Source organism: Schistocerca gregaria, chromosome 6 (assembly GCF_023897955.1).
Source record: "Schistocerca gregaria isolate iqSchGreg1 chromosome 6, iqSchGreg1.2, whole genome shotgun sequence".
Lineage (NCBI taxonomy): Eukaryota > Metazoa > Arthropoda > Insecta > Orthoptera > Acrididae > Schistocerca > Schistocerca gregaria.
Window position 1 is genome coordinate 79,491,597 of NC_064925.1, and position 72,089 is coordinate 79,563,685.

General features: G+C 38.5%; 1 protein-coding gene across 1 annotated transcript; it reads left to right on the plus strand.

The window, feature by feature from the left end:
- The first annotated feature begins 22,836 nt into the window (after positions 1 to 22,836).
- On the plus strand, positions 22,837 to 60,337 carry LOC126278730 (uncharacterized). Its single transcript, XM_049979006.1, has 4 exons — positions 22,837 to 23,027; positions 32,249 to 32,509; positions 41,403 to 41,645; positions 60,252 to 60,337. The coding sequence occupies exons 1-4, from the start codon at positions 22,837 to 22,839 to the stop codon at positions 60,325 to 60,327; spliced, it is 771 nt and encodes a 256-aa protein (XP_049834963.1). The 3' UTR covers positions 60,328 to 60,337.
- The last annotated feature ends 11,752 nt before the right edge of the window (positions 60,338 to 72,089 follow it).

Consider the following 72,089-nt stretch of genomic DNA (forward strand, 5'->3'; position numbering starts at 1 on the left):
TTTCATTAGTAATTTATCTTATTTTACGAATAGGTCCCTGATTAATATTAGTGATTTTAACAACTGCTAGTAGTGCTAAAAATAAATAAATTATTATTATTATTATTGTAATAATGAATGTTGGTCTGTTATATAATTTTTCTAAAGATATTGTTATTTCTTGATAATTGATTGAATTATCAATATTTATAGTTTCGGTGTTTTTGAAAAAGTCTATAAATATTGATATATCTAGAATAATTAATGTTGATATGATAAATACTCACATTGTTAATGTAATAATTATAGTAATTGATTTAGGCTGAAATATTTCGTTTGATGCAATTCTTGTAATATAAATAAATAATACTAATATACCACCAAGAAATGTTAAAAATAAAATATATGATAATCAATATCTTTCTATTATTGTTCCTGTTATTAACACAACTAGGAAGGTTTGAAGGATAATAAAAAGCATTATTGATATTGGGTGTCTTAATTTAATAAAATTAATATTACATTTGATAATGATATAATTATTATTTTGATCATTTCAGGGGTTAGTTTATTTAAAATATCGGTTTTGGGGACCGAGCTTTTCCACCTCTGAAGTTTTAAAAGTGGGGTCTTGACTTATTTCCGGTTACAAGACCGGCGTTTTTTTTTAAGTATTAAAACTAATGTTTATATTCTCTATTTTTACTTCTTTATTGATTTATTTTGCTGGTGTTTATGTTTTTTCTTCTCAACGTAAACATTTATTAATGGTTCTTTTGAGATTAGAATATATTGTTCTTTCTTTGTTTATATTAGTTATTGTTTTTCTTATTGAGTTTGATTATGATTATTTTTTTCCTGTTATTTTTTTAGTTTTTTTCTGTTTGTGAGGGTGCTTTAGGTCTTTCTATTTTAGTTTCAATAATTCGTTCTCATGGTAATGATTTTTTTAATTCTTTTGGTTTATCTTTATGTTGAAGTATTTATTTATAACTATTTTTTTGATCCCTCTTTGTTTATTAAATAATTGTTGATGGTTGGTTCATTCTTTAATGTTTCTGTCGAGTTTTGTGTTTATGATTTGTGTTTATTCATATGCTGATTTAAATATAATTAGATATTATTTTGGTATTGATTATTTTTCTTTTAGTTTAATTCTGCTTAGTTTTTGGATTTGTTCTTTAATAATCACTGCTAGAGGTTCAGTTTATTTATGTTCATATCATTCTAATTTTTTTGTTTTTATGGTTTTAATTCTAATAATTATGCTTTACTGTTCATTTGCTAGATCAAGTCTTCCTTCTTTTTATATTTTTTTTTAGGCTAGATTAGTTCCTACTTTACTTTTAATTTTGCGTTGGGGTTATCAGCCTGAGCGTTTGCAGGCTGGTGTTTATTTAATATTTTATAGTTTGGTTGCTAGATTGCCTTTATTATTAGTCTTATTTAAGGTTTATGATTTTTTTAATACTTTATATTCTCCTTTATTAGATGATTTTGGTTCTTATTATTTTATGTTTTATGTATTTATAATTTTGGCTTTTTTAGTTAAGATACCGATATTTTTGGTCCATTTATGACTTCCTAAGGCCCATGTAGAGGCCCCTATTTCAGATAGAATGATTCTTGCTGGTGTTTTATTGAAGTTAGGTGGTTATGGTATTTTTCATGTTATAAAGGTTATTTCTTATTTAGGTTTAAAGTTTAATTATTTTTTTATTATCTTTAGGTTTATCTGGAGGTGTTATTGTAAGATTTATTTGTTTTCGTCAGGTTGATTTAAAGTCTTTAACTACATATTCTTCTGTTGCTCATATAAGAATGGTTATTGGTGGATTGATGACTATGAATTGATGAGGTTGTGAAGGTTCTCTTTCTCTAATGGTCGGTCATGGTTTATGTTCTTCTGGTTTATTTTGTTTATCTAATATTATTTATGAATGTTTAGGTAGACGAAGATTATTAATTAACAAGGGTATAATTAATTTGATACCAAGAATGGCCTTATGATGATTTCTTTTAAGATCATCAAATATGGCTGCTCCTCCTTCTTTAAATATGGTAGGTGAAATTAGATTATTAAATAGAATTATAGCTTGATCTTCTTTTAGATTTTTTTGCTTTAATTTTTTTATCTTTTTTTAGAGCTGTTTATACTTTGTATATATATTCTTATTCTCAGCATGGTAATTAATATTCTGGTGTTTATACTTGTTCTCTTGGTTATTTTCGTGAGTATCATCTTTTACTTTTACATTGATTGCCTTTAAATATTCTCTGTTTAAAGGGTGAATATTTCTTTGTTTAGTTTGCTTAAGTATTTTAATTAAAAATATTGTTTTCTGGAATCAATGATATGAAGTTTTTCATCTTAAGCCATGAATTTATTTTCTATTTGTTCTTTGAGTTTTTTCTTTGTATTTTTCGAGAACTATAATTTTTATTTTAGGTATTTATTATTTAATAATTGATTATAGAGTTTTTGTTGAGTGAGAGCTTTTCAATTTAAATGGTTCTATAGTTGTTATAACTTTAATTTTGGATTGAATATCTCTTATTTTTATGTCTTTTGTTATATATATTTCTTCTTTGGTTATTTATTATAGAGAGGATTATATGTCTGGTGAAAAGAACATAAATCGTTTTATTATTATTGTTTTAATATTTATTCTTTCTATAGGTTTTTTAATTATTAGCCCTAATTTAATTAGAATTTTATTAGGTTGGGATGGTTTAGGTTTAGTTTCTTATTGTTTAGTTATTTATTATCAAAATGTAAAATCTTATAGTGCGGGCATATTAACTGCACTTTCTAATCATATTGGTGATGTTGCTATTTTGATTTCTATTGCTTGAATGTTGAATTTTGGTGGTTGAAATTATATTTATTATTATGATTTTATTTCTAATTCTTTTGAAATAAAGCTCATTACTATATTAATTGTTTTGGCAGCTATAACTAAGAGAGCTCAGATTCCTTTTTCTTCATGACTTCCTGCTGCTATAGCAGCTCCTACCCCTGTTTCTGCTTTAGTTCATTCTTCTACTCTTGTTACTGCTGGTGTTTATTTATTAATTCGTTTTAGACCAATATTAGATACTTATAATTGTGGTTGATTTTTACTTTTAATTAGTTGTATAACTATATTTATGGCTGGATTGGGCGCTAATTTTGAATTTGATTTGAAGAAGATTATTGCTCTTTCTACTTTAAGACAACTTGGTTTAATAATAAGAATTTTAGCTATGGGTTACCCAAAGCTTGCATTTTTTCATTTATTGGCTCATGCTTTATTTAAGGCATTATTATTTATATGTGCAGGTTCAATAATTCATAATTTAAAGGATTCTCAGGATATTCGTTTTATAGGATCAATTGTTAATTTTATACCTTTAACTTCAGTTTGTTTTAATGTTTCTAGTTTGTCTTTGTGTGGTATACCTTTTTTAGCGGGATTTTATTCAAAGGATTTAATTCTTGAGATGGTTTGTTTTAGATGAATTAATTGTTTAATTTTTTTCTTTATTTTTATTTTCTACTGGTTTAACTGCTTCTTATTCTTTTCGCTTGTTTTATTATTCAATATCTGGTAATAATAATTTTTATTCTAGATTTTCTTTTGATGATAAGGGTTATTATATTTCGTTTGGAATAATTGGTGTATTGTTTGTTGCTGTTTTTGGTGGTAGTCTTTTATCTTGATTAATTTTTCCTATTCCTCATGTGATTGCTTTACCTTATTATTTAAAGTTTTTAACTATTACAGTTGTTATTTTAGGTGCTTATTTAGGTTATCTTATTTCTAATTTTGATTTTTCTCATAATTTATTGTCTTTAAGTATACTTTCTTTTGTCAGATTTGCCGGTTCTATATGATTTATACCTTTTCTTTCAACTAAGGTTATTAGATATATTCCTTTAAAAATAGGTTATTATTCATCTAAGTCATTTGATTACGGTTGAGGTGAATTACTTGGTGGTCAAGGTTTATATAGATTATTTATTTATTTTATTGGTTATATTCAGGGTTGATATGATTCTAATTTCAAGATTTATCTTTTAACTTTTATTTTTTGAATATTTATTTTGGTAATATTATTTTTCGTTTACTTAAATAGCTTATAATTAGAGTGTGACACTGAAGATGTTAAGGAAGTATTTTTACTTTTAGGTATTTATAAATATAGATATATTATTTTTACAGTGAAAATGTAATGTTTTATTTAAACTAAATAAATTTTAGAAATGTTAACGGAGTTTAACCGCAAATATAAAAAGTTAGCAGCTTTCATATTGGCTTTACATTTCCTTAATTGGAACTATTATAGTTCAATTATATTATTAACAGTAATACGCCTCTTTTTGGCTTCAATTAATAAGAAAAAGGGTAGTAGATACCAATCTTCCAGGTCGAAACTGACTGCGATATTTCGCTTCTTATTCTATTTAAGGTTGATTGATGATATCAATACTTTTTGAATGCAACCCAAATGTTATATTTAACTACAACCCTTTATTCTGCTCATTGTAATGCTCCTTGATTTCATTCATGGTATAGTCCACCTAGTAGTACTAGAATAAAAAATATTGTTGATACTGTTCAGATTATAATGTCTGATGTTTTAAAAATAATTACAATTGGTAGAATTAGTGCAATTTCTACATCAAAAATTAAAAAGATTACTGCGATTAGGAAGAATCGTAGTGAGAATGGTATTCGTGCTGATCTTTTTGGATCAAACCCACATTCAAATGGTGATCTTTTTTCTCGATCATTAATTAATTTTTTTGATAGTGTTGTTGCCAGGATTATAACAATTATTGGAATAATAAATCTAATGAAAACTCTTGTAGATAGAATTAGAATTGTTTTTCTTGATTTATATCAAGCTTTCTGATTGGAAGTCAAATGTACTATTTATACTAGAAAAACAATTATCTACCTCATCAATAAACAGAGATATATAAGAATAATCATACTACGTCTACGAAGTGTCAGTATCATGCTGCTGCTTCAAATCCAAAGTGGTGTCTTGGTGAGAATTGATTTATTGAGTGTCGAAGTAGACATGTTGATAAAAAGATTGTCCCAATAATTACGTGTAAACCATGGAATCCTGTTGCAACAAAGAATGTTGATCCATAAACTGCATCTGCAATGGTAAAAGGTGCTTCTCAATATTCATATGCTTGAAGTATTGTAAAGTATAGTCCTAATAATACTGTGAAGAATAACCCTTTAGTGCTTGAGTATGATTAGATTCTATTAAACTATGATGTGCTCATGTTACTGTTACTCCTGATGCTAAAAGAATAGCTGTATTAAGTAATGGAATTTGTATAGGGTTGAAGGGTTGAATTCCTATTGGAGGTCATAGTATTCCTAGTTCAATTGTTGGTGCTAATCTTCTTCTAAAGAAAGCTCAAAAAAAAAAGAAACGAAAAATAATACCTCTGATGCAATAAATAAAATTATTCCTCATCGTAATCCAATTGATACAAATCCTGTATGTAATCCTTGCTATGTTCCTTCTCGTACTACATCTCGTCATCATTGAATTATAGTTAGTAGGGTGATTCCAAATCCAATTATGAATAAGTTAATGTTAAATAGGTGGAATCATTTTGCTAGTCCTGATACTAGGACTATTGCTCCAATTGCTCCTGTTAGTGGTCAAGGTCTATAGTCTACTAAGTGGAATGGGTGGTTTGAGTGAGTTGTTAACATAGGTTTAATATACTTCTCTAGAATATAGAGTTCTTAAAATTGAGAAAACATAGGCTTGAATTATTGCTACTGCTGATTCTAGAATTAATAGAAGTATTTGTCCAATAATTAGTAATGAGATTAAGTTTATTGCTATAGATGGTCCTGTGTTTCCTAATAAGGTTAATAATAAGTGTCCTGCAATTATATTTGCTGCTAACCGTACTGCTAATGTACCTGGTCGAATGACATTACTAATTGTTTCAATTAGTACTATAAATGATATTAATGCAGGCGGTGTACCTTGTGGTGTGTAAATATATGATTAGTATGATTAATTCATCCAAATAATATAAATCTTAGTCATATAGGTAGGGCAATTGCAAATGTTAATGCTAAATGTCTTGTTCTAGTAAAAATATAAGGGAATAATCCTATAAAATTGTTAAATAATATTACAATAAAAATTGAGATGAAAATGAATGTTGTTCCATTAAATGATTTTGGTCTAAGTAGTGTTTTAAATTCATTATATAAGGTTAAATTTAGTTTATTTCAGATAATGTTAATTCGTGATGGTGTAAGTCAAAATAATGATGGGATTAATAATAGTCCTAGAAATGTTCTAGTTCAATTTAATGATAAATTAAAGATGTTAGTTGATGGGTTAAATGTTGAGAATAAATTTGTTATCATTTTCAATTTAAGTTTTTTATTTCAGTTGTTCCTTTTTCTGCTCTTTTAATAAGGTTAGGCTTAAATGAGAAGAAGTTTATTTGATTAAACAAGATTAATGTAGCTGAAAATATGATGAATAGTGAGAATCATATAAGAGGGGATATTTGAGGGATTTGGATATAATTTCCCCATCAGAAATAGTCGTTAATTTACTATTATTTGGTTTAAGAGACCATTACTTACTTTCAGTCATCTGATGAATTTCAAGGTGTACTAATCTTGTTTAGTTACTTTAGATTGACACTCCAATGTTATTTTTTTTAACTAACTCCTTAAATTATCTTAGATAATCACTTAATAAATAAATTTACTGAAGTTCTTTCAATTACAATTGGTATAAATCTGTGGTTTGCTCCACAGATTTCTGAGCATTGTCCAAAGAATAATCCAGGTCGATTTATTGTGAATGTTCCTTGATTTAATCGACCTGGCGTTGCATCAATTTTAACCCCTAGTGCAGGAACTGCTCATGAGTGTAGAACATCTGATGCTCTTGTTAATACTCGTACTTCTGTATTTATTGGTAGGATTGTTCGGTTATCTACATCTAGAAGTCGAAATCCATCATTTTCTAAGTCTTGTTCTGGTGTTATATAAGTGTCAAATTCTATGTCTATAAAGTCTGAATATTCATATCTTCAATATCATTGTCGTCCAATGGTTTTAATTGTAATTATTGCATCTACTGAATCATCAAGTAAATATAATAGTCGTAATGATGGAAGGGCAATAAAAATTAATTTAATTGCTGGTAAAGCTGTTCAGATTGTTTCAATTAAATGTCCATGGAGTATATTATGGTTAGTATAGGCAATAAATAATATATAACTTAAGGCATAACCTACAATTACTGTAATTAATAATAATACGACCATAGTATGATCATGAAAGAATGATAGTTGCTCCATTAATGGTGAAGCTCCATCTTGAAGAGATAAATTTGATCATGTTGCCATTTGAATATTTTCTAATAAAAGGTCAAACCTTTATTTGTAGAGCTTAAATCTACTGCACTAATCTGCCATATTAGAATCTAGAGATTAATGGTAATTCTGAGTAACTATGTTCTGCAGGAGGGTTATTTTGTAGTCATTCTGTTGATCTTCTTATGTTAGCTCTAAATATAATTGCTCGGTTTGTAACCATTCTTTCTCATTTAATTACAATGAATATAATAATTCCTACAATAGAAATTGTAGACCCAATTCTTGATACTACATTTCATGATGTATATGCGTCAGGGTAGTCTGAGTATCGTCGAGGTATTCCTGCTAATCCTAAGAAGTGTTGGGGAAAGAATGTTAAGTTTACTCCAATGAATACAATTGTAAATTGGATTTTTAATCATGTATTATTTATAGTTAATCCTGTAAATAGTGGATATCATTGAATAACACCTCCTATAATTGCAAATACTGCTCCTATAGATAATACATAATGAAAGTGGGCTACTACATAATATGTATCATGTAATACAATATCAAGTGATGAATTTGCTAATACTAATCCTGTTAATCCACCAATTGTAAATAGGAAAATAAATCCTAGAGCTCGTAATAATGGTGGATTGAACTTGAATTTAGTTCCATATAATGTAGCTAATCATCTAAATACCTTAATTCCTGTAGGTACAGCAATAATTATTGTTGCTGATGTAAAATATGCTCGTGTGTCAACATCCATTCCTACTGTAAATATATGATGTGCTCATACAATAAATCCTATTAGTCCAATTGATAGTATAGCATAGATCATACCTAATGTTCCAAATGATTCAATTTTTCTCCTCTTTCTTGACATACAATGTGCAAAATAATTCTGAACCCCAGTAGAAATTAAAATATAAACTTCTGGGTGTCCAAAGAATCAAAATAGATGTTGATATAGAATTGGGTCACCCCCTCCTGCAGGGTCAAAGAATGATGTATTTAAATTTCGGTCTGTTAATAATATAGTAATAGCTCCTGCTAAAACTGGAAGTGAAAGAAGGAGAAGCAAGGCTGTAATAGCTACAGATCATACAAATAAAGGTGTTTGATCTAAAGTTATACTTTCTGATCGTATATTAGTTGCTGTTGTAATGAAATTCACTGCACCAAGAATAGATGATACACCTGCTAAGTGCAGTGAAAAAAAAGCTAGATCTACAGATGCACCCCCGTGTGCAATAGCTCCTGCTAGAGGAGGGTAAACTGTTCATCCTGTACCAGCACCATTATCTACTATAGAAGATGTAAGAAGAAGGGTTAGTGAAGGTGGTAGTAATCAAAAACTTATATTATTTATTCGTGGAAATGCTATATCTGGTGCACCAATTATTAGTGGAACAAGTCAATTACCAAATCCACCAATTATAATAGGTATTACTATAAAGAAAATTATTACAAATGCGTGAGCTGTAATAATGACATTATAAATCTGGTCATCCCCAATTAGAGATCCGGGCTGACCAAGTTCAGCACGAATAAGTATTCTTATTGATGTTCTTACTATTCCTGCTCATGCTCCAAATAGGAAGTATAAAGTACCAATGTCCTTATGGTTTGTTGAGAATAATCATTTTTGCGGTAAGATGGCTGAATTTAAGGTGGTAGGCTGTAAATCTACTTATGAGATGTTTTCTCTCTTACCATATTTAGGTCTTATATTCAATTATGATTCTAGACTGCAATTCTAGAGGTGTAAAATTTTACTAAGGCCTAAAAGATAATTCTTTTAATTATAACTTTGAAGGTTATTAGTTTGATTAACTTAAGTCCTTAGTATAATGAAATTAAGGTTGATGTTGAAATCAATCCTATTGTTGAAATTATTACTGTTATAGGAAGAATGATTCTTGATTTTTGGGACTTTATCTTTATAGATCACGAATTTTCTGTGTATGATATAATTAGAGCTGAGAATCTAATACGTATATAATAGTAGAGTGTAATTGTAGTTAATACAACTATAATAGTTATAATAGTTGTTATATTGTTTTCTATTAACGATTGTATTACAATTCATTTTGGTAAGAATCCAAGGAATGGTGGTAGGCCACCTAAAGATAGTAAAGATAAAAATATTATGAATTTAATTTCGGTTTTTATATTTCTGGCTGAATAAATTTGGTTTATGAAAAATAAATTTATTTGCTTAAATAATAAAACTATAATTAATCTTAATAGTGAGTAAATAATGAAGTATAGTTCTCAGATGTTTTCTCTGACTGTTAATGATCTAATAATTCAACCTAGGTGTCTAATTGATAAATATGCTAAAAGTTGTCGTAGGGATGCTTGATTTAAACCTCCTATTGCCCCAATAATAATTCTTAAGATAATAATTGTTCAAATGAAAGTTCTTAATTGAATACAATAGGATAAGACCATTATTGGGGCAATTTTTTGTCATGTTATTAATGTTAAACAATTATTTCATCTTGAGGCTCCTATTACTTCTGGAAATCAGAAATGGAAAGGTGCAGCTCCAATCTTTAATAACAATCTAGATCTAATTATTATTGATGGGATAAATTCTATTTCCCATCCCATGGGATATTTTATTTGAATCAGCAAAATTGAAAATAATGGTATTGTCGATGCTATTGCTTGGACAATAAAATATTTAATTGATGATTCGTTTATTATTATATTTTTATTTCTTGTAGCAGTGATAACAGCAGCTACCACCACCTGATGATGTCGAGCAGTTGCATCGACGAAATATTGTGCGAGTTACACAATACAATCCGGCGGCAAACCCGAGAAGAGTATTTGCAGCAGATCCGTCGGGAAAGCATGAAAAGTCACATCTTGATGTTTTCTTTGCCATTCATGAGGAAATATCTCTTTTCCTTGAAATGAAAGGGGAAGAAATGCGTTGTCTGAAAGATATAAAATGGATATCAGACATGGCATTCCTAGCTGACATAACTATACATCTGAATAATTTAAATCTGTTACTGCAGGGCAAAGGGCAGCTAATCGTTGACATGCACGATCAGTCAAAGCGTTCATGGAAAAGTCACGTTTATTTGAGAGGCAGATGATTAATGGACATTTAACGTCCTTCAATCATCTTGCTTCTTCAAAACTACGTGAAGGCACTACTTTCGGCGATTACCAAGCAATGTTACAGCAGCTCATCACGTCGTTTGAAACAAGAGTCCGAGACCTCACTACTTTGGAAATGGAACTTACGGTGTTCAGCTCTCCTTTTTTAGTTTTCCCCGATGACTTGTCATCGTCACTTCAATTGGAGATTATTGATTTGCAAAATTCAACTTTGTTGAAAGGGAGGTACTACAACACGTTGGATTTGTCACGGTGGTATCGTTCATTAGAGCAAAAAACATTTCCCAAGCTTCACAACAATGCCGCTCAGTTCATGTGCATGTTTGGATCTATGTATTGTTGTGAGCAGCTTTTCTCGGCAATGAAAAGAGTAAAAAGTAAGGAACGATCGTTTCTTCAGGATGCAACAATGAAGGCCACCCTCCGCATTAACGCTGCGATTACTTTGACGCCTGATATTTCCGATCTTGTAATGAAAAGAAAATGTCAGGTTACAGAGGCCCAATAAATTTAGTAATCAATTTCTTGTAAAACAGTTGTTTCTTATTTATTTCCTGAACATCGTATTTCCTGGTGTAGCATGTCACCACGTCTTAACAGCTAAGAGTATGAGGTTGTCGATCTTGTAAGACGCAGCTGGCACATCAAAACGCTCGCCTTGCCGCCTGCCTCAGCCAGCCGTGCCACGTGTCGGCATGCCGGCCCACCTGAATGGTCACAGCGAGCGACACGGCTCCCTGGAGCAGGGAGCGCTCCGTGGCTCACAAAGGAGCCGACGAGCTGGAACAGCCTGCCCTAGTTTATGCCAGACATGCTGTATGGGACTCAAATCGGGAGAGCGAACAACCACGCCATGCGTGCAATATCTTCAATTTCAACGACAACATCAGCCACCTGTCATCTACGAGGTCGAACGTTATCGTCGATCAGTACAAAATCTGGGCCCACCATACTTCGCAGCAGCTGGACATAAGGTCCCAAGATCTTGTCACAATATCTGACAGCAGTTGAACCTTTCCGATTCACCTCCAAAATTTCAGGAAGCGGTGTTCGAGTCATCAATATAACCCCTGGCCACACCATTAGGTATGGTCCTCGATATTGAGTCCCAAAATCGTGCTCCACGTTCCCTCCACACGCGAATCCGTCGAGAATCACTTTCCAGACCCTATCGGGACTCTTCTGTGTAAAGAACATTGGCCCACTGTTCCATTGTCCAGGTGGCATGTTAACAACTCCCTTCTAGACATTCCCTTATGAGAAGATGCGTTCAGAGGTAGACATGCAGCAGGTCTCCGCCAATAAAGGCCACTGTGCCGAAGCCTTCTGTACACCGTTTGCCTCGATACAACAGGTCCACTGGATGTTGCGAGGTCAGATGCCAGTTGCCGTGCAATACTACGGTGGTACCGTCGCTCTTACAGACAAATAACGGTCCTCACTTTCTGGTGACACACGTGGTCAGCCCTGTCCTTGTTTTCGGGATACAGTTGCGGTCTCCATAAACGTAATTCGAGAAACAACACAACGATTCACATTAAGCCATCGGGCCACATCAGTTTGCGACTGTCCTGCTTCCATTCTTCCTTTGACACTCATCCGCAGAGACTCTGGTAGGTGCTTCTCTGTGCCATACTGCACTCTCTGTGACTGTGTACACATTGATTGTGGACGGGAGACTGTCCAGCCAGTTCTACCCTGTTTGACAGATGTCCTGGCGTCATCACTGGCGAGGTTGTCCATTGGCTGGAATGTCCGGCGCAGAACATTATCGCACAGACAGCTGTTGACAGTTCCCATTGTTATACCGTGAATTAGCCGCAGGATGGGGAAATACCGATTTGTTGCTTTAACTTTGGACACCAGTGTATGCAGGAGGATGATGGTACTGGAGATGTCTGAGAATGTGTGAGAACTTTCTGAACTGCTACAGAAGGTTATGGTAGACAGAAAAGAATGTGGAGTGGCTGTCTTTTCAAACTCTGGAAGGAGCAGAACTTTCTGCTACCACGTCATGAACAGTGATTGTGCAAAGTGTGTGTATATGAGAGTTATTATTCTTGCTTGGCCATTAAGTACTTTCTGTCTATTTCCCTGTAAAAGGATGAGGGTTCAAGGTTAGTCTTTGATTACGTGTTACAGAAAGATATTTTAGCATTTTAGTTAGGTTGTGCTTTTGACATTCATAACCTCTCTGATCCTATCATTTCTAATATGGTCAAGTCTGGAGTATCCACAACTTCGTCTCCCGAAATCCATCTCGACTGCCCGCAGGCGATCTTTCTGCCTCTGAGTTAGTTCCCACTACTCTGCACCATATGTTGGGATACTTTCAATAATTGTGTGGTAGATGGTATGTTTTGTTCTGCGCGTTATGTTTTTGTTCCAGAGAATACCATTTAGTTGTTTTATGGCTCGCTTGCCCTGGCCTATTTTATTGTTTACATCATCCATACTTCTACCATTGGACGACACTGTTACTCCCAAGTACTTAAAATTGTGACACCCTGTAATAGTATCTGAACCGAGCTATAAGTCGTTAACAGTATTTTCTCCCACTTTCAGATATTCTGTTTTAGATACGTTTATGACAAGACCCCATTTCTCATATTCTTCTTTTAATTTGCGGAGCATGTAATTTGCATCTTTCTTATCTCCAGCTACTAAACACTTGGTCATCATCAAAAAATAGTGGACAAGATCTCGTCGTCTATAGGTACACCCATTCCTCCGCATTTCCTTTTCCATGATTTTAGTGCCTCCTCTAGGTAGATCTTAAAGAGTGTAGGGACAAATGTGCATCCCTGGCGTAGTCCCTTTGTCACCTCAAATTCTTGAGATAATTGATTTCTCACTTTAGTCACTGCTGTACAACCTTGGTAGTGGAGTCTGACAGCTTTCACATAGCGCGGTGGTACACCATTATCAATTAGACTTGTCCATAGCTTGTTGTGTGGAACTGTGTGATAAGCTTTCTGGATGTCTACAAAGACAAGGTGGGTTGTAAGGCCCCTTGCTGTCCTTTTCTCCACTAGGTTTTTGAGGGTAAATACTCCATCAGTACAGGAGCGACCACATCTGAATCCATTTTGTTCTTCAGATTCAGTTATTTCTTCTTCTATCCTCTTTTTTAGGATACGGCCATAGACTCTCGCCATGGATGGCATCACACTAATACCACGATAGTTTGCACAATTCCTCCTGTGCCCTTCTTAAATATTGATGTAATTGCCCTTTTCCACTCCTTTGAGGCTTCGTCTCCTCTAAAGCATTTGTCAAAAATCACTGCCAATATCTCAAAGAGCTTTGACGGTGCTGCTTTAACCAGTTCTATATAAATTAATCCTGGACCTGGCGACTTTCTGTTTTTCATGGCATTAATCGCATTTTGGATCTCCTTTGGGGTTATCGGTGGTATATTATCATTACTGATTTCAATGCTTGGTGGGTTCTCAGTGAATGCACATTTGTTCTCAGTTAGTAGTCCTTGGTAGTGTTGTACCCATTCCTGCATGCTAATGAGGTTTACAGACTACATAGAATACATAGACTACATAGAAAGGAAGTGCGTACTCTTGTATGGTCACTTACAGCCTATGCCAGACACAAGATGGCCAAAACGGGTTGGCAATGGACTCCACATCAAAGAAGAAAGCGCGGTAGACCTGCGAGATGCTGGAAAGACGTCAACGAAGCAATGGCGGTGAGAGGTCTTAATGAAGGACACTGGAATGACTGTGAACGATGGAGATTGGGATGTGAGAGGCGGCGGCAGCCGTAGAAACATCGCTCATATACAGGGTGTAAACGGTATATGGCGCCAAAATTATATAGGTGGCACATCTAACAATGCTTGATAAAAAAAGTCTAGTAACATGTTTGCGTATTTTCTACGGTTGTCCCAGAAGAAAACAGTTCGTCTCAGGTTAATGGTTTTGGAAAAGTAGATACTTGGCCGTGCACGTACGTAAGCAATCGGTTCCTGTTATTGCCCGCTGCGCGTATTGACATCGCGAGCGTAAATCGTAAACACATAGGCAACTGCGGCCTGAGAGGCTGCGCCATTGTAATACACCGAGCGACGACAGTAGGCGAGTAACCTGTGCAGATGTTATTGACTCAAATGGCTCTGAGCACTATCGGACTTAACAGCTGAGGTCATCAGTCCCCTAGAACTTAGAACTACTTAAACCTAACTAACCTAAGGATATCACACACGTCCATGCCCGAGGCAGGATTCGAACCTGCGACCGTAGCGACGCGCGGTTCCAGACTGAAGCGCCTAGAACCGTATCGGCCACTCCGGCCGGCGCAGATGTTATTACAACTCTGTTAACTGTTAGGATAGAAAGGGGATTTACTATAGCTCAACTATGCGATATGCATTTAATTTATGGCGAGGCAAAAGGGGTTGCGAGGGCAGCTGTACGAATTTATCGAGAACGCTTCCCACAACGACGACTTCCTGCACGAAAGACATTTGCTGCTCTGCACCAAAGGTTTGTGTCATTGTAATTCTCTACTTGTATGCGATTATTATGCATTTACATCTTAATAAAGTACAGTAGTTATCTGAACCTTTGTAAATTTTCGTCCGTATGCGAAACGTATCTTCTGTTCTGATATGCTTTCCGTTTTTGTTACATCATGACAGAATACAACTGCCGAGTACGCATTTAATTTCCTTAGATTGAGAGATATTGGCTCTTTACTGCCCCCCGCAGAAGGCACAGGTCCACAACGCACCGATCGTACATTGGAAGCTGAGGAAAGAATTCGGGACCGCATCCAGGAGGATCCTTCTCAGAGTATTAGAAGCATCGCCCGCCACGTGGGTATATCGCACACTGTCGTTCATCGCACTTTGCAAGAGGAGCGTGTGCGGCCTTACCACATTCAACGCGTACAAGCATTGGAAGAACAAGATTTCCCTCCACGACGTGAATTCTCAGAGTGGTTTTTCTTACACAGGGCGCAGCATGATTTTGTCAACAAAATACTCGACACAGATGAAGCGTGCTTCACTCGCGACGGAATAACTGATTTCCGTAACATGCACACTTCGAGTGTACACAATCCTCGCCACGTAGTGGCAACACATTTTCAGCGACGATTTTCCGTAAATGTGTGGGCGGGTATGCTCGATAATTACATTATTGGGCCCTATGTTTTACCTGGAAGTATTCTGGTAACTATTACCGAACGTTTCTAGAGGAAGCATTGTTACCAACGTTGTTAGAAGACATTCCGTTTGGCATAACATGTGGCTCCTCCACGATGGTGCTCCACCGCACATTGGTCACAGAGTACGCAAATTTCTGGATAGTCGATTTCCAGGACGATGGATCGGGCGTTTGGGTCCACGTCGATGGCCAGCTCGCAGCCTTGATGTAAATCCCCTGGATTTTTACTTTTGGGGCCATATAAAGGAACTTGTTTATTCTGCGCGAGTAAATAATGTGGACGAATTGACGCAGAAGATTTTAGATGCTACCAATACCATATAGTCCAATGTGCATGTGTGTGAACGAGTGCGACGAAACTGGGTTCGCCGTAATGAAGCATGTGTATAAACGAATAGTGGTAATTTCGAACATTTATTGTAATATTGGTGTAAGAGGAAACGAAGTAATGGGTTTTCTTTTCGTTACGATGTTGTTGTACAGAAGAAAAATAATGTGAATTTAGTATTCGTTGTGGCATTGCTGTAAAAAGGTAGAGCGGTTGATTGTAATTAATGCACAACTATCTACTTGGTGATTGATTGAATTTGTACTAATGGAAATACACTGTGTTTGATATTAGTTTGTCATTACTACTACGACCTTCGTTATCGACTTGTTGAGAAACAGAATGGTTGTATTCAGTTCACGTAAAGCGAGTTACACATCCTTGACAACCCAAAAACCGTTTACATTCCTTTTTTCGGTACCACCTGATTATCACACCACGTCGTTGTACACGTCTAATGATTTCAATCCTCTGGTCGGCTCGTTGCCTTTCTCTGGCCGCTCAGTCACTGTAGGCAATAAGCTCGGTACGCCTTGTGCTGTCGGTTGACTACGTAAACAGAAATGCGTATACTATCTATCCTACGAACATTAGGTTTTAATAATACAAAAGTAAAGTACATGATACAAGAAAATGTCATCAGACTTTTTTTTCAAGCGCACCGAGATGTACCATCTGTATAATTTTGGCGCCTTATGCCGTTTACACCCTGTATATAGTTAGGTTGTGTGTGTGATCGTGGATGTCAGGTAAAAAAGGTGTCTGGGACGAAATGTTGGTTTTTCCAATGACTAGTAGCTGGGTGAACCTTCCTAGCAGATTAAAACTGTGCGCCCGACCGAGTCTCGAACTCAGGACATTTGCCTTTCGCGGGCAAGTGCTCTACCATCTTTTTTTCGTTTAATTGCATTTAAAAAGCCCCTTAGGAAAATGGAACTAAAAAAACCCTAAGTGCCACCGCCACTTTTCATCCTATAACAAAAAATTCGATCCACGTCAGGCGTTGGCTCCTGAGTAGACCCAGAGACCTGCCTATGTATCAGGGGAAATATTGGAAATCAAGGTTAGGGCTATCCTTTGCCACTTTTTGTTTGTTACATGATTACATTTAGAGAACGTGTACAAATGAGAATTCTAGTAACTAGGTGTTACAAGTAAGTGTTACAACAACAAAGGTGGCATAAAAGAGTACTCCAGAAATAAAAACATAAATAACTGATGTAATTCCAACTAAAAGGTTCTTCAATAATGTCACTGGTTCCACATGGAGCATCGTCATCGTTATCTGATATCTCCAATTGCGCCTTTGAAGGGCATCTGCAACGGAGGCATTCAGCTTCGCTAGTGCCTCAACGAAAACAGCATCCTTTCAGTAGCTTGCCTCTTTCTTCGCTCAGGGCTGACAAGGCAGGACGTTCAGCCGTTTGTGTGGTGCGGACCAGAACATTAACCGCAGCTCGGCACTCCCCAGCTGAGTGTGGGGTTAACGAAAACGCTGGGTAAATAATTTGCGAAGAGCGTACGGTATTTCGGTGTGCGTTCGAGGGCATTGTGAGCATTTTGTAGGAACCACCAGTAATCAAGCTGCTCTTTCTCTCCGTCGCTAAAGATGTAGGCGACGGTAAGTCCTTTGAACCATGTAAGCGCATGATATTTTGCAGCCGGAAAGTAAGTTTCATCAGGACAGAATAGGGTCTGAGGGTCAATCATATCAGGTGTGACCCGGAGGTAACAAGCCAATATCTTCTGTGTTACTCGCCAAACTCCGTACGATGATGCGCAAGTAAAACGATGTTTATCGGTATCCATAAGGTGACAATCTGGGCAATAAGGGGAGTCTGCCAGTCCAATAGTGTGAAGTCGCTGTAGTGTGGCATATTTTTTGTTGGCGATCTGATACCACTTCGAACGCACCGTCGAAGACAGAAAGTTGTGGTGTATCGTTTTCCACACTCTTGGCCAGTGAACCGTAGGGTACTTGTTTTCCACCACGTTATGGGGAACAGCACGCAGAAGGTTGGTATAAAAATCTTTCGCCTTTGGTGGACGCGTGGCGGAGAGGTTCGAGCTGACATAGCTGTAATCAAGAATGAAGGTCGACACATGGGAGAGCTGTGGTGCGACGTTCGCAACCGACACCGGCGGGATGTTAGAGACTGGCATCAAAACCTGTAGTAAACGACCCGTGAGAGAGGTATATTGACTTGTCCATCATTTCCTCATGTTGCTCATGTAAAGGGCAGCTGCTCTCGCCCTGACGTTGACCAATCCCAGCCCTCCTTTGTGCACTGGGAGGGTAAGAGTGTCGTATCGTACTTTAAAGATATGACCTGCGGAAACGTAGAAACTGAAGGCCGCCTGAAGCCGGCGACCTATCTGCAGCGGTAGTGGGAGGACTTGTGCCACGTGGTTGAGTTTTGATGCCACGTAGAGGTTCAGGTATTCAGCACGTTGTAGCTGATTCAAGTCCCAGAGCAGGTTCTGTCGCACCATTGCGCGTATGATCTGTAATAACCGTCGGTAGTTTGCTGCAGCTGTTTTACGTGCATCTTTCTTGAACGTGATTCTCAAATATCGCAGATCAGAAACTGGTGGGAGGGGAGTGAGGGCTTCCGGTCCGAGACCACGCCCAATATCCAACGCCGCCGACTTGTTGAAGACTGCCTGCGGCCTGTCCGTATCGCTCAATCCAGGTTAGTACTCTTTGAACTTCGTCACTGGAACGAACCAGCAGTAGCAGGTTGTCAGCGTACGTCCCGTAGCGAAAGGTGACGTCCCGCAGCGTGATGCCAGATAGGCGGTGGTTAAGGCCCCCTAAGAGTGGCTCGAGTGCGATGGCATAAAGGTAGGTAGAAAGGGGACAACCCTGTCGTAGAGACCTCTTAATGGGTACTGGTCCTACCGTCCTTCCATTGACCTGGACGTGTGAGCTGGCTGTGGTCCAAAGACGCCGTAGGGTGTCGATGAGGCCCGGGGGAAATCCCATACAGTCCATCACTCGAAGGAGGAAGTTGTGGTGCACTCTATCAAAGGCGCGGTAGAAATCTACGGAGACGATCGCCGCTCTCAGACGGCACGCAGAAGCGATTGCTATTAAATACCTGCAGTCACCGGTGGCCATGTGTATGTTGGCTTCTCCCCCCTGCGACGTCTGTCCTGGAGCGAGGATCATCGGCAAAGTCGTCTTAATACGGCTCGCCATAATCCTGGTGAAAATCTTGTAATCGGCGTTCACCACTGTAAGCGGCCGATAGTCGTTAATCGATAGCCCTCCACCTGGCTTGTGTACCGGTATGAGAAGTCCTTCTACAAACGCTCGCGGCACAACACAGTCTGGAGACATAAGTTCGCGGAACATTATAACCCAGCGAGGCATCATGATGTCACGGAAAGTCCGGTAGAATTCGGTGGGCAATCCATCAGGTCCAGGAGACTTATTGGCCGCACCTTTGTCCACGGCGTCTTCGGCTTCTTCGAGTGAGATTTCCTCTGTTAGTGCATTCACGGTAGCCTCGTCGATAGTACGTGTTACCTGCTGTAACACTTCAGTAGTGGCCTCGTCATCGACGATTCTTTCCTTGTAAAGATGGCGAAAATGATCCTCCACCGCCTTTACTATGGTTGCTTGGGTCGTACATAAGCGACCGTCGTGTGTCCTGAGTTGTGTGATTAAATGTTTGCGTTGTCGGCGCTTATCCGCCACAACGTGGTGCATAGTGGGTTCCTCTGCAAACGTTCGGTCGTGCCGTCGCGAGCGGACTACTGCACCTTCTAGTCGGCGCTTCGTCAATGATAGTATGTGAGCCTTGATTCTGCTTTGGTCACGTTGTCTCTGCGGGGAAGGGGGTAAGGCGTCGAGGTCCCTGAGTGCCGCGTAGTAAAAATCGAGGGTCTGTCGATGCCACGCAGTCACGTCCTTGCCACATTGCGTAAGTGTCCTACGGATTGCTGGTTTGGCACAGAGGAGCCACCACTATCGAGGGTGGCGGCGTTCACAGTCAGTCCACGTTGCTGCAACTTGCCGACGGCAATCCAGGTCCTGGAGATGAGTTATGTTGAGCTTCCAAAAGCCATTGCTGCGCCAGACTTGTTGGGGGCGTAGGGGTATAGTGCAGATATAGGCACCGTGATCGGAATAGGCTTGAGGCCATAGTTCGGCGTCCAGCACACCTTGTGTAAGATCTTGTGACACATATATGCGGTCGAGTCGGCTGGCCGAATGACTGGTAAGATGAGTGTGGCCAGAGCAGTTACCGTGGACTTTTTCCCACGTGTCGCACAAGTGAAGTTCTTGGATCATCGCACCACGGCATGTAATGTGGGATTTGGTCCTTGGGGTGAAGTACGCAATTAAAATCGGCGTCGAAGATGCTGTGGTCGTATCGTCCAAGGAAAAGGGGAGCGACATCTGTGGAGTAGAATTTGGCGCGGTCGTGACGTCTTGTGGTACCCAACGGCGCGTAAACATTAATGAATCGGGTGTTGAGAGCCGTAAATGCTATTCCTCACGCGGAGGGAAGAAACGTGACGTCGGTAACTTCAATACCTTCACGCACTAATATTGCCACACCGGTATCTGCAGGGCTACCGGGCGTCACATGTGTGGTGTAACCGTAAAAGTGCGGAAGTGCAGTCGTTTTCTCTTGTTGTAGCAAAGCAAAGTCAACCCCCATGGCTCGTACGGTTTCTTTCAAAAGTTGGATGTTGACAGGAGAACTGATCATGTTGATATTCATTGTCGCCAAGCGGTAAGCCTGGCAACGCGTTGTTTGGGCGAGGTTATCCATAGTGAAGTTGGAGAGAAGCGAACATCGGAAGTGATGTCACCGCCTGCCGAACGCGGTCCTCCTTGTGCTGCTTATGCTGTATTATCCGGCGGCGCCTCAGCAGGCCGCGGGACGGGATCTTGTGTCTCGACGTCCTCGGCCCACGAAGCGGGCGCGGATGTCTGGTCATGGTCCATAGCCTCGGAATGTTTGATAGTAAGGGACCGGGCGACTTCGCTGCCTGCACTGGTACCTTCCCGCTGCTCACTGTTTCTGTCAATGGGCTGATGGTCGAAAGCTGCATGTTTTTCTGTCTGTTCTGCAAGGTTGGAGTCAGTGGAAACAGCCTCAGCTTCGCGGCTGGCTTCTTGAGTGGTCAGTTGTTCTTCTCTGGCCGAATGCGAACCGAATTGTTCCGACACGGTCCGACGACGGCGCTTTCGGCGTTTCGGTGATCGCTGTTTCCGTACGTGGCCTTCATTGTCAGAAGACGGCACTGACTCACGCTTCGCCGGAACAAACGATTCGGTCGGTACAATAAGGGAATCAATTGCCATCTTACTGGCGTCAATGTCTGTCGCGTTCGGTAGCTCCAGAGCCGTAGTACTATTTTCCACCTCTGGCCAGGTCGGCGGATCATCCAGGTTTTTGTCCGTGGAAAGTGATTCTTGTACCGCTGAAGCGGTCGGCCGTGTCTGTTGTGTGGAGAACGTCGTGAGCGCCGCCGCGTAAGTCACGGGTAGAATAGTCTTCGCCGCTGGTGGTGCAACGTCCTTCGGTGGGAGTTGTGTGATCCGACGCTGGAGGCACTCGGAACGAAGGTGACCTTCCTTGCCGCATCCGGAACACGTCTTCGGCTGCCCGTCATAAATAACTATGGCCCGGCATCCTCCTATCTGTAGATAGGATGGCACGTGTCGTTGGAGATCTATGCGCACTTGGCGTACTCCATTGTGTACTGGATACGTCTTAAACTGGGTCCATTTTCCAGCCACGTGTTCGTGTACCGCGCCGTAGGGGCGAAGCGCCGCTACAACTTCTGCCGCCGGGAGTTCAAATGGAAGTTGGAAGATGCGTATAGTCCGCAGTCCCATTGCGGCATGGCCGACCTCGAAGTTGCCAACATTGCCATCTGCGTGGCAGAAGCAGAGTTCTTGTTTCATCTCTCGAAGCACCTTCTCGCAAGAAGTTTCGTTTATGAGCTTTACATAGACCGTGCTACTGACGATCGAAAAGTGAATGCCGTCAATGTCGGCAGCCGGGATCTTGGCTTCCTCTTTTAAAAAACGTTCGACTTCGAGCGCCTTTGGTCGGGCAAAGTCTTTCAGAAATGTGAATTTCAAGGTTGATCTTCTGTATTGGTTTGCCATGGTCTTGGAGCGCTACGGCGTCACGTTAGTGTCGGCCGAAGAAAGTAAACAAGGAGCGCGGGCCCTCTCTGTCGGCGGAGAGCACGCACCGCACGTCTGCTTCGCTCGGCTGCGAGAGCCGCACTGGCCATCTAAGCTACCGAAGCACGACTCACGCCCGGTCCTCACAGCTTCACTTCTTCTGCCAGTATCTCGTCTCCTACCTTCCAAACTTTACAGAAGCTCTCCTGCAAATCTTGAAGAACTGGCAGAAGTAAAACTGTGAGGACCGGGCGTGAGTCGTGCTTCGGTAGGCTCAGATGGTAGATCACTTGCCCACGAAAGGCAAACGTCCCGAGTTTGAGTCCCGGTCGGGCACACAGTTTTAATCTGCCAGGAAGTTTCATATCAGCGCACACTCCGCTGCAGCGTGAAAATGTCATTCTAGTAGCTGGGTATTTGTGGGATTAATTGATAGGCGTATCAGCTCTGTTACACATAAAAGGCAAGGAGGTACGAAAGGGCCATTCAGAGCACTTGCAGTAGGATGGACGATATGGAATAGCTCTGTGCTTTTTGCATCGTACGTAATTGCTTTTGTTGTATACTGCCAGCCAGCTAGAGACAGCTGCGCTGCTTTGCTGCAGTGGACATGTGGTTGCTGCGGCTGCCGATGAGCGGCGCGGCGAGCGCCGGCCGCGTGGTGGCGCTGACGGCCGAGTCCGCAGAGATGGCGTGGCGGTACCTGGCCCCCAGGCGCGGCCGGCAGTTCTTCAGGGGCTTCCTGCCCTCGGGCGCGGTGCTGCTGCTGGTGCTGCAGGACGCAGGCAGCGAGAGCGACTTGCGGAAGCTGGGCGCAGCCCTACTGCGCCTGCGCGGCGCGCTGCGCATGCTCGTGCTCACCCCCGGCGCCGTGCTCAGGTATGTCACGTGACGTCCACTGATCGCTCATGTGATTCTGATAATTATACAGGGTGCTTTTTTCTTTTATCACATTATGAATCACCTCGAAGGGAACGCTCTATTGATACGTAATCAGCATGGTTTCAGAAAACATCGTTCTCGTGCAACGCAGCTAGCTCTTTATTCGCACGAAGTAATGGCCACTACCGACAGGGGATCTCGAGTTGATTCCGTATTTCTAGATTTCCGGAAAGCTTTTGACGCCGTTCCTCACAAGCGACTTCTAATCAAGCTGCAGGCCAATGGGGTATCGTCTCAGTTGTGCGACTGGATTCGTGATTTCCTGTCAGGAAGATCTCAGTTCGTAGTAATAGACAGCAAATCATCGAGTAATGCTGAAGTGATATCAGGTGTTCCCCAGGGAAGCGTTCTGGGACCTCTGCTGTTCCTGATCTGTATAAAAGACCTGGATGACAATTTGAGCAGTTCTCTTAGGTTGTTCGCAGATGATGCTGTAATTTACCGTGTAGTAAGGTCATCTGGAGACCAGTATCAGTTGCAAAGCGATTTAGAAGAGATTGCTGTATGGTGTGGCAGGTGGCAGTTGACGCTAAATAACGAATAGTGTGAGGTGATCCACATGAGTTCTAAAAGAAATCCGTGGGAATTCGATTACTCAATAAATAGTACAATTCTCAAGCCTGTCAAATCACATAAGTACCTGGGTGTTAAAATTAAGAACAATTTCAGTTGGAAAGACCACATAGATAATATTGTGGGGGAGGCTAGCCAAAGGTTGCGTTTCATTGGCAGAACACTTAGAAGATGCAACAAGTCCACTAAAGAGACAGCTTACACTACACTCGTTTGTCCTCTGTTAGAATATTGCTGCATGGTGTGGGATCCTTACCAGGTGGGATTGAGAGAGGACATCGAAAGGCTGCAAAAAAGGACAGCTCGTTTTGTATTATCACATAATAGGGGAGAGAGTGTCGCAGATATGATATGCGAGTTGGGATGGAAGTCTTTAAGCAAGGATGTTTTTCGTCGCGGCGAGATCTATTTACGAAATTTCAGTCACCAACTTTCTCTTCCGAATTCGAAAATATTTTTTTGAGGCCAACCAACCTACATAGGTAGGAATGGTCATCAAAATAAGATAGACAAATCAGAGCTCTAACAGAAAGGTTTAGGTGTTTATTTTTCCCGCACGCTGTTCGGGAATGGAATGCTAGAGAGATAGTTGATTGTGGTTAGATGAGCCCTCTGCCAAGCACTTAACTATGAATTGCAGAGTAATCATGTAGATGTAGATGTAGATGAATTTCGATTCTCTCCGAAGGGGGCGGGCTGGCAGCAGCTTGATACGCTGCTGTGCAGCCTATACATTTTTTAAAACGTAAGAAGAAGAGAAGAGACAATAAAAGTAGGCGAGAAAACGGTGACTTAAATTGTAAAACGGCGGAAAATTGTGGAAAGTTGTAACATAAAGCACACAGGAATCATACAAGTAATATGGTGGACAGACAATTAAAAGACATGGTGACGGTCTGGTTTCTGTTCACAAGAGATAAATAAAATCACACCCAGCGACAGTATGATGTACGTTTGCAACACTTCCGAAAAGACACACAACGCTGAACACTCACTGTAAACACTGCACGAAAATGTTGGCACAAAGATGACACACCCTAGCCAAGGGCAGATGGGGGGGGGGGGGGGGGGACCTGAACAGATTAGAGGAAAACAAGGAGGGAGGAGAGGAAAAATGAAAGGGGGGACCAAAGGATTGAGAGGACTCCTAAGTGGGGGGGGGGGGGGGGAGAGGCAGGGCAGATGAGAGAGGGAATGGGAAAAGGCAGAGGAGAGAAATGCAGAAAGACTCGGGGGAGAGAAGGGGGGGCAGAAATAGGGTAGGTGGGGAAAAAAAGAGGATGGAAGGGGGAGAGGGAGCCCAGGAAAAGGACATAGGAAAGGAAGGGGAGTGAGGATCGGAGTTGATAGGAGGGATAAATGGTGCGAGAGAGGGCATCACCCGATACAGGGAGTTTGGAAAATCCCATTATAAGTTTATAGGACTTTCAGAGGGGAGTGAGTACATAATATTGTGAATAGAAATCCATGTATGAAAATGTACCATTTCCATTGTACGACAGTTTCAGCTCAGAAGTCTACCTCAACCACTTGAAGAATTGAATTAGACATGATGCAACACAATTATAAAGTTAAAATTGGAAAGGAAATATAACAAAACATCCACTTATCACTTAAGCCATCTGTGTGTATTAACACTTAAACATTACATATTAACATTAAAAAAGAACCCAGCAAAATATATGTTCAGAACAGTACTGGTGCATTACAACCAACTTCGTTACAGACACTGTACCTACAAAGCATGTGATGGTACATTCTCTCTACCTGGTTTCTGTTCAGTTTCTGGTGCAGCAGCCAGAACTTGTGCCTGCAGATCTTCCTCTGCCTCTACACGAGTCTCATAAATTAAACTCTGTGTAAGACTCCACAACAAGTTGTCCGTAGGAGTTAAATCGGGTGATCACAGTGGCCGTATGGTTGGACCACCTTGAGCAATCCATCTTTCACCAGGTTGTCTGTTGATACGTCTCTGAACCACATCTGAGAAGTAAGGTGGTGCACTATCACACCATCACGCTAAGGATTCATTTCCTGACGGATATTCAGTGGCACAATTTCCAAAATGGTTCAAATGGCTCTGAGCACCATGGGACTTAACATCTGAGGTCATCAGTCCCTTAGAACGTAGAACTAATTAAACCTAACTAACCTAAGAACATCACACACATCTATGCCCGAGGAGGAATTCGAACCTGCGACCCTAGCGGCACAGTTTCCAAGAAATGGTCCAATACGTTTTGTAGGAACATCAAGTATGCTGGACCATCTAGTCTGAGTGGAAGTAGGTATGTCCCAATCACATGAATGTCCAGAATACCTGCCCACACGTTAATTCCAAACCAGTGCTGAAGTCGCTGAGCAGTGTGCCACGAGGGTTCTCGTCGGTCCAGACATGACTGTCTTGCAAATTCAGAACACCATCTCTAGTGATCTTACATTCATTTGTGAACAGAACTCAACTTGGAAACAGGTGTGTGTTGATGCATCGGTGCAGTAACCAGTACAGAATGCAACGCATTGTGGAGAATCGGCTGGAGTCATAGCGTGTAACGCAGGCTAATACCAACTGCACATGTAATTTTTTGAGTACTCTTTGATGGGTTCTCTTCAGTATGATGCAGTACATCATCTACAAATTCAGTCAAGTGGCATTGACGAGCAGCACCACAATCCTGCCTCCTCATGGTGAAGGTACGTATTTCTCAGAGCCACTGCATAACTTGGGCGAAAAGTTTGCGAGATGGCATGCAGTGATGCACAAAACGTCCGTGATACATTGACTAGCAGTTCTTCCGTTGTCTCGATCCTCGCCAAACACAATGAGCATGTCTATGTATTCCGGAAACGTTTACTGAACGATTTTACTGTATTGGAGATGCACAGACATTGAAGAGGTCTCGCAGCAAGGCAGATGATAAGCTACATCATTTGACTGCCTGATGTCGTACACATCATCCTGTCCATCCTTTTGCATACCAGGACAAGCTACTCTAAGACTTTTCTCATTCCCTCAGCAGACATGGGAGCGTTACACATCTGAATTGAAACTGCCGTGGAATGAAATTGTACATTTCTTGACATTGGCTCCTATTCAAAATATTACAGACTCACTCCCCTCTACAAGTCCAAGTTTGTAATGGGAATTTCCAAACAACCTCTATACACTGCTTACCTCAAATCCTGTTTACTAGTTTCTTTTTAAAAGTCATAGAGAAATAATCTCTATTGAGCTTCAGATGTGCAGGACACAATTTTTGGCCCCAACACAACTTTTGGCCACAACACACATTGTCATCAATAATCATGTGATAATGATGTGGGATAAGGTTTGCCCATAAGCATCCTCTAGATTTTCAATGAAATTATATAGCTCTTAGAAACAGTTACCATTCAAAAGTACTATGAATTTTGTACTTCTACTAATTTGCATTCGATGTCTGAAATGAATGTTGCTTGTCACTGAAAAATTTAATATGAGGGCATTTTGGATGATTGCAATACGTATCAGAGCATGTGTGTCTTTTTCTAGTTTTTGTTTCTTAGTTTTTACAAGAAAAAAAATAGGTAGACACGTTATTTCTATTACTCAGTCACTGTTTTAACCTATTCTTCAATGGTGACATTGCAAAATGTCTTCCAAGTAAGCAAAAGTGAAATCGTCAAGAATGATATGGGGTTTGGTGTATGACATGCAGCGAATTAGCGATAGATCACGCTACAAAGTATTTTTAGAAAAACAATGTTTCAACTTTCAATTTTTGACAGCTTTTTCCAACCTTAGGCAAACGAAAATATTAACACTTTCTGAGTCGTCATGTTGTAGATGCTATAACTATAGCATCCTATTGCGAATCCTGTAAAATAAGCCTAGTTATTTAGAGATCTTGACTTAGGCTGCTAGCAGAGAAGCTGCAGAGCTCCTTCAACAATGGTCTATACTCCAGTAACCCACAGCATTATTTCTTCTTATTTATGATGCTGACTGTAAGCAGTTAAATTATGTTGACACAAGTCTTATTTATGACCAGATACTTTTAGTGTAATCTTCATTACCATAATTTATGATTCCCTCGTTGCTCTAGTCTGAATGGGTGATTGGGAAGTGACCACATAGCTAGATCTGACCCCCTCTAACAGTTTCATCCCCACCACTCATTGGAGTTTGGTAGCCATCATCAGAGGGTGAATTTGTCGTTCACACTCTGTATGTCAGTCAACCATTATAAAGTGTCAGCAGCAGCAAGAACACCATCCCTAGGCAGAATGAAAAGAAGAAGAATACTGTCACATTCGAATATACATTTATTAATCCTTCTAAATCTCTCACTGCTCATTATTATTATTTTCTTTCCTTTCTCAGACGTTATGTCTGGTTAAAAATGGTAAGTGACTTGGACCTTGATCAAGCATGACTTCCTTTTAACTATACAGTATATGTTACACTGCATTTAGGAACTTTTGGGTAATTGAACATGTATCAATAATTACAGATTTCTGTAGTTGTATATATACAATTGGATTTAGCTGTATTGCTTTGATGTACTGGTGGATATTGTGTGGTATGACTCCTGTAGTTGATAGTATAATTGGTATAATGTCAACTTTATCCTGATGGCACATCTCCTTGACTTCCTCAGCCAGTTGGATGTATTTTTCTTTTTTTTTCTTCTGTTACCTTCTGTATATTTGTTGTATTTGGTATCGATATTTCGATTAGATGTGTTAATTTCTTCTTTTTATTGGTGAGTATGATGTCAGGTTTGTTATGTGGTGTTGTTTTATCTGTTTAGTTCTTCTTTAATATTTGTATTATCTATTCCTATTTTTTGTCTGTATCCTAGATATTTATAGGCATCTGTTTTTTCCCTCGCTTGTGTGCAGTCGCTGTGGTTATCCAATATGTAATCTTCTTGTTTAGTGTGTTTTCCCTTGACTATGCTATTTTTCATACATTTGTCTATTCCAAAAGCCATATTTATATCATTACTGAAAACTTCTGTTATCTTTACTAATTGGTTGAATTGTTGACTTGTTACTGCCAGTAGTTTTAAATCATCCATGTATAGCAAATATGTGATTTTGTGTTGGTATGTTCCAATAATATTATATCCATAATTTGCATTATTTTGCATGTTGGATAGTGAGTTAAGAGCAAGGTAGAATCAGAAAGGACTTAATGAGCAACATTGGTATATTCCACGCTTAATCTGTGTTGTGTGTGATGTGATATTATTTGAATTTGTTTGGATATTAAGTGTGATTTTCCAATTTTTCTAACTACTATGTTTAGGAACTGTATCAATTTAGGATCTACCTTGTATATTTCCAATATTTGTAGTAACCATGACTGGGGTACACTACCAAAAGCTTTTTGGTTATCAATGTATGTGTAGTGTAGCGGCCTTTGTTTAGTTTTAGCTTGATGTGTCACCTCTGCATCTATTATTAGTTGCTCTTTACATCCTCGTGCTCCTTTGCAACAGCCTTTTTGTTCTTCATTTATAATTTTGTTGTGTGTTGTATGTGTCATTAATTTCTGTGTAATGACTGAAGTTACTATTTTGTATAGTGTTGGTGTGCTTGTTGTGAGGCGATATTTTGCTGAGTTTGCTGTGACTGCTTAATCTTTAGGTTTCTTATAAGTTATTCCATGTGTAAGTGTATCAGGGACTGTGTATGGGTCTGCAATGTAACTGTTGAATAATTTAGTTAGATGTGAATGTGTTGAGGTGAACTTCTTTAGCCAGAAATTTGCTATTTTATCTTTTCCAGGGGCTTTCCAATTTTGCATAGAATTAATTGCTTGGGTGACTTCATGTTGCAAAATTATCATTTCAGGCATTTGTGGTATCATCTTGTATGTGTCTGTTTCTGCTTGCATCCACCGTATGTTATGTTATACTGGGTTTGACCATATGTTGCTCCAGAAGTGTTCAATGTCTTTTATGTTTGATGGATTGTCTATTTTAATGTGTGTGTTATCTATTGTCTGATAAAATTTCTTTTGGTTTGTGTTGAATGTTTGGTTTTGTTTCCTTCTATTTTCACTTTTTTTGTATCTTCTAAGTCGTTTGGCCAATGCTTGTAATTTCTGCTTCTTTTCATTAAAAAATACTTGATGATTTGTCATTATTTACGCGATTACTACCTAATAAACAAAAGATAAACAGGCAGAAAAATGCATCTTGTAAAGGTGAACAGAAAAGTCGAAGGAACGATGCACAGAAGAACAAAAACTGGAAATAACTAGTACCGTGTTTTTGCTGGGAACATATCACAAAAAGAGTGCATAGCGCCTTGAGGACACAAATACTTATACAGACTTACATTCTCTATAATTTTTTTAAAAATGTGCAACACTGACATAAAAACACTTTTCTTTTAATAAATTTTCTTGTTATTTTATTAACAAATTACAGCTTTGGTTTTGGGCACGTTTCTACACAATTAACTTTGCAGTACTTTCAGACAGTTATTAAAATAATAATTTCCGATGTCTGTCAAATTAAGGCACCAGTTTTCCAAGAGTAAATTAAGAAAACATCATGAATTTCTGATCACTTTCCTCATTAACATTCTGAAGGTATAAATTTTGCCAATCCCTCATGCTTATTGAAATTTATCTTCTTTAACATTATATTTTCCTACTGTAGCGCTCCAAGGACAGAAAACACCAGTTAACTAACTTTGTGGAATCTTAAAGTAGGGAAGTGAGTCATCTTGACAGTGACGCAACTATTGACGATAAAATCTACACTGGTAATATTTTGATTAACACATATATGATTCAAATGCTGAGAATAACATACACAAAGGGGAGATAAAAGGAAAGGATTATCATAGATTCTTTATCAAACATCCATAGAATAAATTCAAACTCATATGACCAAAGGTTAAATCCAAGAAAGTCACTCAAGATAACATATACCATGGAAGAGAGTGGTAGCCACATTGAAAAGAAAATTCTGTGTGACTACAATGCAACTCAGATATGGAAATTTTCAGTTAGTTGCTCTTGAGTCGCTCTAGAGTACTTTTGCAATAGTCGTCTGGCCTCAAATGCTATTAGATTGTTTCAGTTTTGGAAGTTTGATAATTCGTGAGGTAGAGACTGAAGTATTGCTCAGTCATTCGACTGAGAGAAGTTAATCTTTACTGTTCTCAGCACGACAGTGTAGTAAGACAAGTGTTAGACTTCAGTTGAGTGGTATTAGTTTATTGGACTTAACCTTCGTACTGCACGACAGAGAGTACTTTCCATTGTACCAGTTATGAAGGCTTCTTCCTGTTGCATTCTTATATGGAAAATGGGAAGAGTGACTGTTTCAATGTTTCTGTGCATGCTATTATTAATCCTGTCTTGTCCTTGCAATCCCGTTGGGAGTGATACTTAGAGAGCTGTAGTACATTCCTAGATTCATCATTTAAAACTGGTGCTTGAAACTGTGTAAATAGGCTTTCATGAGATAATTTGCATCAATCATCAACTGTCTACCAGTTCAATTTCTTTAAAATCTCCTTAACACTCTCTCATGGGACAAACATAATTGTGTCCATTCTGACAGCCCTTTGCTATATATGTCCAACATACCCTGTTAGTCATATTTTGTATGGTTTCTACACATTTGAGCAATATTCTAAGATAAGTGACAGAGTATTCTGTAAGAAGTCATCTGACTAGTTGCATTTCTCTAGTATTCTGTGACTGAATTAATGTCTGCTACCTGCTGTACCTGTGACTGAGGCAACATGTCCATTCCATCTCAAAACACTACAAATTATTATGCCCATAAATTTGTAATAGTTGACTGGTTTCAATTTTGACTTTTAGTACGGTTATGGAGTCATACGATGCTACATTTTCCCATTGTTTGAAGTGTAGATTTTTACATTTCTGAACATTAAAGCAAATTGTCAATATTTGAACCCTTTGATCTCTTGTCAAGATGTGTGGTTTCAATTTTGACTTTTAGTATGGTTATGTAGTCATAGGATGCTACATTTTCGCATTGTTTGCAGTGCATATTTTTACAATTCTGAACACTAAAGCAAATTGTCAATATTTGAACTCTTTGATCTCTTGTCAAGATGTGTTCAGCTTTTTGGGACAGTAATTCATTATAGATAATTGCAGCACCTGTGGAGACTCATAGGTTGCTATTAATATGATCTGCGATATTATTAATGAGACATGAACATGAAGTGTCCCTGCTCATATCCCTGGGGCACTCCTGAAATTACTTTTACATCGTCAATGACTCTTCATCCAAGATAACACACTGTGTCGTCCCTACCAAGAAATCCTCAGGCGAGTTACTAATTCCTTTTGATAAGCCATATAGTCGTACTTTGAATAACATCCACCTTTCGATTTGTTTGCAAGTGACACATAAATGACCCAACTTTTATGAATAATGCTAATTTGCAAGAGGATAAAGCCATTCGAGTAGTGGAGTGGAGAGTGGAGCATCATTAGACAAGCATCGGGCCCACTGCCTGTGGGCTTGGATATGTGAGGCCAAGCATGCAGGGATATCTTAATATGAATAAAAGGTTTTTCAAATAATGCCTCTTTGTCATAGGATGGAGCCATTTGAGCGATGGACTGACGAATGGGGCACCATCAGGCAGATGTCAGGTCCACTGTCCCAGGCCCTAGACATTCCTGCACCTGGTGTGCTGGGGCAGATGCGTGGCTATAAGCTGCTGCTGGTCCACGAGCCTCGTGACGACCTGCGCGTATACGATCGCCTGTACCGGCCGGCTTGGCAGCACAGTTGGAACGGTCGAGTCCTGAGCCTCATCCAGACACAACTCAACTGCTCCTTCCGCTTAATCCGTGTGTGAGCAACTTGACATAAATTATTTTCGATATTTGTTTTGTATCTGCATCCACAGCTAATATCCTTCAACATGTGTGAATATGATGGTATTCGATCTTGATGGTCAAACAAAATTGATCCCTAGTATTTGACACTGTAGAAGACATAATGACGTGGAGTTCCTGGTCATCTTGTCTATAATTATGCTCTGGGTTAAATACTGAAACTCAATGCCGAGTTTAACAGCACACACAGCCAACAAGATTTTCGTTATGTTGCATCCTGCATATGTGGATGTTATGTTTAATTGTTCTATTGGTCCTCTTCGGTAATAGCTGCCTTCTTTGACTTCCACACGCAACCCCCACAGAAACCGTTGATCTTATCATGGAGAGGTAGCTTGCATTCCTCAATAACGCAGATAGCTGTACTGTAGGTGGACCGACAACAGAGTGTTATTTGTTGAGATGTTGAGAGGCCAGACAAATGTGTGAATCCTGCAGTGGGGCAGCAGCCTATTCAGTACTTACAGGAGCAACAGTCTGCTTGATTGAGTGATATGATCTTGTAACATCACCCAACATGGCCTTGCAAGGGGAAAAGGGCTGAAAGCAAGGGGAAACTAGAGCCATAATTCTTTCCAAGGCCATGAAGCTGTACTGTATAGTTTAATGATGATGGCTTCCTCTTGGGTAAAATAGTCCAGAGGTAAAATAGTCTCCCTTTGAGGAAGAGGTCTTCGGTTCAGGTGAGTGTGGTGCTATAAGCACAAACTGAAATTGTGCTAATGTAGGAGTAGGTATAGTCATGAATAATAAAACAGGAATGTGAGTAACCTATTATGAATAACATAGTGGATACATTATTATTGCCAAGACAGACATGAAGCCAAAACTGACTACAGTAGTAGACGTTTGTGTGTCAATTAGCTTTGCAGATGATGAAGACATTGAAGAAATTTATGATAAGTTAAAAGAACTTTTTTTCATATAGTTATGGAAGAATGATAATTTAATTGCAATGGGGGGACTGAAATTCAGTAGCAGGAAAAGGAAGGGAAGGAAAAGTGTAGGTGTATATGCAGTGGCGGATACAGAAAAACCTTAAGGTGGGAACGCGAAAAATATCTTGAGCTACCTTTACTTTCACTGTAATAAAAAATAATCAAGTCACTCATTTTACGAGTTAGCTGTGGGAAACTATTGTTATGTTATTAGTAAAAATATTGTTACGAGTCTCGTGGTAATACTTTTACTTAGAAATTACTATTATAATACTTCACAATCAACTGATCACACTTACTCTTGACTAATCTTCACACTTTCACTTGCTGCACCTAGGACTTTTTACTTATTCATTCTTCAGTCTTAGTATTTATGGTTCTGAATGTACAGTGGCTTCCTATTTGGCGAATAGTCCGTATTTATAACACTACGTATCAGAGGTCCTCTGTACGAGAAAAGAGTAGAATATTCGCAGATTTTCTCGAACAAATGCCAGATAGAATAATGTATCGAGATCACTAGAATGGCCTCGACTTTTCTTGCAAGTATGTTAGCTATCTATGTGCCAGACAGAAACGTATAAAATACGATGACACGAACACACGTGCTACATGGGAAAGTACAACTACTCGATAACTCGATTCTGTTGAGTCGACTGACGAAAGAAACGAACTAATAACGTGTGGGCTGACTGGCGGGGGTGGCGTGGGTGGCAATGCAGGTGGCCCCCAAGGGTGCGGGAGTGGTGGTGGGACAGCGCCCCGCTCGCCCCCCAAATCTATCTGCCACTATGTATATAGACTTGGGGGAAAGGAATGAAACAGAAAACCGCCTAGTAGAATTTTGCTGAGAATATAAATTAAACACCTCACACGTTTGGCTTAAGTATCATCAACGAATGTTGTGCCTGGTGGACAGAGGTATAGTCTCTGGAAAGTTTCAGATTGATTATGTAATGGTAAGACACAGATTTCTGAACCATGTATTTAACTGTAAGACATTTCTAGGTGCAGATGCGGACTCTGGCCACAATTTATTGGTTACGAACTCTGTATGAAAACTGAAGAAATTGGAAATATGTCAGTAGCAGAACAGTGTGCATAAGGGCGCTCTGATTATGACATTTATGTGAGCATACAGTACCTGTCACTTTCAAGGTCAGCCCAACCCCCTTCGAGGGTGGAAAGGTCCATAGTGCTCCTTATACAAACAATGACATCACTTATGTAAACATAATGGCCACTTGTGATCCTACCATTTGTTTAAGTCACTGATGTTTATCTTCTTTCATGTTGCCACCACCATGCCCCATCTTGTCCTTTCCTATCGACAAAAAATGATGATGATGATGTTTCGTTTGTGGGGCACTCCACTGTCCAGTCATCAGTGCCCGTACACATTCCCAGTCTGATACAGTCCACTCTCCCACCTTTCGTGAATGATGATGGAATGATGAGGACAGCACAAACACCCAGTCCCCGGGCAGAGAAAATCTCCAATCCGGCTGGGAATCAAACGCAGGACCCCATGATACAGAGGTAGCAAGGCTATTCACTAGATCATGAGCTGCAGACTATCAATAAAAAAGAAGCTGAATATTCAAAGAGGGCATTTTCTTCAATAATAGAGTATAACAGCAGACGTCATGTTTAATTTATTACCCAGTTATCTTATTGCTTTAGTTTATGTCACTATTATATTAATTACTGTGAATTATTGTTCTACCTATCTTAATTAATGTAATTTAGGACTGCCCTTATATGTATATCACTCTTATATTAATGACTATGTTTTATGATCCGAAAAAAATGACGCCAGACACTTTGACAGTACATTGTATGTGAGAGGAAAGGTGAGACGTTAATCCTGTTGGCTGAATTACTGTAATTTAACGGCATCATAGCTGCCTATTTTCTGTTAAGTGTGCCCACTTTCCATCTATAATTAGAGTTGTGAGATAATGCGTTGTAATTTTGTTGAGTTGCTTGCAGTTTTCAAAATCGTCTTCCAAGACATGTCCACCTCTTCGCAACTGTGACACCACCAGCCAATGGTCGAAAGCACAAGAATTACAGTAACCCCTCCATGCACATGCGATGACAAGAGACAAAGGTACCACGATATAACCTTTCACTATCAAACACTCTGAAGAGAGGTGAATCCTCCTCAGATGCAACTGTACATATTACCAAAAATGAAAATGAGTAATGGTGACATTACAGTACCACACTGCACACAGCCACATTTGTAATTCTTTTAAAAATTCGTCTTTTCTGGACACACCTCAGTCACAATACGTATTAAACAAATAGATATTACAGGCCATCTACAACATCCAGTTTTGTGCTGCTGAGCAATTCTACCATTTTACCTCAGTGGATCAGTCATGATAGCAACGGACTAAAATGTATATGCTGACACACAGCTGTGGGATACAGACCATCTAGCCCCTTAATAGCGCTTTGGTAAGCCAGCTATTGTGCAAGAAACATCAATTCCATGAGACAATAACCATCTGTAGGTTTCTGGAGCACATGGCCAAATTTTTACAAACTTCATATTTAATTACGGTTGACTATTCTACTGTTCTTCCCTCATTCCAACAGAATGATCTTTGATGGATGTATCAACCAAGAAATCATAGTCTGCATATGGTGTTCCACTATTGTAGCTGTGACAGATACAGGCTATCACTGCCCATGTGTGAGGTGTTTATTTTTTGCAATGTGTAGCTGAAGTCGGCTCAAGCAAATACCATTCATCGCTTCTTTAAAGTGATACCCAGTGTCAACAGGAGGCATCAGTTTGTCTCCTGTTGAAAAGAAAAAAAAGATAAAGTGGTATTTCACGTGGTCATCCTATAGAACAGTCCGAAATTAGTCTAAGCTTCGTTGATCCACTATGGACCATGGTACAACGGCTGGCAAGTATTTCTTGATGCAATAATTTACCAACAGCCGTATGTATTGTAGATATTTGATGCCTGTGTCTGTGTCGCCTGGCCACCAAGAGCTGTTGCATAACGATTTTATTCACAGATCCAATTATACAACTCCTTCCATGTATAGCGACTTTATGACTATGACGTGTAGGGCCTGAAGATGGTATCAATGTAATGCCGTAAATGGTAGCATGTAAGAATATCATAAAATAAATTTCTGCAATACATACGGCTGTTGGTAAATTATTGCATCAAGAAATTAGTCTAGTTCGAAATTCATTTAAACGAAATGAATAAACAGAGAAATTAAACACAAAGCATAACCACTAACAAAGCATAACAAAGCGCAACTCATCAATAAGCTGTCCATGTCAGCTAACTACCAAATGAAATCGGATATGTAATACAGACAGTATTACACACATTATTCTTTCCATTAACAAATTCTCCAGCTTATACAGCGTCTCCCTACAATCCTCAGGTGTACTTGATCATATAGTTCAAATGGCTCTGATCACTATGGGACTTAACTTGTGAGGTCTCGAACTTAGAACTACCTAAACCTAACTAACCTAAGGACATCACACACATCCATGCCCAAGGCAGGATTCGAACCTGCGACCGTAGCGGTCGCGCGGTTCCAGACTGTAGGACCTAGAACCGCTTGGGCACCACGGCCAGTGATAATATAGTTACTCGGATGTTAAGGCTATATGTATATTTCTTTGTTGTCCCTCAAAATGCTAATAATACCCAAGCTTGTTTTCATTTTATTTGTTGATTTTGAAGAAATCTCATTTATTTATTTGACCTCTGCTTTTTAACCATCTATGTGAACTTCTGCTCATGCTCTTTGAAGATTTCAATATTTTTCTTTTTGTTTTATTACCGTTCATTGCTCTTCATGGTACACTGAATGTTTTGGAGAATTTTACTTTTCCTTGTGGTATTTGGAAATGCTACATCGAAAGACCAATAACGTCTTTAAGTTCCACGAAAAGCTTTGTATATTTCATTTGTTCCCTGAGCTTAAAGAATGGTACTTACGTCCCACCAGTGAAGAGGACACTAGAGACACAGCACCAGCTCAGATTAAAGGATGATGAGAAATAAAATAGGCTGTGCCTTTTTAAGAAAATAATCCCGGTATTTGCCTTAAGTGATTAAGGGAAACTATGGAAAACATACAAGGGTTTCCCAGAGAGTAATGCACCGCATTTTTTCTTCAACAGTTCTTTATTGAGCATAATGAGAATTACACCCACGAAAGAATGGTATTTTACCTACACACCCTATTTTTCCATATAATCTACATCCCGTTCTATGGCCTTCTTCCAGTGCGAAACAAGGGCGTGTATGCCCTGTCGGTACCAATCCCTGTCCTGGTGACAGAGCTGGTGCTTCACCGTGTGAATTACCTTCTCATCGTCCTCAAAATGTATTCCCCGAATGAGCCTGTCCTCGCGAATGACAGCATCAGCTCGCTGCAACATGTCAGGTGTGAGAGCCGTGGCTGGTCTCTCTGACCGCTGCAAATCGTGGAGCTCTGAAGAACCACCCTTTGATGACCTCACCCTTCGTGCCCGGCAACTACTGTACTTCTATCGTCATCAGATGCTCCATAGACTTTGAACAAGCGTTTGTGAATACTCCCCACAGATTCTTTCTCTGCAGTGAGAAAGTCAATGACAGCACATTCTTTGTAACTTACATCACCTACAGACGCCATTTCGGAACTGTCCTGCAGCTATCTGTCGGAGATGACGGAGACTTGGCGCGCTCGCTCAGGAGACTTCAAATAATACGTATGTAACGTTTTGCATTCGTAGCATTGTTTTCGGCTGAGAAAGAAAATCCAGGGCATTACTTTCTGGGCAGACAGGATATCAACTGCTGCTCTCCCATTTGTGAGTCCAATGTCTTACCTTTGAACTTCCTTGCTTGACCAAGATTAAGATATATTGTAACAGCAACTAACGACTTATTCCTGAATCCAACCGTCTTTAGTAAAATAGTGGAATCAGACATAATTAATGGTTTGTCTAAACATAATGGTCAAATGGTAGAAAAGAGCATCCCTGTTAATCATGATATGCTAAGAAAGTAAGAACAGCATTGCTCAATAATAAATACTCATTCAATCACATAATTCAGAGGGAATTTTCTGCACGAATACTAAGACATTTACTGATGATACATTTTAGATGAGAAAATTAGTTTTTCCTAAACGTATTGTTACACTCTGTAAATCCAGTTTTCCTGTACAGTGGATGTGAAGAGAACGGTGACTGATATCTGGGATCAAAATGTCATAAGTTCGTGTAATGCAGAGGATATTTGCAGTCGCGACTGAAATATGTTTTACAAGACTAATTCTATAATTTTTCACCATCTCTTCAAAATAGAAAAATGTGCATACCATATACAAACAGAACCAGTAAGTATGAGCAGGACTCGCTCTCTGAGGGTTTTCTACAAACCTAATTATGTGTACACATAACAAAAACAGTTTTGCGTGGTTCAATGGTCTGTAGTTTATTGCAGACCACAAACCACATGTTATTTCTGGCAACTCCTCACATCATTGAGAGGTGAGGGCTAGGTTAAATCGAAAACTGAAAGGTCTGTGGTTCAACTGAGATTCGATCCCAAGACCTGTAGTTTGCCACCTTTGCACTATACCACTTAATCACTAGACCTGAAATCTTTGCATATAGTTCATCAATAGGCTTTGATGAGTGAGCTTGTGAGTATCAAAATATGTGACATAAATGCCCATGAATGCATTGGCTTAGAAGCTTAAATTCGTTACACTGCCAAGGGTTTATGATTTGACATACATTTGAACAAAATACCTCTACCCATTCCTGGGAAAAAGAGGTTTTACTAGCCTGACAGGCAGACATATAGGCAACAAATAGCAGAACATAAATATTTTATGTGATATAATTAGCAATTGACAATTTTTCGATTTTTCCCCTTCACTTGTAGGTACTATGAAATATTGAATCTTGGCAAATTTCAAAGCAACAACTTAAAGCTTCAATTTTTCACACTGCCAAAGAACCATGGACCCCAGTATTTGATACCTATTCCTGTCCCTGATGAAAACGAGTTTTAATAGTCGGACAGACAGACTGACAGACAGATGGACAACAAAGTGATTCTACAGAGATTCGTTTACAACGAATGAGGTATGAAACCATAAAAGAAAAAAATTCGAAGAAGAAAGCTTTACATAATTGACTACTAAATTCCATGAATAGTTTTCGGCAGCAGAAAAAAAAAGAAAAAGAGCTTAGAGTTCAATGAACGACTATCAAAAGTAGATCCATAAACTTTCGTTAGTCAGCAAGTGATTGCATTCTGTATGCCATGTAAAGACATCCGTTCTGTCAAACAAATGTTGAGAAAATCGTAATAATCATTAACCAGTTGTAGACATCAGTTGTGTCAAATAAACCGTTAAAAACCCTCAGAAACCATTGGATCACTGGAAAGCACTCCCTTTCCTGTCTGTTATGATGTTTCAACCTAAGAACTAAGATCTTGTGCTGATTTGACATACTCCCCTTGAGTTATTTTTGTAATCATTTTATGAGTCAAGCTCTATTACACCAAAGAGTAAAATAAGCAGGATGAATCTTTCAATCTTTAATGAAGTGTGTGCTGTTTTGAAACTTCCTGGTAGACGAAAACTGTATTTCAGACCAGAAATCGACCTCAAAACCTTATCATTCCCGGGAAATGATCTTACTGACTTAGGAATTTCCTATATATTCACAATTAGTAAATGTTAGTTATCTGCTGATTTTTTTTACTGAATTAATTGCTTCGTCTGGCTGTAAATGTCAGTAAACATTCAGAACAGTAGATAAATCTGTGCCCAGTGATAGAATGTTATCTTTGCTTGCAACAGTTTATCGTTGTTGCTCGCTCAATGCACATGTATTGGTAGTAGCATGGAGTCAGCTATCTAACAAATTTTGAAGTGAGGGCATGTCAACATGTGTGTTGTGACACATTATAACTCTGTGACACATTATACCACTTATTATTGATTCTTATGAAGCATTCAGTATTAAATTAATTCCTCATATCAGAAACTAGGTCAAGTTGAAGCTTCAGTGTCACAAATTTATTGCAAAAATTGGTAGACATATTACGTGCAAACGTTTTTCTCCCTGGGAGAAACATAAAAAAATAAACGTATAAGTCTGTCACCTGCAATGGACTATCGTTAGTGCCAACCTTCCTTATCAGTATCGTCATCCCACCCTAATTAAATCATAGTCATTGCTAAAATCGAACTAAAAATGTACTCAACCTGTTCCTTGAAAATGACAGAGTGAAATAGGAGAAGAGGAGTAATGTCACGTGACCATTATTACACTGGGAGTGTTAGATAATGAGCTATTCACGCAGGGCACGTGGCTTGCTGTGGGGACAGCGTGCTTTGTCGTGAAAAATTCCTTGAAAAGGACAAATTTAGGCAGATGGAACTAGAAACTATCAGAGAGATCCTCTGTGGAAGTAGCAATAAAATAAATAGCGATGGAAAGATAAAAATACGTAGCAAAGGGCACTAAAGATACTGGAAGGATGTCAATCATGCCAGAAGAACAAGATTTTAACAATGAAAATGATATTGGTTGTCAACATGCAGTCAACTTCGGAATGTAAACACAAATGAAAATAATGATGATTTAGATGACAATAACAACATCAATAATAATAATAATAACCAGATAGATTGTTGTGAAAAATGAATTTAGATGTAATTGTTAATTTAGATATAATTGTTGATCTGGAAGAACATAATGATGAGGTAAATTTCTTTGTTTCTAGCTGGCAAAGAGATTTTTGCGTTCAGTGCTATTATTAAGAATATTTACTATATTCTTAATACAAGCGAATACTTTAAATGTTCTTGTCACACAAAACTTAATTATACTTCTCTCATTTACAGCAACAAAGACTTCGGGACGCTCGGATTGTATGATATATCATACAGCCTGAGATCTCTGACACGTTCTGCTATTCACCAGTTCGTGACTCCTGCCATTTCAGAAACGCATTTTCTAATCACCGCTTCTCCACGCGTAGTTATCCCTCTGTGGACACAGATGGCTGTTTTGTTCAGACAGGAGATCTGGTTATGCATTGCAGCTGCTTATATTACTGCCTGTTCTGTGTGGTATGCCACTGGAAGGTAAATATTTTTCTCATTACATTTATCATATCCATAACTATAGAATTATCGCACTAGAAAAAGGAGAAGATATATGATACAGGCGTCTGCGAGACAGTAATCTGTTTTTGAGAATGTTTTCTCCCCACTAATTTTTCCATTCTGGTGTGAAATTATTGTGTCTGAGGGGCATACAATGGTGAGTCCGGACATTGTGACTGCCTGCTTACTAGCGTGTTGGTCCACCTTTGGAATGCAACACAGGAGCAATTTGGTAGAAACAGGCTCGACCTGTCCAAGGTAGGTTTCTGTAAGTATCTACCATTAGATTTCTATGAACAGGTCGCTTCATTCCCATAAATTATAGGGCACTGGCTTGTGATCATGGAGCTGGCACCGGATAGCATCCTAGATGTGTTCCATTGGCCTCAAATCGGGTGAATTTGGTGATAAAGACTCAGCATGAGTTCACCATCATGCTCCCTTAATCACTGTGGCACAATCTGTTGGAAAATGCTGTTGCCATCAGGAAGACATAAAGCATGAAGGGAATGTATGGGTACACGATAATGTTCACGTATTCAACAGCTGCCATGGGGCCTTCCATTATTGGTCCCACGAAAGCCCAGGTGAATGTCCCCCAAGGCATAATACTGCCTCCACCAGCCTGTGACCATCATGTGGTGCACATTTGACGCAGCTGCTCTCTTGGATGACATTGTATCAGGATGCGACCATAGACATGGTTTGATAAAACATGTGATTCATTCAAGACGACCTGTTTACGTTGACCCAGCGATACTACATCCACAATAATCCTAACTGATGATACTATTGGATCAAAATGGAAACAATGGGAGCAATCTACTGCAAAATCCGATGTTCAGCAGTCGTGCTGAACAGTGTGTTCGAAATCACTTGTGCATGAAACAGCATTCTACTGTGTGTTCAGGTCAGCCACAGACCGCCGCCTATCCTGGGCTATAGAGCGGGCAAAGCTCGAACCTCTACATTCTGTGATGAGACGTGGACTTACAGAATCTTATCACCTACTCAAGGTTTCGTCATCCTTCAATAAATGTCCATAGATACTCTCCACAGTAGCATGTGAACAGCTGACCAGCTTTTCTGTTTCCAAAATACTCATGCACAGACGACAGGCACAGAAACTCAAAACTACGAAAACGACTTTAATAGAAAGTAAAGATTAAAATTACTTATGATGCAGAGTTTATTGCTAAACAAATGAAACAAGGAAAATACTTCTCCACTAAAAGCTCCATAACACATGCTGGTATAACTCCATAATCAATTATGCCGAGACCTGACCATTGTTCAGATAAACAGTTCAGTTCACTGAGCCTGTCGAAGTCTTTATAGTCTCTGACAATGGCTCCAGGATTAGGAGACAAAAGATGCCTACAACCACAACGTTATGCCCATAAAGCGCAAATCTCAGTTAATGCAAATAATAGTGGTGAATATCTGCTTTGTATGTGAGAAGAATATTTATTATCGAAAAGGCAAATACGATTTACATCTCTCTTTACACTGTGAACAGACTCAAATCACAGAAGTGACTGTCAGGTTTACATATATCTACACTCATTGTTGAGATGCCTCTCGACACTGTCCATAAATTCGATATAAATGTACCATATCCCAACATGTCCCCTTACATTTATATTGAATAAAATTACATTTAACTGATCTAGAAATTTTACTAATATATGCTTACTCATTACCATGTTAGGTAAAAATATCTGTTACTGTATTTTATGAATCTACAAATGTTGGTAATTCCATTCAAATAACATTCACTCAAGAATGGTAATGCAGTTCAGTATACTTTGAATGTTCAATGCGATACTTCTTAGATACAGATTAGATATAACTTTTCTGCCTAAGAGTCTTTATATTCCTGTATAATTATAGTCTGTATTTATTGCATTATAATTCTATTCTTAATTACGTCTTTAATTTGAAATCTCTTGGGTACCTTTACCACAAATTATCAAGTCATCAACATACACGATTATATACGAGTAAATCACATGGTTTGCCATCACCAGTACATATAGGCAACTATCACATTTACTTCTTTCAAAACTCAGACTTTTCAGTAATCAGCTAAACCATCATACAACGCTCTAGGACTTTCTTTCAATTCATATAATGCTGTAAATAACTTACGAACACTGCCTGTTTTATCCTCTAATCCACAAGGTTGCATCACATAAATTTATAAGAAAACATTACGATTTAGAAATGTAGTCTGTGTATCCATTTGTTCCACAATTAAGTCCTTATGACAACAGTATAATTTCAGTCAGGCTTAATTATTAATTCCCAAATTATATTTTTGTTTAAGCATTCAGGTTCCTTATCCACTGTTTACTTGCTACTTTCGAATCGTTACTATTCAGTGCTTCCTCAACACGCAGAAGTTTACATCAATGAAGTTACACATAAAATAATCATTAAACCCAGCAGGCACTCTATGGCCTCCAGTTGATATTCTTAACTCACATTCTTGTCCCTTTCATGGTTGCTTCAATACTCTTTTCTTTCAGTAACTCAAGTACAGATTCATTTTCTATGTCTTTTGCGTCAGTATCATCAAAATGTTCTCTCCCTAAATCAGATTCTTTTTGATCAGTGTACCTTAAATCTTCTTCCACATTATCAACATGTCTGGCAACTATAACATTATCATTAACCAGTATTCCACATTCAGCTTCATTGTAGCCTATTCAAAATCCCAAGTCTGCTTTATGATTCCACACTGATTTTCTCAACTGTTCTGGTAACACATACAGAAACTCTATTTGCAAACAACTTTAATTGTTTAACGTTAGCTTTCCTTCCAAAAAATAGCTTTCCTTCCAATAATATTTGATACGGATTTTTTCTTTTAATACTTGTAGTGTAAGTGGTGTTTGCAATGTATCCAGCTCCACAAACTACTTCAGGACAAATCTATTTTGCTTCAGCTAACAGGTGTCTTGGAATATCCAAATCGAGTTGTTGTATCTTTCAGCAGTATCATTTAACTCATATACATGTGGAGGGCATGGATTTACAGTAATTCCCATCTCTCTTATAAGTTGATAAACATTTGAATTTAAATAGTCCTTCCCAGCATAACATCACAATTTGTTAATAATTTTACTGGCTAGATTTTAAGTTTCATTAACGTATTGGTATTCCAGAAAACAATCACAATATTGATTTTTGGATTTGATGTTGTAGACTCCAGTTACTTTACTGTAATTCTCTACTCTGGCTCTAAATTTTTTGTAAATTCATCTGCTAACTGATATTTTGCACAACATACTGAGATCATTAAAATTTACATGTCTATGTGTATAATGCAATTTCTCATTTACTGACATAGTATCCTTATTATTTACACCATTTACATTAATCACTTTCTTATAACTTCTAACTGTCATTTTGTATAGCCTACCTTTTTTCAGAGCAATTGCAAGTAAGTTATTGTTTTTATCAAAATTTTTAAAATATTTCTACAGATACAATTTTATGTTTTTGTGTCATATTAGTATAGCTAATCAAATTTCTGACCATGTCTTTGATAAAAGAATACATTTCTAAATTCAGCTCGAATGTAATATCATAAGCTGAAAATAACTAATTATATTTCCCATTTTAGTAGCTTGCAAACCTTTACCATCTGCAGTTTTTACACCCTTAGGGTCCTTTAAGGATGACACTCAGTAAAATAATTGTCATTCTGAACAACATGATTTGTGCATCCGATGCTAGTAAAAAGATTGTTACCTGACTCAACATGTCATCATGCCTGTACCTCCATTACAAACCTGCTCACGCCATTACCGTTTTGTTGATATCCCCATAATTTTGGATGATGACAAGCTCTTGAACCATGCATAATGTTTACTTCGACCACATGGCCAGTTGTTTTTTTCTCAGTTTTGCTGGTCACTGGGGCCATGTTCTCAATTGCCATGACTACCTTCTTAAAGATGTTCACCACGTGTCCATGAACTTCTTACTGTGCATGACTGGCGACAGTTACTTTTGAAATGCACTACTTCACCTCATCCTTAACATAACTGCTCCATGTAGCTCATACTGGGTGTCTTTCCAACATGAAATGCATGGATATTGTTGTCTCACTTCTATCTCTGTATTTTAAATCCATCATTTGAATTTAACATATTGAGATGCCTGATAGTCTACTTTCAAAATGTCGATGAAGTCCGCAGTACCACTCAAAGAATTCGTAAAGTTATGAACGTGTGATTTAGCTTTTCCATAGCTTTTGTACCTTTCAATTGTAGTTCGTGCATATTTTTTTCAAAAATACTGAAGAATATTGCCATCTGACTATAGACCTTTAACCTCAGTTTGTCCAAGTTGTTTCTGCACAGTTATCAGTACCATCAATTTCTTTGAATACAGTCACCATTGTTTTCCATTATCTCTATTTCGGTTTCTTATCAACTCACAAGTTCGAATTACTTGTTCGAAATTGCTCCATACGTATAGTTCAATACGGCCAGATTTTCTTCTTCCCAGGTATTCCCATTGTCTAAGCTCACTGTTGTTCTTGAAGCCACTGTATAGCATTTCTTTATTTCCAGATTCATTTCCATTCGCCATTTCCAGTTGCTATAGACTTTTCCATCCAATTCTGGTGGCTTGATTCCAGCCCTGTCTAATTTCACAAAGCACATTTTCAAATAACAATTTTCTGTTTAGTTCATTACAGCTCTCTATTTTCTCTATGTAACAATATTCTTTTTACTTAACAACTGTGAGCTGCTACTACATTAAGAATTTTTATAAACGAGAGGTCAAATACAACCTACATCTCTTTTTACACTGGAAATACACTCAGAGCACAGCACAGACTCTCTACTATACATACTTCAAAACTCATTGTTTCCTGCCTCTCGCTGCTGTCGATACTATCGACACAAATGTTCCACATTCCAATGGTATGATCAGACTCATAACATGTCATAACTACTCCCCAAGTAAACACTATGTAAGGCGTTTGTACTACACAATGCCTGTTCTGTTCATCGATGTCAGTGAGTGAGCTAAGTTGTCTTTCCTATGAGAATTTGCAATCTATAACATGCTCACCAAACTGTACTGTATCAGAACTCATAAAGGAGAATAGCAAAATTACTATTGCCTCATTGATGTCCCCATTCTTAGAGAAGGAACACTACTGCATCTGTAAAAGGAGCGAGGAAAAATCAGTCAAGGACTGTTCATGTCCCAGTATGTCATTGAAACAATTTTGAGGAACGAAGAAAACCTATTATAATGAATATGTACCTCAGAGGCCTTTGACAAATATCAGACCACAACACCAGCCATCATTGACTAAATTTACGATTCCATTCATTTTTAAACTAAGTGTTTTGGAAAATTACATATCTGATGTTTGATAAGTGAGGCATCGATGTATAGTATAACAACATTTATCTACAATTTCTTCCTTTGCATGTTTTGTGTAACAGTTTGGGAACTTATTTTTATCACTGATTTTAAAGACAGTAACTATCGAAATATTCCATCTGTCTCTTGTCTGAAATTGGCACATATCTCGTATTTTCCAACGATTGGTCATGAAAAGTCCATTTCAAAATTGTGTACAGAAATATATAATTACATTTTTTCTATAAATTTTAATTATATCCTCAGTTGTGAAGCATGAGCTAGACTTAATTTGCTTATTTGTTAGTTTTGGAAAGATATCGACATTAAAATGGAATGTACTTCACTTACTTTGCACCAAAAAGTTGTTGCACTATCTTTGAATAGTTTTTCATGAAACAGTGTTTGTTCAGCTTACAACGAGAACAGTCTAGTCTTGACGACATTAAGGAGTGGAATAATGTTTTTGGCCTGATTATTGTGAACTCAATGTCTAGCATATATGTAATTTTCTCCTAATACTACAACTATTGATGAAATATGGGACTGAAACACAATGAAAATCTCATCAGTTTGGAATCAGTGTTTATTATACTGTAAATCTCTTTAGCGAACTTCACAAAATGGAGAATGCCAAACTGATTGTTTGAATATTGGATTTAAAAATAAACCACAATGTTATTACCCAGAGAATTAATATTTTGCTGATACTTTACAAACTTTGATTTCCAGTATCATTCCTTAAAGTAAATTAATACAATGAGCTGAGTAACAGATACATCTCAAAATCGAGATAAATATAAGAAATGATTTTGGTTTTTGAGTGCCATTACTGAAATCAATTTCTACAGTGCTGTTTCTCATCAATTTCTGTTCTGTATTTATAAATCAGATCGTTCTGATAAAGAAAATCCAGTACTTCATTTATATCATTATAATATTAATTGTTGATTGGATTGAGCGAAAGGTACTGCTAGGGGCAGGAACCCATCCTAAGCTCTTTTTTGTTTCGAAGATATTAATTTCGTCTTATCTTTAGATAAATTAATTTGCTTTGAAATATGACAAAAAAGAGGTTTTGCTGCATAAAAACATTATTTTAGTATTATAGTGGATGTTACTATTATGGACCAACTTTGTTATGAGAGAAACTGTTAATGATGAAATAAAAAAGGAAACTGAAGAGTTTCAAACGATGTGCTAGAGTAAAGGACAAGTACATAAAGTTTAAACCTTTATATTTCTGCGTCAGTAGTTTATGGTTAAGTCAAGAAAAATGACAATAAATGAAGAGACAGTTAATTACGCAGTTGGGGTGAGAGTGGGATCAGATGTTGTTGTTGTTAAGGTCTTCAGTCCTGAGACTGGTTTGATGCAGCTCTCCATGCTACTCTATCCTGTGCAAGCTTCTTCATTTCCCAGTACGTAATACAGCCTACATCCTTCTAAATCTGCTTAGTGAATTCATCGCTTGGTCTCCCTCTACGAGTTTTACCCTCCACACAGCCCTCTGAAACTAAATTGGTGATCTCTTGATGCCTCAGAACATGTCCTAGCAATCAATCTCTTCTTCTAGTCAAGTTGTGCTACAAATTTCTCTTCTCCCCAATCCTATTCAATACCTCCTCATTAGTTATCTGCTCTACCCATCTAATCTTCATCATTCTTCTGTAGCACCACATTTCGAAATCTTCTATTCCCCTCTTGTCCAAACTATTTATCGTCCATGATTCACTTCCATTCATGGCTACACTCTATACAAATACTTTCAGAAACGACTTCCTGACACTTAAATCTATACTCGATGTTAACAAATTTCTCTTAAACAGAAACTCTTTCCTTGCCATTGCCAGTCTACATTTTATATCCTCTATACTTCGACCATCATCAGTTATTTTTCTCCCCAAATAGCAAAACTCCTTTACTACTTTAAGTGTCTCATTTCCTAATCTAATTCTTTCAGTATCACCTCACTTAATTCGACTACATTCCGTTACCCTCGTTTTGCTTTTGTTGATGTTCATCTTATATCCTCCTTTCAAGGCACTGTCCATTCCGTTCAACTGCTCTTCCAAGTCCTTTGTTGTCTCTGAGAGAATTACAATGCCACTGGCGAACCTCAAAGTTTTTATTTCTTCTCCAAGGATTTTAATACCTACTCCGAATTTTTCTTCTGTTTTCTTTACTGATTGCTCAATATACAGATTGAATAACATTGGGAGAGGCTACAACCCTGTCTCACTCCCTTCCGAACCACTGCTTCCCTTTCACGCCACTCGACTCTTATAACTGCCATGTGGTTTCTGTACAAATTGTAAATAGCCTTTCGCTCCCTGTATTCTAGCCCCACCACCTTCAGAAGTTGAAAGAGAGCAATCCAGTCAACATTTTAAAAACCTTTCTCCAAGTCTACAAATGCTACGAACATAGGTTTGCCTTCCCTTAATCTTTCTTCTAAGATAAGTCGTAAGATCAGTATTGCCTCACGTGTTCCAACAGTTCTACGGAATCCAAACTGATGTTCCCCGAGATCGACTTCTATCGACTTCTATCAGTTCTGTAAAGAACTCGTTTTAGTATTTTCCAGCTGTGACTTATTAAACTGATAGTTCGTAGTTTTCATGTCTGTCAACACCTGCTTTCTTTGGAATTGGAATTACTGTATTCATTTTGAAGTCAAAGGGTATTTCACCTTTCTCATACATCTTACTCACCAGATGGTACAGTTTTGTCAGGACTGGCTCTCCCAAGGCCGTCAGTAATTCTAAGGGAATGTTGTAAACACCCGGTGCCTTGTTTCGACTCAGGTCTTTCAGTTATCTGTCAAACTCTTCACGCAGTAACGTATCTCCCATTTCATCTTCACCTATATCCTCTTCCATTTCCATGATATTGTCCTCAAGTACATCGCCCTTGTATAGTCCCTCTGTATGCTCCTTCCACCTTTCTGCTTTCCCTTCTTTGCTTAGAACTGGGTTTCCATCTGAGCTCTTGACGGGATCAGATATAAGTCAGGATTTAGAAAAGTCTAAGGTTGACAAAAAACAAATCTGAACTATTTGTTGAGGTCAGTGTTTGGACAAATGGGAAATTTATGTTATTAAATGGCAGAACAACAACATACAATGAAAACTGAAATAAAATCAAACAGTGACTTTTTGAAACTGTATATGCAATGTACAACAAAATCCAATAATGGGCTTTTAAAATCTGAGATGGAAATGTGCTAATAATTAACCAGATCTCTGAATTAAAACGTAAGGTAGGAGGTGGCTTCCAGAATTCCAGAAGAAATATAGTTGTGCGTAGAGTCATAGTTGTAGAAAATGAGTTTTGCAAAGAAAATTTTTTGCAGGAAAAGGACATTGAAAAGCTAAATTCTGCACAAAATGTGGTAGTGGGGAAGGTTAATAATTTATGTATTGAAACAGCAAGAAAGATAACTAAATGATACTCAAAAATAAATGAAGTACAACGAACTGTTACAAGAAATAAGAAGAAATTCATATAAAGGTGAATGAAATTCATGAAAATATTGTATCCAAAAACTTACTTATGAATATTGGTACCATGTGCTCCAGTCACTAGTGAAAAGCTTTCCTTGTAGTAACTTACATCCTGTTGATTTCTTGCAACACTGTAAAGATAACTTTTTCTCGGTATGTCAAATAATTTAAAGATTAAATTTGTCAATTAGTTTCTTGAAGGGGATCCATTGTCATGGCCCAGTCAAAATTTTGATCAGTGGTAAAGTTAAGAAAAGTTTTTAAACAAATTCTAGTCAATCTTTGAGCAAGTTTGAATTAAGTGTGATTTTTTGAATGGGCCTATTTTCAGAGGTGGAAATGGAACTATTACAGATTTTTGCAGAAATTAGTGCCATGGTGGCTGGTCGTTTGGTTTCAAAGGGGAGAATTACAGGAAAAGGGATCATGGGAACTTTAGTCATGAGAATCAGGATCGTAGAGCAAGAGATTGCTATGGAAGTGGAAGAGGCAGAGTTTGGGAAAGAAATGTTGACCACAGCAATGGAAGATGGGGTGAGTGAAATAGAATGCACTCAAATCGGAGGCAGGACAATAGGGTAAACCGTCCAAAAAACATCACATTGCCTAAATGAAGGTCCACAGTTTTAATACAAACAGATCAAATTACAAGAGGACCTCTGACTTTCTTTGAAAAATATACAGACAAAAAAATTATTGTGTCAATATCTACAGAAATCTACATCTACATGTACACACGTACTCCACAAGTGGATGTTATGGTGGAAGGTATCCTGTACTACTACTAGTCATTTCCTTTCCTGTTCCATTCGCAAACAGGGCGAGCAAAAAACGATTATCTATATGCGTCCACACGATTCCTAATCTCTCTTACCTTATCCCCATGGCTCTTACACGAAATGTATGTTGGTGGCAGTAGAATCGTTGTGCAGTCAGCGTTAAATGCCGGTGCTCTAAAATCCCATTTGAGTTCCCAAAGCTTCTCTAATACTTGCGTGTTGTTCGAACCTACTGGTTACAAATCTGGTAGCCCATTTCTGAACTGCTTCTATTTCTTCCTTTAATCTGACCTGCTGTCGATCCCAAATATTCAAATGGTACCAAACAATGGGTCAAACTAGAGTCTTATATGTGGTACCCATTACAGATGAATCACACTTTCCCTAAACTCTCCCAATAAACGAAAGTTGACCATCTGCATCCCTGCTACAATTCTTATATGTTCATTCGATGTCATATTGCTTTGCAATGTTATATCTGGGTATTTAATCTGTATGACTGTGTCTAGCAGCACACTACTAATACTGTACTCGTACATTTGGGTTTGCATTAAGTTACATTTTTCTACATTTAGAGGTAGCTGCCACTCATTTTACCAACTAGAAAGATTATCTAAATCACCTTGTATCCTCCTACAATCACTCAAAAGGCAACACCTCCTCACATATGACAGCATTATCAGCAAACAGCCATACACTGCTACTCACCCTACCCATTCATTCATTTACGTATATAGTAAATAAAGCAGTCATATCACACTTCCTTGGGGTACTCATGACAATACTCTTGTCTTTCATGTACTCTCGCTGTTGAGGACACCTTAGTGGGTTCTGTTATGAGGTCTTCGAGCCACTGATGTACATGTACCCGAGAACTTATTGCATATGCTTGTAACTTCGTTAACAGAAGGTAATGTGCCGCCATGTCAAATGCGGTATGGGAATCTAGGAATGTGGAATCCGTCTGTTGCCACTCATCCATGGCTCTCAGGACCTTATTTAAGAAAAGAGCAAGCTGAAAGTCAATGAACACAGTAGAGCATCAGATGGATCCTTTACGTTTTGATAAAAATATGGGATACCATGTGGAATAATGATCCATTCGGGAACAATTGTGTTCAAAGACGAGTCGTGAATTCAGTTTGTGTGCATATTGAGGTTATAAGTGAGCTTATGACAGGGGTGAGGATGAAGTTCAAGCTAATAATGAGGAGACTCAGGTGTACATGAATTCTAAATTGGAGTGATTGTTTCAAGAAAAGGATTAGTACTTGCTGAGTGAAAATGTTGGGCTACATGAAGCTGTAAAGATGATGCAAGGGGGGTCAACAAGATGAAAACAGTGACATGATGGGTACTACTTTTGAGGGAAGACATGTTGAGGATTCTAAAGACGAGTGTAACGTCAGTATTGAATAAAATGAAATGTTGAAGCTAGTTTTCGATGTTGTTTTTGTTCATAAAATTAGGGAAAATGTAGTGAGTGATGGAATCACACTGGAAAACAGCTGTTGCCTGTCCATGCTGATCAGTCCATAGTCACTGAAGAATGTAGAGATAAGAATGAATATAACGTGTCATTTAAATTTACATGGAACAGAAATTTTAATTGGAGTCATCTAACAAACAGCAGTAGAGCAATATGTCAAAACTGGTGGAATGAAATGCAAAACTAAGTAAAATATATATAACTACTAATAAAGTGTTATGTATCAAACAAGTCTAGAAAACTAATACTGGTAATGAAGATTCTCATCCCTCTGAAAATCTCTGTTAATTTATGACAAACAGAAAGGAAGAAACTGTATTCGCATGTGTGGGGATGGGAGGGGGGTAGAAGGTGTGAGGGGCGAAGGTAAAGACTTAGATTTCCTGTACATGAAAGTTAAAATAACCAGTGTGAAGTTAATTGCCTAATTGAGATAGGGAGTTCTGTATAAGGAATATCAGAAAACTTATGAATAAAATTCATGAGTATGGAGAGAAATATTTAACTGATGCATGTGAATAAAGTCTTCATAGATTCAAGAAGGAAGTAATGTAAATAAATTTATACAAAATAAAAAGTGAAAAGGTAATAAATATGCAAGATCTAAAAATTTAAGAAAGAATAAATAACTTTCGTTCAAAACAAAGATTTGTACCATCTGAAACTTCTGGATTTTCGAAATTAAAACTTTCCAGAGCACAAGGAAACTTTTTGAAACATGTGAAAAATAAAAAGTCCTCACAAAAAATTTGAAAACCTGTTACACTTCATATTTGTAACGGTTCCAACTTTCATGAAGAATTATTTGATAACCCCCTCATTAGAAATGTTGATAATGAACTCCCAAAAACTGAAAGAATTTACTCATAAAACTCATGTTTAGTCTCATAAACATTAGTTCTTAATGAATTCACAAAACCACTATCCAATATTCCGCTTATGCAGTGTGTCATTAGTCTTGTTACCAGAAAAATCATTGAACTACCCCCTCCCCCATCATAATACCACAATCGGTTACCCAACAGTCATCCATTTCAGACAATGAGTAGTCACTCAGCCAGGATTGCATAAATACAATGCACATTCGTAGGGTCTTGGGATCCTCATGTTTGTCACTTTCTTGGCATACGTGGTAGGTATCATTTGTTTTAATTTTTGTAACTTCACGTGGACGTACATTCTTGGTAATCAAGTTTAATTTTCGTCCAATTTGTGTTCATTTTATTGTCACCAGGTCACAACTTTGTGCTTAGTGGCTTTCTTCTGAGTTGCTTGAAGCTAGCAGAGTTTTCTTTCTGTCACCTTGCTGATCTATAGCTTAGCGTCTTCCTTCAGTTTACTTTGTTTCTCTTAATTAATTAATAACCTCTTCCTGTAACAATTTTGTTGTATAAAGCTACACTGTGTGTGCATCTTCACTCCTATCAATAGTTCACATTACGTTTTCCCAATACTTCTATGGTATGATGGCACCACCTTATGCCATTGATTGGGGTTTCAATACTGAGCTTAACAAAGATTTTAGCCAAAGTTCAATTTATCCTCTTGCTCTGTCCTTTGGCTCTAGGGAGTTCTGTCATTATTAAAATGTGCTCAGTCCCTTTTTTATAATACAGTACTCCATGAACTCTTGAGAAGCAGAGCAAGTCCCTCTAGTGGTAATTACATGGTATGTATACTCAAAACTGTTTTTTGTGATTACATTTTATTAAGTGCTTGTGTCGATTTTGTAGTCTTACACTCAAGTAAATCTGTAAACGCTTGATGTGGCAGTATCCTTTCTACACTGACTGACGTGGTCCAAAGTGGTCAACTTTAAAAGTATATAAAGGTTTACTTTCATTGAATAATGGTTGAAGGATGTCTTTCATCTTTCCTGATTTGTAATTCGCATTTAAACATTTTACACATCTGTGGTGCACTCTTTTCACTTTGTCAGTCAAATATACTGTATATTAACCTTGTTTTGCTTCCTCTTCAGTTCGCTATCAACAGAAGGACCTTTCTATCTTTGAGAATGCTCTTGATTTCTGCTAAACCATCACTCTTCTCCTATGCTTTCCTGATTCTAGCTATTTAACTATCAGTAAAACCAAACAGTACATTCACACAACAACTTAATGAATCTACATGTTTCATCCTAGAACAGATAGGTGTTCGATGGTGTAGGAATACTTTTCCAGGACTAAAACCCAACTTGATATTCTTGGTGACAAGTCCTTCTCATCCATAGTCTTTTGAAATGCAGCGTAATCTCAACTTTACGACATATTCCTAGTGAATACACTTCAAATTTCCTTAAAGCAGTAACAAAAGGTCATAATTACTGTATCTTTCTTCTTGAAGTGTTGTTTTTTACTCATGTACGAGACTGGATGTAATTTGTTATCACCTGAATTTTTTTAAACAACAAAGCTCCGAAATATTCTTCGCTTGTGTAGTTCAGTTTCCCGTTTTGTTGTGTAGATTTTTAAAACTGGATTTAATGAAAGAATATCTTTGAGTGCTTGCCGCTGCTTTTTTCAAACTTTTATTTTAGATTATTCCTTGGTAAAGAGTTCAGAGGTTTGGCAATTGCACAGTAATTTGAGATCAACTTCCTAAAGTATCCCGCAAGACGTATGTATTGTGATATACATTTCGGTTCTGGAACGTGTTGTTTCCTCAGGAGAAGCTGTGCTATGTCCACACTGTATGACTCTGGCGTTTTGCAAAATGACTTTCCAAGCCGTTTTTTTATTGCAGTTTCTCACACCAAACCAAGCCTTTGATGTGCCTTATTCTCACTCTTTGTTGATATTATAATACTGTCCATGCAATAAATAAGATGTTCTCTCGAGCTAGTGCCCAAAAAATAATGTTTATGAAACGCTGGAAAGCAGCAGGCTAATCTAATAATCCAAATGAAAATTTCCTGAACGGATACTGCCATGAGCGTGTAACAAAAGAGGTATGTTTTCAGATTTCCTCTTCAACATTAACATGAATAACCTTTTCTTGAGGTGTAGTGTATGAAACACACAGGCATCCTGTAGTTTATCTCAAAGATATTCTATGAGGTACAATGAGTAACGAACTTTCCTTGTGATCTTATTTAATTTTCTTTGATCTATGCAAACGGAATACCATCCGTTTTTAACGTCTACAACCTAGCTAGGATATTCGGATGAACTTGGTCCCATTATTTTTTGGTCAGACCGCATGTGGACTTCGTTGTCAACAATTTCCTTGTCTCCTGATGACAATCTTGTGGTCCTAGTATTGCTCACCTCTTATAATAATCTTCATTCTGGCATTAATGGACTTGGCTTCTGATGAGGTGTAATTAGTCACTAAATCTTGGATGCATTTCTTTGTTTCATCACTAGCGGAGGTGTCAGTATCTAATTCTGGTATGTCTGCTATATTATGTACACGTAATATGAGCTTCTGCTTCTGGCCTCCTAATGGTAACCAAAACTTCAGTTTGGTCTAGAGGAGCAACTAAATCCACGATTTCTTAACCACAGTGTCTCTACAAACCGCGTAAATCTCTGATTCAGTTTTCACTTCATCAGTCTAACAATACCTGTAAAATACTTTTGTCGAAAGACGAAGTTTTTCCCAAATCCTGTCAAGACTACATCTGTTTCTTGCAAACTGGGACTGTCCGTAATCTCATAATCATCCTGTCGTAATAATTAAACTGGCTGTTACAATTAATTAGTGCCTTTACTTTCGGTTGTTTATTTGAACATTTTTAAGTTTACAGTTTTTAATACTCTTGTTAACCCTGTTTGCATTAATTGTCCGTCTTTCAATTATTCTTCACCTTCGCATATTCTGATAAGACAGCGCCAACAGTGTCCTTGAGATTCCAACCGCTTGACCTGTGACTACTGGCACCACAATCGAAACACTTTTTGTTTGGGTCCCAAGCCGTGTCTTTAGTATTTCTGTTATTTGAGTCCTCGTCATCTTTCTTTCTGGAGTTTAAATTTTCATTGCTGTAACTTTTATTATTCCTTTTCGGCAATGACTTCACAGAACTTTCGTAATGTCACATTTCTCCATAAACTTCTCCACACTTCCAGCGCCATAAACTAGAAGTTTTGAGCATGAGTCGTCTTCCACCTCATCAGTCACATAGTGAACTAGATGGTCGTTGCCAGAGTCATGACTGTTCCTGATGTCGTCATTACGAGAAACTATTCTTGAATCGACTTTTTCAGTTTCTTTTTTCATTGAGACAGCATTTGATGGCTATTGTTTTCACGCTGAATTCTTCGTGGAAAGCTTCCTTCAGTGCCTCCCACGTTGTAAGAGCCTTCTCACCCACAATACAAAGATAAGGCAAACCTCCAAGTAATTTTTTATTTAATTATTTTTGAAAACAAGCATTTTCAGTTGCTTCCAACGCATTAAAACGCCTTTTTCTCGAAGTCCATAATCCACTTTGTAACTGGATATTCGTGATCGCCATTAAATTGTTTAACACCCTCAACATCAGGGAGGTTAAGAGAAAATTTACATTAGTCTTGTGAGTGTGGTAGGACTCATGTTTTGTCAACATCAGTCATTTCTAAATCGGGATCTTTTTGACTCTTCTTTTCTAGTGAACCCAGTCTTTTATCGCTACCCATTTGGACTGCATCCTCTTCTTCATCATCAGCATCATCACCATCCTCTTCACGTTCTATGTTGTTAATTTTCACCGCAAGTTTGTCAGTGCTGGAGAAATAATGACAAATATTGGTAGTCATTTCATTTTTCGTTCCATTATCTGTGCACAGTGTATTGCAGGTTGCTCTTTACTCATTTATTTTTATTATTTATTTCAAATTCCATCGATCCGGATGTGATGAATCAGGACTGTGTCAGGTTTACGTTATTACAGAGACAATTTGAACAAATGTATTATAATAACAAGAATGTAGCAAAACGGTGAGAAACCTGAAACGTTGGAATAGAGTTAGTGAGATATAGTTAAAGTAAGTATGAGATAAATTAATGAGAATAGCGTGAGGTATGATTCCAGTAAGCATGACATAAATTACTGGGAATAACGTAAGATACAGGAAAAAAAATATGCATTGACCATCATAAACCAGGAAGACAAATACTGGGTAGCACATTAGAAACTTAAAGTCTCGAAACATGAGTACAAATGACAAAACAAATTTACAGGAACCATCATTGATTGATCTTCATGTATTCATCGGGAGAATAGGATCACTTATCCATAATTTATGTATTTAATTTAGACTTAAATTAGAACATTAATGTGCACTTTCATATCTGATGTAAGGGAACTGCAAACTTTCATGCCAGATCAGTGAACACCATTTTATGCAAGACTTAGATGTTCTAGATCTCTATGTAAATCATTGTTATATCTTGTACTGTAGTCATGGTATGCACATTTAGGTGTAAAAAGAGACAGGTTATTATAAACAAATATCATCAAAGTAAATAAGTACTGTAATGTGATTGTTAATATTTGGAGCTTACGGAACAGATTTCTGTAGGACTGTGCTGGATGAGCGCCACTCATGATCCTGTGCGCTCCCTTTTCTGCAATAAAGATTTCTTTATATATACACTCCTGGAAATGGAAAAAAAGAACACACTGACACCGGTGTGTCAGACCCACAATACTTGCTCCGGACACTGCGAGAGTGCTGTACAAGGAATGATCACATGCACGGCACAGCGGACACACCAGGAACCGCGGTGTTGGCCGTCAAATGGCGCTAGCTGCGCAGCATTTGTGCACCGCCGCCGTCAGTGTCAGCCAGTTTGCCGTGGCATACGGAGCTCCATCGCAGTCTTTAACACTGGTAGCATGCCGCGACAGCGTGGACGTGAACCGTATGTGCAGTTGACGGACTTTGAGCGAGGGCGTATTGTGGGCATGCGGGAGGCCGGGTGGACGTACTGCCGAATTGCTCAATACGTGGGGCGTGAGGTCTCCACAGTACATCGATGTTGTCGCCAGTGGTCGGCGGAAGGTGCACGTGCCCGTCGACCTGGGACCGGACCGCAGCGACGCACGGATGCACGCCACAACCGTAGGATCCTACACAGTGCCGTAGGGGACCGCACTGCCACTTCCCAGCAAATTAGGGACACTGTTGCTCCTGGGGTATCGGCGAGGACCATTCGCAACCGTCTCCATGAAGCTGGGCTACGGTCCCGCATACCGTTAGGCCGTCTTCCACTCACGCCCCAACATCGTGCAGCCTGCCTCCAGTGGTGTCGCGACAGGCGTGAATGGAGGGACGAATGGAGACGTGTCGTCTTCAGTGATGAGAGTCGCTTCTGCCTTGGTGCCAATGATGGTCGTATGCGTGTTTGGCGCCGTGCAGGTGAGCGCCACAATCAGGACTGCATACGACCGAGGCACACAGGGCCAACACCCGGCATCATGGTGTGGGGAGCGATCTCCTACACTGGCCGTACACCTCTGGTGATCGTCGAGGGGACACTGAATAGTGCACGGTACATCCAAACCGTCATCGAACCCATCGTTCTACCATTCCTAGCCCGGCAAGGGAACTTGCTGTTCCAACAGGACAATGCACGTCCGCATGTATCCCGTGCCACCCAACGTGCTCTAGAAGGTGTAAGTCAACTACCCTGGCCAGCAAGATCTCCGGATCTGTCCCCCATTGAGCATGTTTGGGACTGGATGAAGCGTCGTCTCACGCGGTCTGCACGTCCAGCACGAACGCTGGTCCAACTGAGGCGCCAGGTGGAAATGGCATGGCAAGCCGTTCCACAGGACTACATGCAGCATCTCTACAATCGTCTCCATTGGAGAATAGCAGCATGCATTGCTGCGAAACGTGGATAAACACTGTACTAGTGCCGACATTGTGCATGCTCTATTGCCTGTGCCCATGTGCCTGTAGTTCTGTCAATGTGATCATGTGATGTATCTGACCCCAGGAATGTGTCAATAAAGTTTCCCCTTCCTGGGACAATGAATTCATGGTGTTCTTATCTCAATTTCCAGGAGTGTAGATCTGTTACCCCAAAAAATTAAACCATGTGACATGACAGAGTGAACAAGAGCCAAAATAAGCAACTTTTATTGTGTTCATATCACCAAAAGGGAAATTACACGTAGAGAATAAGTCAATACACTGTGTCTTTTTTGAAGTTTATGATATTCGTGGACCAATCTAACTTTCCATAAATTAGAATGCCCAAGAACTTGGAACATTCACAGTGTAGTATATTTTTATTATCACGTTCAAGTAAATCACTGCGTTTTCTTGTTGATATACTTTTTATCTACTTTTTTGATGTCACGTAACGTTGCTATTTCTAGAGTGTCCTTTGTTTTATTTCATTGGCTCTAGTTACGTTTAAAATTTCTTCTTCGTCGCTCTGCTAATGCTACCCATCGTTAAGATGTGAAACCTCATTTCAGATCCAAGATCAACACAAGTACACGTCTTTACATCATCGCAGGCAACACAACACTCAGCAAAGTTCACCATACCTAGACTGAATGAGTAAAGCAAAGACCCAAACCACTGTGTTTTACCAAGGAGTCGAGATATATAATAAATTATCAAAAGAAATCAAGTACATAAAGGGATTGTATAAATTTAAAACATATCTGAAATAATATATACTAAAAATATAGTTTTCATTCTGTTGAAGATTTCATGGACCATAAAATTATGCAATATAAAATTATGAGAAATAAATTACAAGTAAATAATCACTTAACCAGTTACAAAGTAGACAAAGAGTTTACCGTATGCTTGGATGCAACACAACACACTGTAGTTTGTCATGTACATCATGCAATTTAAAACCAATGTGTATTATCAGAGGAGTCTTATGATTGATTTCTCGTGCTTGGAACGGGTTCATTCTGCCTTATACACTGAAGAGCTCAAGATACTGGTACACCTGCCTAATATCGTGTAGGACCGCAGCGAGCACAGAGAAGAGCTGCAGCACGATGTGGCATGGAGTCGACTAATGTTTGAAGTAGTGCTGAAGGAAACTGACACCATGAGCCCTTCAGGGCTGTCCAGAAGTCCATAATAGTACGACGAGGTAGAGATCTCTTCTGAACAGCACGTTGCAAGGCATCACAGGTATTCTCAGTAATGTTCATGTCTGGGGAGTTTGGTGGCCAGTAGAAGTGTTTAAACTCAGTAGAGTATTCCTGGACTCACTGTACTAATTCTTGACGTGTTAGGTGTCGCATTGTCCTGCTGGAATTTCCCAAGTCCGTCTGAATGCACAACAGACATGAATGGTTGCAGGTGATCAGACAGGAAGCATATGTACGTGTCACCTGTCAGAGTCGTATCTAGACATATCAGCGTTCACATATCACTCCAGCTGCACACGTCCTACACCATTACAGAGCCTCCGCAGCTTGAACAGTCCTTTGCTGACATCAGGTTGTCTCCATACACGTATACGTCTATCCGTTCGATGTAATCTGAAACGTGACTCGTCCGACCAGGCAACATGTTCCCAGTCATCAACTGTCCAACGTCGGTGTTCACGGGCGCAGGCGAGGCTTAAAGCCTTGTGTCACGTAGACATCAAGGGTACATGAGTGGGCCTTTGGCGCCGGAAGTCCATATCGATGATGTCTCGCTGAATGGTTCGAACACTGACAGTTGTTGATGGTCCAGCACTGAAATCTGCAGCAATCTGGGGAACTGTTGCACTTCAGTCACGTTAAACGATTCTCTTCAGTCGTCGTTGGTCCCGTTCTTGCAGGATCTTTTTCCGGCCGCAGCGACGTCGGAGATATGGTGTCTTACCAGATTCATGATGTTCACGGTACGCTCGTGAAATGGTCGTACGGGAAAACCCCCATTTCATCGCTGCATCGGAGACGCTGTGTCCCATCGCTCGTACGCCGATAATAACACCACGTTTAAACTCAAATATTGATAACCTGTCATTGTAGCAGCAGTAACCAGTCTAACAACTGTGACATACACTGGTTTTGTTATATAGGTGTTTCCGACCGCAGCGCCGTATTCTCTCTGTTTACATATCTCTGTATGTTGGTGGAAAGTGTGCATTGTAATCAACCCCTGGGGTCTGCGACTGTCCAGTGGAGACTTAGATTCATCAGGGGTGATTATATGCCTTAAAAATTCGATCTCCATTACCCTGAATACGCATTTCAACGGATTTATGAGATGCAAGCCTGTTTGAGGTGCCAAAAGATGGTCGTTAAATGGCTGTGGTGGAGGTCAAGCGACTTCGAGAACATGAGGATGTAGCTGTGGTATACAAAACAGCCCAGCAAACCTCACAGAATGGTGTCCTGGAAATTCTGGCAAGTCTGGGCAGTATTCTGAAGACCACACATCATGTAAATGTTCTGAAAGAGTTCAAAGGGGATGACGATCGCCGTTTTGTATGTCTTCCAGCTCCACGGGATTCTGAGTGTATGTCTTTGCACAGTCGACCTTGCAAAATATAACAAATGAAAGCGGTACCGGTACAAGGATCTGCTGTGCCTATTCAAGTCAGTAACTCCCACATTATTATCGGAATATCGACATATCGGCAATTTCACGACACCCTACCACACCAAGAATATACAGAATGGTGTCCTGGAAATTCTGGCAAGTCTGGGCAGTATTCTGAAGACCACACATCATGTAAATGTTCTGAAAGAGTTCAAAGGGGATGACGATCGCTGTTTTGTATGTCTTCCAGCTCCACGGGATTCTGAGTGTATGTCTTTGCACAGTCGACCTTGCAAAATATAACAAATGAAAGCGGTACTCTTGCGAGTTTCACTATCACTATGTATTTTTTGGCAAATAAATATTTTTGTGATAGTCTGCAATTCGTTTGTTTTGGAAACCATAAGTTGATAACTCGCAATTTCGACCAATGCAACAAGTAGCGATCTTATTATTATTTTTTATTAGAAAGGGATCAGTTTGAAAGGAAAATCAGAACAAATCTAAAAGCACTTACTTTTTCAGACTAAATAAGTATATTAGATGAAAATTATTTCAAACACTTTCTGTTCAGTGAAGCTTTAATATTCTGGGAAATTATCAGATATGTTTCTTTCAATAACAGCTGTTTTACATTATGTAGTTCTTATACTAAGATGATCATCCCACTGTAAACAATTAACATTTTCATTCAGTTACAGCTGCACTCACATCTGAGGGTGTGATTACCAGAGAATGACTGCTGAAAAGTATGTAGAGTTTTTATGAACGGGGTGGCAAAAATTATCTGGTTGTTGGCTCATGTCTCAAACAAAAACTTTTGAAATGAGACACACAGACTGGATACTGTTCTACTAAACATATCAGACCCTTCCATCAGTCAACAAATTTATCAAATAACAAGAGCACCTGAAAGAAGTAATTTCTGAACTCTTATTCTCACATTAATTTATTCAACATATGAGTTCTGTGCATGTAACTGGTGAAATGTCACTTACATACTCTTGTTTTAAACAGTTTTCATACAATGTGAATAATATATGGAAGTTAGAGCAAACCTGCAAACATCTGGCTGTCAGTCATACTCAGCAATTAACCTCTTTATTGAATAGAAACATGACATCTCCTTGGAAGAGCAACAAAAATAATTATCTAATTTCCTTTCCATTTGAAGTAGTGTCGCCAGTGATGATACTAGTATTAGCCAGAAAGATAGCATCTGCCCCATAATTGTGTGTCCAAATACAGATTCATTTCTACATGAGTATCTCGAAATGTTACTTAGGCGGAGTCCCATTTAAGTTTAATATCCACACAGTTTATTTGAATATGCTGATTCCATTTGGATACATAGTTTTCATTATAACACCATTAATTAAAAGATATGCATTGTGATCTATCGATTAAAAATATTGAGCTCATTAGCAGTAACTGAAGTATTCTTCCTAAGAACATATTCTGAATCACCTTGAGCTAATTAACTTACAAGATAAATGACTTACAAGTTCTCTACCATCATAATTTCCAAAGCCTATTTTGTCCCTTGTACTTGTTATATTTTCAATATCAATGCGATAATTTTGTTGCTATATTTTTTTCCAAATCAGATTACGCCTTTCAGTAACATTTTGTAGAAGTTATTATAACATAAAATAATTTTCAGGGTATGTGCTGAACTCTTAAGTATAGTGTTTCCAAAATAGAAGTGTAAGATGGTTCTGTAAACTTCTATTATTTACTAATGGTAACTTTCAACATATTCCATAAACCAGACACCTGTTAAGGCTCATAATCCAAAATAGGAAAGTTTAATCTACCCACTTTTCAAAACATTATGTAGTGTGGAAGATCAACAAATATCTGTATGCCAGCCTTTAAATATCCCACCCCACTCCAAAATTGTCAGTTCTGGGCACAGTATCAGCCATGTAACATCTTTGTCAGATTTACTCAGTAAGCTGTTTTCAGGAAAGCTAGCGCATAAAACCATGGATCAAGTTTGAGTAACAATTCATACCCTGTTAATAAACTTGCAACAACTAAATGTCAATGTTCCACTAATGTTTCTCACTGGATGCTGTGATCAATTACAGTGAATCTGTAAGAGATCTAAGTGAGTGCATTAATTTTACTAAAGCACATGGCCACAAAATTTTTCTTCTATTCTGGATTACTCTGCTATTATTCTCGATTGTGTATATTATATCCTGTGAGAAATGTGGTTAGTTGTTATGAGTCATTGTTGCTATGAATATTTCTAGTAAATAGGTGCGAGTTTCCTTGTCTGTCGTAAATTGTACGTAGGAAACATTGCTTTGGAGATCACTACATTTATAGTCCTAACATAAGCGAAAAAGGCCACTTAAATTCAATAGCTGTTTAGTGTAAATTATTTACTCAATCTTTTTATAGACAGTTTTCAGTATAATTCAGGAGTCAAGATACGAGGCTTCAAGAACAGGGAATCTGAGTGAGATATAAGAAATGGGAACTTTGCATTTGGTGCAATTCCAGGTGAGGACATCTTTGTGGTTTGGTACGATGAAACTAAATCATAGATGAGTGAAAACAATGACAAGCAAATTTTGTGAACTGACGGAATTGAGGTTGGAGAGAACTGAGAACGTATGAACTGAGGGTCATAGAACCTCGAAAATCTATGAACTGGTGGTTATAGTGGCAATTAACAAGAAACACTTAAAATATTTCGAGGGACGCTAAGTGTGTGCAGATAATGAGCAGGACAAATACAAATATTGCATTTCAGAAAAACAAAAATTTAATATGACAATGCACAGCAGTCACCATCATTTATGAAGAGAAGCTAATCAGTGAAGATCGTAGCAGTAAACAAACAAGCTCAGCCTAGAAATATGAGTGAGCCTATGAATCGATGCTGGGATTATGGGCTGCTGCACTAAACTGATGGCAACTATGAGAGACAGGAGCATGTGATGTTGGGACAGATCAAGGTAAAGGTGTCTGTATAAAGTGCTGCTACAATATTGACAAAATGAGTGGCATAAAAATAAAAGAGTAGAGTACAAGAAAATTCCATGGATGAGAATATTAATTTGTTAATGTTATCAGTAATAAAACTAGACAAAAGTTATAAAAGTCAGTTTAACAGTTTAAATTCAAAATTAGGCCAAATAAACAGCAAATTTAGTATTGTAAAATCAAGTGTGCAGAATATAGCTTAGAACTAGATTCCATACAAGTTTGCATGTAAGATAAAATAGAAGAGATAGGAGAAAGTGTGGCCTCTTCATTAGATGCGAGTCAGTGCTGGAGAAACTGTGTAATGAGGAGATCTAGTAAATACTGCTCTTGTACAGGATCTAGAGGTTGAGCAGGAAGTTGTTAATATAAATGTTGATGCATTTGATGGTAAGTAACTCTGAGTGGTGGATAAGAGGCAGTAGTAACTATGATTGGTGGGTAACTATGACAGCTGGGTTACTGCCAGGAGTAACTATGTCTCTGGGTGGCTTGCCAGTCAGAATAACTATGACTGAATGACTGACAGGTAACTAGCAGTAGTAGCTATTATTAGCTGGTAATTGGTAGTACACTAGACTCTTGCTAATCCGTCCATTTCCTTGTGCATATGGGTGCTGGACTAGCGAAAGTGCCGGAATATGAAGAGGGTCTTAGATTTTGTGTAAACAAATAATTATTATATTTCACTTAGTCCCAAGATACATTCATCTTCATGACAAACCTAGTCTTTGAGTGAGTGCATATACAGTAGTATCACTCACTATGGAAGACTTCCCAAATTATTAGTTGTCGGAGTGACGATAGGCGACGACAGTTTGCTTCACCACACAACAGCTTTACGAGCATTACAATCGGTACTACATGCTTATGACTATTGCATAATGTACTTCAGGAAGATGTCTGAAGCTTCAGCACCAGCAGTGTGAGATATCTTCATGTTTTCTCCTCCTAGGTACTCTTCTTCATCACTTTTATCGTAATTTTCCTGTATGCGTTTGATTTTCTCTTCGTCTGTTAAAGTTTGGACATAAACTGATGCTCATCCATCATTCCACTCAGCAGCAATGGCTTCCTGTGAAGAAACCTTAGTTCAGCTTATCTCTGATTTCGAGTTTCTACTTGAAGTCTAGCATAAGATGTTTCCTTTTAGAAGCCATGATACCGAACCGTAAAGAAAGCCACAATTTCAAATGTGTATAACATTGTTTAACATTATACTTAACTAACTACAATGATCCACGCGAGAATTCGTTATTGTGTGCGTCATTTCTGCTTGAGTGACCAGTTGCTGAATGTGGGCTGGATTACTGAGAGGCCGGTGGTACTGAGGGTCCAGTTAGCGAGAGTTTAGTGTAGTAACTATGATTGGTGGGTAACCAGCAGTAGTACCTATGACAGATGGGTACAGGAGGCAGTAACCATGACTGGTGAGTAGCCAGCAGTAGTAACTAAGACTTGCAGGTACTCAGCGGCAGTATCTACGTCTGGCAGGTAATCAGCAGTAGTAACTGGCTAACTGGCAGTAATAATTGTAACTAGCGATATACTGGCAGGAGTGACTACAATTGCCATGTAACGAACTGGAGTATATATATTTATGGCATGTAACTGGCAGTAGTAACTATGACTGGCAGACAACCAGCACTAGTAACAATGAGTGACAGGTAACTGGCAGTAGTAACTGTGACTGTTGGGTAACCAACATTAGTAACTGTGACTGGCAGGTAGCCAGTGGGAGTAACAGCGACTGGCAGATTACTGACAGGAATAACTATGAGTGTTGGGCAACTGGAGGGAGTAACTATGATTGGTGAGTGACAGATAGTAGTAGCTAAGACTGGCAGATAACCAGCATGAGTAACCGTGACTGGCAGGTAACTGTTGGCAGTAACTATGATGGGTAAACATGAGTCTTCTTGATAAAGTGGTGACAGTGTATATGTTGATGCCTGTGTTGACACTGGAAGAAACTGTTTACTAATACTAAATGAAATGGATTAACAAAGCTGATGAGCTTGTTAATGATGGATGTAATAAGTGTGTGCTTAATAATAAAATAAGTGAAAAGAAGTTAGTAAAGATTAACGTAGATGATGTGATGACATTTGGTACTGTTGGAAGGAAGAGGGTTGGTAAAGCAAAGAAGCCTGTTGTTAAGCTACTGGTAATAGCTGTGCACAAGTTATTAGAGGTTCATAATAAGGTAAACAGTGTGAAGAATGTAGAAAGAAATTTTGAAATTAACAGTAGACAATTTGCAGGAACTAACTTTCAATGTAAATATGCAAAAGATAATTTGCAAGGTAAATATAGAGTACAATGCATTTGTATTTATTGGCTAACAAATATGAAGAACTTTTCTTGTGTTTTGTCTCCTCAGAAAAATTTTTTGGAGAGTAAATGTGTAATTCCACTTAAAACTGAAAATTTCAGTGGAAGGGCTGGGAATCAGAATAATTGTGAACCTGCCAGTAGGTATGGGGTTCACCACCTGTTAGTGAATATATTATGTAGCAAGTACTGCCTCCCCAGTCAGGGTATTTCCTTTTTTATTTTCTGGTCTTACTCTATACTCCGACAATCCTATCTATAGGTCGTAAGAGGAAAATTTAATCTTCATGCCAGCAATAATAAATCAATTTCAGCTAAAAAGGTGAATTAAAATGAGAGATTAAAAATGTAATGAAACATTGTAGTGTGCATAAAATACTTTTAACACCATGAACTTCTGTTGAATAGCGTGAAGACTAATTGGTGCATGATGTTCAGCTGCTTTCTCAGAAATAGCGGCAGCTCTGCCCAGTACCTTTAGGATTACATAAACGATAGCCATAGCCAACGAAATACGAATACAGAATAATATCAGTGTAAATACAACTGTAGAATGAAATATTTAGAGTATGACCACATCAAGTAAATATAAGGATAGGCTTCACCAAAATGTACTACAAAAACAATAAAGAAAAAACCATTAACAGTAGAATTAGAGTCAAGCTACCTTCTATGGGGACTTGTGCATAACGTATGGATAGCAAAGATAGCTCGAAAGGACGCCACCAGTAACCACAGAAACCGTATGAAGATCGATGTATTCTGATTTCAAATCAATGATACCAAAGCGTGGGCTACAATATGTGACTTCGGACATAATAAACAGAAGAGGCACATTAGCTACAATAGATCACTGACAATGAAATTGGGTACAAGGTGCCCTCTTTGGGTACTTGTGCACAACATATGTAAGGCAATGGTGGCTCAGACAAAATGCCATCAGCAAAAACGATGAAAGCATAAAGATCGATATGTTTTCATTAAACGTCAAAGGGACATATGAATTGATTTGTTTTTACAACTTTGATTCGAAACAGTGTATACACCATTATATTATTACATGCAGCATAAATAATGGGTACACTACATGCAACAATAACAATACCACTGACACTACATGTAGACATTAGGTACGCTCTATTTGGCCTTGTGACTAATGTGTGTCAAACAGTGGTGGCTCAGAAGGGGTGCCATCAGTAATCGTGATAACTGTATAAGGAGTGATATGTTCTGTCTATTGGAATTTTATTACATCCTGACCTGGAGCAATATGTATGTCATGATATAATGATGTACAGTAAGAATATAGGTTCGTTAGGTATAATGTGAGCACTGGCCCTTATACCAGTTACAATATATCTGAATATATTGTTTTTAAAATGAAATTATTTCGTGCAGCCTAGACTGTTTTCAGTATTTTACGACCACTGACATTTCCAAAAACTATGTTTCAAAAAGTTTAAAACGAAAGTTAATCCAGAATATGAGAAAGGTCAAATTGTACAGAAAGATAATGGTAAAATTAGAGAAAACTGTAAATAAATTGGAGGAAAAAATCGCAGCACCAGGGAGGAGTTTCTACATCTGAAAGATGATGTCTATTCAGGTTTCGTGACACATAAGGGTGGCGTCAGTAGCGCCACTATGAGGATCCAAGTGAGATGTGCTTTAAACACACACTGTAAAGGTCGTGAGTGTTAGTTGCTGTTGAGATTACATGTGTTGAGTTGACGTTAGTTAAGAATGGTTTTAAGACTACAGAGACGCCATTATCAACACCTCACTGACTTTTTAAACGAAGTCGTGCAATAGGCTCATGAGAAGCTAGATGTCCTTAATGCGATATTACATAAGGACTTGGCACGAATGTAGCCACTCTACGTGACTGCTGGCAGCGGTGGTCGCGAGAATGTAGTTGCAAGACTGGGCTCTGGATGGCTATTTGGCGCTACCGAGAGAGAAGACCACTGTCTTCAGCATATGGCTCTGGCACATCAGACTGCATCTGCAGAAACAGTTTGAGCAGCAGTCGGTACCACAGTGACACAAGGGAGATTTACAAATCGGTTGCTTCAAGCGTTCAAGGGCAGCTCTAAGGCAGATGTCCTATAGTGTGTATTCCAATGACCCCAAACCACTAAAATTTGCGATTTCAGTTGTGTCAAGTGAGAGCTCATTGGAGGGTAGTGTGGAGGTCTGTTCTATTTTATAATGAACACTGGTTCTACGTGTGACAGTGATGTCTGTGCATTGGTTAGAATAATACCAACTGAGGACCTGGGGTGCGATTTTGCATGTCAGCAGGAGCACTTTCGTGGTTGTCCCATGCAGTTTGACTGAAAAATTGTATGTCAGTCTGATGATTCAATCTGTTCTACTGCCATTCATGAACTGCATTCCAGAGGGTGTTTTCCAATAGGATAATTCTCTCCCACATACCACTGTTGTAGTCCAACATGCTCTATAGAATGTCGATGTGTTGCCTTGACCTGCTTGATCATCAGATATGGCTCTAATTGAGCACATATGGGACATCAAGGGATGACAACTCTAGTGGCTATCCAGAAGCAGCATTTTCTGTCCCTATATTGGCCCACCAAGAGGAACAGGCATAGAACTCCATCTCAGAAAATGACATCCGCCGCATCTACAACAATGCATGCACGTTTGATGCTTGCTTTCAACATTTTGGAAGTTACACCAGTTATTAATGTAGCAGCATTTCACTTTTGCAATGGATTGCAAATGGATTATCTCACAGATACATTAACCTGTGATCATTCAATATTAATCACTTAAATAAGTTACCTAGACAATTTTATTCCAGAAATTTCATTACTCCACATTAATTTTCTTCTTCAGCGATAGCAAATGTGTGTAACAGCAGTAAAGAAAACTTATCTAATAATGAATTTACAATGATCTGTATAAACATCTGGAAGCAATTTAGAATCATTTGACCATTTTAAAATGAAAATAAGTTCAACTGCACATATGTAAGTTCGTCTTCAGTAATTTGTGCCATACCATAGCTCTTTAGGCCAAGGTAAAGATTGTTGAAGTAGAAGGTAGTAAGTCATCTAAAGTTTATTGAGAACGCAATGTGTCACTACATAGACCTTCAGGCTCAAGAAATGAGAAATATACAGATTAAAGCGAATTAATACCTGTATTACTTGTTGTTTTTCCTGATACAAGAAGGAAAAAAAAGTTTTGTTTATAATATTTGTTAAGAATATTTATTAACTACAAATTAAATACAACATACATCTCTCTTTACACAATGAAGACACCTGTGGGATAGAAGTAACTGACTGTGTTACATACATACACATTCGTTGTTGAGAGCCCTCTTGACAGTGTTGATACTATTGATACAAATGAACCACATTCCAACACACCTGCTTATGTTAATGCCACACTCAATTTCATACAGCACTTCCCAAAATTTTACAAATTTATCCTTACTCAAAGAGTTGGTAAAAATGCTAGTGAGTCTGCTTTATAAATGCCTATAATACCATTCTTATAACATTCATTCACAAAATGATAGTCTACTTTAATATACTTTGTTTTTTATAAAATAGATTTTGTAACATTGACCTCCCATGAACTGACTTCCTACACTTTAGCTGATTCATTAAACTTTGCATCAAAAGTAATAAAAATAATTATAATTACCTTAATCTCCATGACAGCTCCTTATAACGCTACCTACTCAGCAAAAGTAGAAGATTTATAACACTTCCTTGTTTGTTATATTTCCAACATGTTACATTTCCAAATAATCTAATTATGTAGCCAAATACAGACTTAACAATATACGCAATTAGCTGCCCAGTCCTCATCTACAAAAAAGAATCTAAGAGATCAATATTTTGATTCCTTCCATACGTCAACTTCAAACCTTTTGTTTGATATAAATATTTCAATTCTCACAAAGTGTATTTAAAGTGAGTACCATTGTAACAAATGTGAAATTTACACAAACAGTTTGCACTGTAGCTTATATCTGGTCATCTCCCTAAGATATAGGGGAGCACCAATCAAGTTCCTATTCTTAATATCCTGACTTGCATTTTTTGCTAGTTCTAATTTCCAATTAACTTCCGTTCGTGTGCTGCACAACTTCAAATGTTAGGTCTAACACTTCATACAGGGTGTTTCAAAAATGACCGGTATATTTGAAATGGCAATACAAACTAAACGAGCAGCGATAGAAATACACCGTTTGTTGCAATATGCTTGGGACAACAGTACATTTTCAGACAGACAAACTTTCGAAATTACAGTAGTTACAATTTTCAACAACAGATGGCGCTGCGGTCTGGGAAACTCTATAGAACGATATTTTCCACATATCCACCATGCGTAGCAATAATATGGCGTAGTCTCTGAATGAAATTACCCGAAACCTTTGACAACGTGTCTGGCGGAATGGCTTCACATGCAGATGAGATGTACTGCTTCAGCTG

Bases quoted from the DNA above. Each gene is read 5' to 3' on its own strand.
- LOC126278730 (XM_049979006.1), top strand. From the start codon at position 22,837: ATGGCGTGGCGGTACCTGGCCCCCAGGCGCGGCCGGCAGTTCTTCAGG. The intron at 32,510-41,402 runs GTGAGCAACTTG...TCTCATTTACAG, and splicing joins TCCTTCCGCTTAATCCGTGT to CAACAAAGACTTCGGGACGC. The intron at 41,646-60,251 runs GTAAATATTTTT...ACCTCATTTCAG, and splicing joins GTGTGGTATGCCACTGGAAG to ATCCAAGATCAACACAAGTA.